We start from the raw sequence: 58,504 nt of genomic DNA on the forward strand, positions 1-58,504 counted from the left end.
GGATAAAAAGTAGAGAATTACTATAGATAAAGAGATTGTATCAATTGAAAAGAATGACGCATGAAAATTAATTTTTAGAAAAAGAAAAAAAAGCTAATAAATATCAAGTGAATCTACAACAAAAAAAAAGAATGTCAAAGAAAAAATGAAAAGGTACAAGGAAAGGTTAGTAGAAAAAAAGTTATAATCAAAAGCATGAGATTGATTATGATGAAATATTTGCTCCAATTGTTATATCAAAGACTATTAAATTAATTATTGTCACAGATAAAATATTTACTCCAATTATTAGATCAAAGACTATTAAATTAATCATTGTCACAGATAAAATATTTGCTCCAATTGTTAGATCAAAAACTATTAAATTAATCATTGTCACAACAACTCAACATAATTAGAAGATCTATCAAATGGATGTCAAGTCATTTTTTCTATTTGGTTTTTTTAAGGAGAAGGTCTATATAAAGCAACTTATGAGCTATAAAGTAAAGTGATATAAAGAAAATGTTTAAAATTTAAACAAAATCTTGTATAGATTAAAGCAAGTCTCAAGAGCTTGATATAATAGTCTTGATGATAATTTTTTGAAGAATAAATTTGTTAAATGCTTCTATAAATATGTTGTTTATACAATATGATGATCCACATACAAGAAATTAAATGAATTAGTTGACCAGTTCAAAAATAGTAACTAATTAAGCTAATGTAATACATTTACTATTTGGATTAAGATTTTCTTTGATTAGTTTAATTACTTATTTATCTAGGACTTGAGACCTATAAACAGACTTGTAATCAAAAGCATAATTTAGTGTTCTTCAAGAGGAATACACAAAAGAAAACATTTAATAATATTGTCTTTCTCTCAAATCTTCTTCTTATTCTTTAGTTTTACTCTTTTTTTTTGGTTATTCATAAACACCTACAACACCGAGTTTTCTCCCAACACCTTACATTTTTTAATTAAAAATATTTATCTCTCTTATATTTTATTTTTATGTTCTCAAATACAATATATATACATATTTATATATTATTTTAAACTAATTATCTATAATATTTTTTTAAGATATAAATTTCAAAGAAAGTTGAAATATAAAATGTGTACAACATGGTGTTATATTTAATTTTGAATAATCATTACATATCAGCTTCCAAATCAAAAAATTAGTAAATTAGTTTTTTTTTAGGTAAATATTTATATCTATAAATTACCAAACATACTAGAAAATTAGGTTGAATAATATATATCCACAAATTGATTTTCATTAAATTAAATTTATTTTTTAAATTAATTTCTCTTTAAACCTTTATAATCTCTTTTCACTTTAAATTAGAAGCGTTGTTGTAACAGAAGTGTATGTGTTATTTTGATGTATTTTTAAATAAAAAAATACTTTAAAAAGTAATTATTATCATAATTTTAAATATCTTATATATATATATATATAACTATGTTATTGTCAATCCAAAACATGCCATTTATGATGTCTTTAACTATCTTGTTCATGTGGCCTTATGTTATTTTATGATAAGACATCTATTAGTTTGATATATGTTAATTATCAATAGTTGATATTATAGGATAAATCAATAAACTTATTTAGGCAATTGGATTATAATTGATCATGCTTCATTAACTAATTATAATATCTTGTGAATATGAGACAGGGAATTATATCATAGATTTTAATGAATGGATAAATAATTGATTGTGTTCCATGATTTTATCATTAATTTTAAATTCAATAATATAGACCCAAATATAAATTAATAATAGTAATTTTTTTTACTTTTTGATAAAAAAAAAAAACAGTCTACATGTTCAAAAATCATTCATTAAATGGATAAATAATTGATTATATTCCATGATTTTATCATTAATTTTAAATTCAATAATATAGATCCAAATATAAATTAATAATAGTAAATTTTTTTACTTTTTGATAAAAATAAAAATAAACAGTCTACATGTTCAAAAATCATTCATTGTACATGAAATTAATTTAAGAAAATAAAGAATTGAAATGTTATTATAATGAAATTAAAAACCAATGTCAAGAATGGGATTCGAACCCATGCCCTTTCGGACCAGTACCTGAAACTGGCGCCTTAGACCAACTCGGCCATCTTGACATTCGTTGTTAGTTCGTGGCTCTTTTAGCTTATTAAATAATTATGTAAATGGGCTGCGCAGCCATTCCAACCTTCTTTGTGACTAGTGCTCGCAGCCCATATCTCAAAACCAACTTGGTTAAGCGTTTTTATTTACTTGATTTTCGGTAGGGGATATTGATCCATATTAACTCCAGCTTTTATTTGAAAATAAAATCTTAAAATAATATTATTTTTAATATATATATATATATATTCATTAACCCAGCACAAACCAAGCCTAATTATAACTCTTTAAAATTCCTGAATAGTCAAATCAAACAAAAAGTTTTTCTTCGTGCGATATTCATTTATGTTAAGGATTCTTAAATGTTTTTTATTTTAAATTGTATTAAAATAATATTTATTTTATTTTTAAAAATTATTTTTAATATTAATACATTTAAATAATTTAAAAATATTAATTTAAAAGAAAAAAATTAATTAAAAAAATTCAACATCACGCAATCAAAGGGAGGAAATATACGGCAGGTGGGGGTCCTTCTTTGGATTGTAGCTAACCTAACCAGGAGCTCGTATAACCCTTCTGCTAATGCCTTAAATGCTACAGAATTGACCGTGCACTATCAATACCATAAATTAGGTATAGTACATCATTCAAGAGTTTTTTCAAAAAAGTCTTTTTTTCCATTTATTTTTTTCAAAAAAGTCTTTTTTTCAAACGTAATAAATTCAATTTAATTAATGGGCTTTTTTATAAAAATTAATTAATTTTTGTCAGATTATTTTATTTTATTTTGATTTAATTTGGTTTTATCTAATTTTTTACTTTTACAAAATTAGAAATCAAAACCAAAACCTATCCGAACTTATTTTTAAAATATTTCAATTAAAATTATCTGAAATTTTCCAAAAACCATTTGATTTATTTTACTTTAAATTAATTTTTTGAATATTTGAATAATTCAGTCAATTTCATGATTTCTAGAGTGAGTGTATGTAACTTATTAGGGATGATAATAATTAATGGGAAATATGGCAGTAATAGGCCATATAGCTTAAATTGTTTTCAGTGAAAACAACATAAAAAAATTAAAAGATAGATATCTTGACAGTAATGGTTCACATTTATGTCTATGGCCCGCTCTATGCTTCACAAGAATTCTTATAATTTGCTTGTTTAACAGTGATGGTAACATTAATGGCGACATAGGAAAGGCTCCCCATGTAAAATTCATGTCTTAAAAAAATACGGCAATTCAATACTTTTCAGAGTTTAATCTATAAAGGGGTTACGATCACTAAATTATTGGATCAACCTAAGTGTTATTGGGTCAATCTAGGTATTTCATCTTGGATTTTATTTTTATTTTTAAATTTTGACCTCATCAGTTTTAAATCAGGTCAGTCAATGAATCAAATTGTTTAAATTAATATTAAAATTAATTTAAAATAAAAATTAATTTAAAATAAATTCTAGATTATTGATCTAATATATCAAGTTTAATAATTATAGAGTTTTCATATGACATGATTCAAATTGATAACTATCAATTTTGATTTTTTTTTCAATAGTTAGAGTATTCATGAATTAGTTTTTATACATTCTAAAGAAAAATCTTAATTTAATCCAAGCTAATTCTCTATTAAATAGGACAAAGGTATCCACAGAAGATTTATTTATAGTTTATTGCAAAGTACACTCAACTGCACACATTCTGTTTGGAAACCTAAAAATGGTTGCGGTTGTTCCATCAAGACATACGTGAGTTCATCTAGAAAGTGTTTGGTTTAAACACTAGCACACATGCTGTATGATCCATGTTTATGGTTCATCAATATGTTTTTTTGACAAAATATGCACGCAGATTAAGATCTTGTTAGGTCTTTTCTAGTTTCTTCTCGTCTTGTCAAATCACATTAGGGCTATGATGTGAATGCTATAAGATTGTCTCATTAGTGACAAAAAAATTATAATAGAGAGAGACGGTGTAGGGTTTTTAAATCTTGTTAGGTATTTAAATGTTTTTATCAAATTAAATGAAATTTTAGGTAGCGTAGGGTTATTTTTCGTGGGATCATAGAGAGAGACGGTGAGAATAAAATTACGTTTAGTTGAAAAAATAGAAATAAAATTATTTTCAAAATATTTTTGAAGGGAATTTTTATATTTTTAAAACATTAAGAATTAAAAAAAAACATGTTTTCATAGACAAATTATATCTATACTATCTTTGTAAAAAAAAAAACATGTTTTTATAGACAAATTATATCTATACTATCTTTGTATTTTTTTTTTCTAAAATAATAGTCAAACACGATCTTAAATAAAATACAAACAATCTTATCCTTATATGTTAGATTATTAATATAGATGATTTATTACATGATTTACCAATTAACTTAGTAGCAAGATTTTACTGATTTACAAGAAAATTTCTCATGTTATATTATAACAGGATCATAATTTTTTTATATATATAAAAAATTCAAATTCAAATTTAATGATTTCATTAAACTTAACTTGATAAGTTAAATTTAAATCTTCAAATCATATGTTTTATATAACATGAGTTTTAAATTAAATTATATTATAGCTCCTTTAATATGATACATTTAATTTAAAATGTTAAAAAAACTTAAATAATTAGTAAAAATATAGTTTGATTTTAATTTTTTTAACATAATATATTTTCTTAAAAAATACTGAGAAAATAATATATTAAATCAACTTGGATTGTGAACTTCACCAAGTTTAATATTTTTATTTTATTTAAATATTTTTATTTTATTACATGATAAAAATAAATATTTATAAAATCTAGCACTAGCTTAATATTGAGAAATTTTTTTAAGACCATGATAACCTTTTAAAAATTAAGTTGAAATAAATCATAAGATTTAATTCTTAATAATTATATCTTTTTATAAAAGCTTAAAAAACAAGCATCAATCCAAAATTGGTATATTTTTATAAAATTAAGATAATTTTATAAAAATTAAATTAATATAAATCATAAAGTCCAATTCATAATAATTATATTTATTTTCGGAACTAATTTTATTTAAAAATATGATAAATCATTTTTTATTTAATTGCATGATAGTTAAAAAATAGAAAATCGTAGAATGAGTATTAACTCAATATTGTTATGTTTTTCTAAAATTATGATAATTCCATATAAAAAACCTAAAATAAATAATAAAATCAAATTCCTAATAAACCTAACATAAAAATATAAAAATTCTTAAAAAAATATATTTATGTTTTAATTACATAAAATGCAAGTGAGGAGGGGAAGAGTGACTTCACCTCATCAATTCATTCTTATTAATTTCTTAAAAGATATTAGATATATTAAAAGTTGTATTTTATTATATTAATATATAAAATTTATTATAAAAAATTTGAGGATATTTAATTTTCAAATTCCTCAAAATTAAAAAAAAATCATATTTAATTAAAATCTAAAATAATTTTGGATAGTTTTATCATCTATACTCAAATCTATTAGATAAATACTTTATTTCTATAATCGAATGAACTTTTTTTTTCTTCACCATATAACTCTAATCAAAACGGAACTAGATTAAAAAAGTTATAAATTTTATATTTTTATTTATCTATTTTGAAAAATAATATTCAAAATCGAATAATAATATTCTTTTATGGTGAAAAAATGGGTATATTTATAGTATATTCAATGAAAAAAATTATATATTTTTAAAGAAACTTAACCACCGAAGTCAAAATTTATAATTCATGAATCAATGACACTAATCAAATAGATTGAATATTCTATGGTCAACATTTACACATTAAAATTAAATTTTTCTTTACAATCATGCTAAAAACAAACCATCCGATGTATATTTTTTTTTTTAAAAAAAATGTCTATTGACTCGACAAAAGCAAAAAAAAAAATGTCTATTGACTCGACAAAAGCCCAAAATAGAAATAGAAATAAAAATAAAACAACAAGAAAACGAACAATCTGTATTTATCACATTATTAATATAATTAGCTCATTAATTACATAGCCTAAACGGCTAAAACTAGACATAGAGAGACACTCTGAACAAAAAAGAAAGAAAATAAATAAAAAAAAGCTCCCCCCCTCTCTGCCTGTCCCCTGCCGCGACTCTCTGTCGTTTGCTTCTCTTTCTAAAATCGCTTGATTTTTCAAGAAAACAAACGCCATTGTTAAATAATTTATTTTTCTTAATATCCCACCAGATCCATTTCGCTATTCAATTTCGTGATTTGATCTTCGGAAGCCATAAGAAGGCACTTCTTTCTTATTCTCTTTGTTGGCTCTTTTTTGTTCAATGTTAATTTTTGCTGTGCTTCATTAATTAGTAGTTGCTTAAAGAATTTAGGATTCTTCATTTTTTGTTAAGCTTCCATCTGGGGTCTCAATAAAATTCGAAAACGTGGTGGAAAATCGCATTTTTGATGTTATTACATGATCTGTAATTTGTTGTAATGTTGTTTTTTGGGTTCAATTTGGTCTAATCCTTATTGGATTTTTGTTTAAATTTAAGGTGATCGTGTTTACAGCTTAGTTTTGCATGTTTTGTGTTGCTGTAATGACTGCTTTTGTTGACTATGAACATCACTGTGCATAAAAATGTTGACTTTATGTGCAGCTTGTAGTGCTTATTGTTTACAATTTGACAGGATTGGAAAAAATCACGGCGCTTGTCTGTGGAGTCTTTAACATTGAAATTACCTGTCTATGTAGTCTTTAAAGGTTGATTGAGTGGAATTTTTGTTTTGGATTTCTTACAATGTTTTGAGTTTTACAGTTGTTGGGTTGTGTGCTTCTTGTTTGATATGTAGTTATCGGCCTCTGTAGTCCAGAGGTTTTCTTTCTTCCTTGCTCTTCCTTATGGATCTTAGGCTTGTCTAGTGCATAATTGTATGGTTAATGAGATCATCAAGCTTTGATTGTATACAATGACAATTGGTTCATTTGTGCTAGCCATGTATTTATGGCTTCAGACGAATGGAAGCAGTAAGTTTTTGTAGAGCAATAATGTAAATAATTCTATGGCTATTTAGAAAACATAATGTAGAAGAGAAGTAGGTACCAGGAGACAGTAACCTTTGAGTGACGAGTAACAAGAGTATCCTTAGGTTTCTTCAGGGAAGAATTGCAACTTGTCCAAAAAGATGACATTAATTCTCTCTTTTGATTTGATTTTTATTTTTTTACCCGTTTTCTTCTGATTTCCATATGTCATATCTGTGGTTAAGATGGTGTTACGAGATCATAATGTGTTAACTCCATGAAAATTTTATTGGGTAGATTGCTGGAAGGATCTGGCCACAACTGTGTGGTCCTGTGGTGAGCTTAGAAGCACGAAACTGGAGGTGAGATGCGGTTGGATTAATATAGAGGGAGAAAGGCTGTTAATGGAGTCAAACAAGGGATAGAGGAGAAAGGAACCCCTTGTTATGAAAAAATTATGGCCAATGGAGTTAGCTTAATGCCGGAAGAGAAAGTGTTGCTTTAAATTCTCTAGCTTCTGGCTCCATTACACTTGATCTTCTTCTCTTTACTTTCTTTTTATAGGGGTACATTATCTTAAACTATGGTAAATTAGATGCTGATGCTTTCTTGATAATGCAGGGACTGTAATTCTGATTTTGAAGAGCAATACTGGATTCCACTAAGAAAAAGCACCTGGTAGAATTACACAAGTGGCAGGAAGCAGAGGATGGAGTAGATGTTACTACTTCCTACACTCTCATGAGGCCCGCCAACTTTAGCTTCAGAAGATAGATATTTCCTTGGGTGCCAACATGTTCTATTTAATTACTTAACTGTTGCCCTTGTCCTATTATATTCCTTCCCTGCCTTTCAAGTTTCCTTTGTATTCTGCCCTCATTTTTGGATATTCTAATTCCATTTCCTCGTCTTGTATAGGGGAGCTTTTGATCCTCCTTAGGTAAATATATAAGCTCCCCTGAAAAGATCTGCACTTCAGAAGGCTAGTCATTATTGATATGCTTCTGTAGATTGGCAATTCTGTAAAAGCTGAAAGATGGCCTTTTACTCTGAGGATGACAAAGCAGATGATTACCTTTTTAAGATTGTTTTAATTGGTGACTCGGCTGTTGGGAAATCAAATTTGCTTGCAAGATTTGCTAGAAATGAATTTTACCCTAGTTCAAAGTCAACAATAGGGGTAGAGTTCCAAACCCAAAAGATGGATATTAACGGAAAGGAAATTAAAGCACAGATCTGGGACACAGCAGGTCAGGAGAGATTTCGGGCTGTAACTTCTGCATACTACAGAGGTGCAGTTGGAGCTCTACTGGTTTATGACATCTGTAGGCGCCAGACATTTGACAGCATTGGCAAATGGCTTAACGAACTTCAAAGTAAGTTTCATAGCAACATTGGCTGGATATTTGGATCTTGTTATCTTTCCTGTACAGATTGATGTTTGGTTTGACCACTATTTGGTGATAGTACTCTTAAATTATGATTATGACGAGCTTTGCATAATGATTTGTTGTTTGAACCTCTATGACGACAACAGTTATTTTGGTACTTTTCCGTTCAAATGGAAGATTGATTTTTGATTGGTTTTCATATGCACAGCTCATTCTGACATGAATGTAGTAACAATTCTTGTCGGGAATAAATCTGATCTAAAGGATGCCAGAGAGGTATCGACAGCAGAAGGCAAGGCCTTGGCAGAGGCGCAGGGTTTGTTCTTCATGGAAACTTCAGCGCTCGATTCCTCCAATGTTGCTGCTGCCTTTCAGACAGTTGTTAAAGAGATCTTCAATATATTAAGCAGGAAAGTTATGATGTCGCAAGAACTCAATAAACCAGGTGCTCCCGAGCTGGGAAATGGGAAGACCGTGGTTCTAAAGGGAGATGGGGATCAAGAAGGTAATGCAGGGACTAAAAAAGGATGGTGTTGTTCATCTTAGCAATCAAACGATGCCCAATTACTTCTTTTTGCTTGTTTCTTTGACCATAGTCTGAATTTGCCACTCATGTTCCATCCCAACTTCTTCTCCATCTGTTCAGTTCCCTCATTTTGGTCTATCTAGCAGAATGCTTTTTACTTGCTTCTCTAAACTAATGATGGTTCAAGAAGTTAAATTGAAGTAGCGAATGTAAATTGCAAAAGAATTACTACATCATACATGACAGCTCCTGTCTTCAATTTTTTTTTCCCTGACCTCAACCTTGGTTTCATGACATGATTTAGCTCCTGTTGTCTTAGTGGATTTCGGTTCAATTTTTTTTTAAATAATATTTTTTATATATTTTCAAATCATTTTAATATTAAAAAATAAAAAACATTATCTTAATTTAATTCCATGACAACTCTTGTTCTGGGCTTGGTCCGTTTTCATGTGTGTTGGCTCGACCTCACATCAGGACAAGATGTTATAACTTGACATTTCAGTACCAGGTTTCATATCAATGAAATACCGGTCTCGTGCTTGGTTGCTTTATGACTTGCTTAGAAAAAGAAAAATATCGTTTTTTGAAAATAAAATCTATTAACTCAATGATTCGAGAAAAAATCTAACAAGCTCTAAAAACAAGGGCGGTGAGAGTTAGATTTAAAAAAAAAAAACAAAATAAAATTAAAATAAAAAAAATATCCAAGGACGGTTCCGTCTTCGTGGAACAACATCACTTGAAACAGCGATGGTTCAACTGCTCATGCTGCCACTCAACATGTCGGAGAAAGAATACACCACCCAGATTCCAGCCCTTAGGAAAAAGAAAAGAAAAGGAGCGCACGTGTTGAAACAGCGATGGTTCAACTGCTCACGCTGCCACTCAACATGTCGGAGAAAGAATATTCCAAACGACGGCGTATGTTAAGCAGATCAGAGCGCACTCATTAAACGACACGTCGTCAAGTCCCTTCCCTATTATATACAACACAACAGCAGTTATTTCTCTAGCCACGCCTGCCTGAATAATTCTTTCTTAAAAAAGATTAAAAAAATGGGGAGATTATACATAGAGACGGTGCAGAATAGCGGCGGAGAAGGAGGAGAAGGAAGAGTAAGGAAGATCTTCAAGTGCAAGTGGTGTAAAGTAGAATTCGCCTCTTATTACGATATCCTCTCCAAAGATTTTCAAGGCCGGTTTGGCCGTGCTTATCTCTTCAGAAACGTGTATATCTTCTCTTCTCCTCTCCATTATTTTTTTTTAATTATTTGGATGATTTTTAATTATTTATTTTAAAAAATTTGATAAATTGATGATATGGGGGATGCAGGGTGAATATTTCGCTCGGACCCAGCGAAGAGCGATTGCTAGTGAGTGGATGGCATACCGTTTGTGATATTTATTGTACTTCTTGCCAGCAAATTTTAGGTTGGAAATATGTGAGTATTTTTTAATTTATGTTCATTTTATTTTATTTATATTTCGCTAGGCTGTGATTAAGCTGTTGATCAGTATTAATTTATGGATTCTTAGTTGATTGATTTTAATGGAATCAAGAGAGATACTTGCCAGCAGCATTTGATCATGGGGAAGTTGATGCAGCAACAGTCTGTTAGTTGCTTCCAAAAGCTTAGACGGATGGTCTTGGGCAAATTTATTCTCATATCCCACTAGATCTTAGTTGGAAATTAAATGGGGGTTTTGTGTGGGTTATCTTATCGTGGATCCCTAGTGGCTTTGTGCGGGCTGCCTATCGTTTGTCCCAACACCTAGGATTTCCATACCAAGAGGAAGAGGATGCTCAGGCATAAGAAGTAATGGCCTAGGTTTGTTTTGATTTTCAAAATAAAACCTTCTTTAATAGCAATCCCCATCTCCTCCATGGATAGGTAGCAATGCATGATAAAATGTGGTTTGATAGAGAATGTTTGTATTTATATATCCTTGTATGACAATTTCTCATTTGGTTGATGATAATGCACCTCAGAATTCAGATTCCGCTAGTTCTGTTTCGGGAGCCCTGTTTTTCTTACATTGATCCTTGTTGATGGTAATGATTGTAGGAGAAAGCTTATGAAGAGAGCCAGAAGTACAAGGAAGGGATGTACATTTTGGAAAAGGAACGGATGTTGAAGGAGGGCTGGTGATGTTTTGAAAAGTAAGCATAGAGTTATTGGTAAGCATTAGTAAGAAATAGAATTTGTAAGAGGGGCATGTAACTGCTCTGCATCTTTGAGTAAGTTCTTGGATTTTTGAACAACTCGATACTAGAACATGTAATTTGAACTCCGAATTATCTATCAATGAACACTCTTATTGTGTTTGTATCACTTTCTTGTTTTTCTTTGCCTATAATATTCGTGTTTCAGGTTAAAGATGTAGAGCTCAATTCAGTGTAATTTGTGACATCTAAAGACAGGGAACATGGTTGTTAATCCCACCAAAATCCATCCAAGCAAGAGCAAGATACATGTAATGGAATGCAGGTTGGGCTTCTATCTTGAAAATTACCCTTCGAACTATTCCTGTCCTATAGTTTTTACTAGTCACGGTGACAGCAGTGGGCCGGATCAGAAGTCAATTTCAGCTATGGGTTTGAAAATGTGGCCTGTATGTTTAATAAAGTTATACTTAATAATTATATGTGATAATAAATGGTAAAAAAAGTCAGTGATGATAAACAAAGACTGGACCGGATGTTAAGCGATGGATACAGATAAAAAAACATATGATCTCAAGTTTTGTCGTGCTATTTAACATTATTTAATTATATCAATATTGTTTTTTTTAAATAAAATAAAAATTTGAATCAAAAGCCCTAGCCTCACATTCAACTATATTGGGGTTGGCTCGGCATGATATTCTCAACCCAATGGTTATAATTACTACATCTTGACTCATTTAACACTTGATACATCTAAAATAAAAAATAACAAAATTAAGTTGTGATTGTTTTAACCTTTATCTAACTTAATTGAAATGATGAATTGTCCAAGGTTAAAATTAAAAGAAAAAATTTTTGAGAATGAAATGAAAAGACAATAATATATTATATTGATAAAAGTTAATATATGAAATTTATGACCAAGTTATCAAATGTAATAACCTTAGAAAAAAATAAAAAAAATTTATAAATATAAACCTCCGGTTATAATTTTTCTATATTAGTAAAATATGAGAAATTAACTTGATAGTAAAGTGGGTAAATTAAATTAAGAAAAAAATTTAATTAATGAAATGAAAAGGGTGTATATGACTAAATTATTAGAAAGAAAAATTTTATGGAGGTAAAATGAATATGTAAGACTAAGAGGGGTTAATGTGCAAATAACAAAAGATTAGGGGTTAGTATACAAATGATTAAAAAAATAAGGGTCAAAATAAAATTAATAAGAGGATGGCTCTATAAATATCCTTGCATTCTTTCTCTTTTGTCATGGACTTGCAAGAATAAGAGAGGGGTTAGGGTTTTTTGATTTCTTATTCTCATTTATTAATGAAATCTTCACCAAAAAGTTAATTTAGAGTGATTAAAAGAGTCAATAAGTAATTAAAAAGAGATATTTGGGTGGTTTAGAGAGTTGAAAAGAAGCTCGTAAGAAAATATATTAATGACATAAAACTTAGACAGGTAAATCTTGTCTACCATTGGATTATGATGAGTTCTAGGTATATTGTTTGACTTAATGTCCTATACATTCTTATAGGGGGGCTTTCATTATTAGTCTCAATTAGAGAGATATCACTGAAAAAAATTTCTGAAAAAAACACTTATGAACAATTTTATTAGTCGACTGTTTTCTCTTCCTTTCACTGTTGGATTGGGCTGAAATATGAATATACTGTTTGTCCAGATGTGATCAAAATTCAAAACAGTGGAGATAAGAAAAAATCTATGAACAAAAAATCTTATTGAATTGTAGGTCTATAATTTTTAAATCAGTTAGGTTAAACCTTATTTTCTAGTAATGTAATTATTGGATGAAGATGATATTTGAATATGTTATACTTATTATGATAACATGTGATTTGATTGTTGGGAGTGTCTTGAATATTATTCTTATATTAGTTATGGTTGTTTTAAATGACAGGCAGAATTGGTTTTGTATGAACCTGAAATGAGCTAGCTGTTTTGAGAAATGGCTAGACTAATTCAAAAAATAATTAAATTGTTTTTCAACATGGTGAGATCGTTTTGGTTGCTGCTTAATTTTAACTTGATTATATGTTGTGGTCTTTTCTTAGGTTTCTTTGGTTCTTTTAGGGTGGTTACAAATAGAATTTAAAATGTTGTTCTTCATGAAAGTTGTAGGTATAGATGGTACCTTTCAAATAAAACTAACATTGCTTAATTTGGAGTTATATAGCTCCAAATATGATCTAGAATTTAAGTGAAGGTCTAAATCAATGAAAATCTAGATATGTTTCATATGCTATTATGATTGTTTAATTTGAACCTTAAAAATATTTAATTTAGAATTGATTTATCTATAAAGGTTGTAGGTATAAGAGTTATCTTTCAAATGAAATTAACCTTAATTTAATTAGAGCTACGCAACTCTAAATATGACTTGAAAACTGAAGGAATGTCAAAATTAATCTTTGTCGAACAAATTTCATTAAGTATGATAACAGGTAAATCTGAGTATGTTAAAGGTATAATTAAGTTTCTTGCCATCTAGTAAAGTTGTAGATTAATAATCTTATATTTAAAAAGTCAATCCAAGTTCAAAACTGAGGTCTATAACTCTATTTATAAATAAAATACAAAACAATGCTCTTGAGTAAAAAGATGGGGATAGAAAGTGTAATGAGAAAATTTGTTGAAGGTGAATGAATTCTTAGTAATGGACTTTTGTGAATGAAAATTTAATGATATAAGAATTTACATTATGGTAAAGTCATGAAAAGTCATGAAGTGATACTTATAGTACCTCTTAATCCAAAATAAAAAAGGTGTCTAAAACAGATTTGTCTATAGTTATGTCTAAAGCAGATTTGTCTATAGTTAGAGAAGGCTTGTTTAGATAGAGAAGCAAGTTAGTTCTCTACACTTTATTAATTATGTTATATTTAGAATTATTAAAACATCATTGTTAGATTTTTTTTATATTCAATTATATTATTATCTGATATAAGATTGTTTCCATGTTCTGGTTTAGATGACTAGTTCTTAGTTTAAAAATTAGTGCCATGTTTTAGGATGGATGACTAGTTCCTCGACTTAAGAACTAATACCTTATTCTCGACTATGAAAATAGATATCCTAAATATAATTAATGCCTTATTTCTAGGCAATAAAAAGCTTACCCTGAACGAGGGTCTCTTACCTGGGTCTGGGTTAAGGGATTGTTTTAATTTATATAAAGAAAGGATAAAGATGAATTAAGTTAATCATTAACTTAATTCTTAATGGATGTGTATACTTTAAGTTATTCCATAAGTTTATTATATTACATTGAAAAACATTTAAGGAATATTAATTAATGGTATACAAAAATAACTCTAAAAGTTGTAATATATATATAAGAAGTTGAGCAATGACTGCATGTATTTATAGAGGACATTATAACCATATTGATGATGACTAAGGTTTTGTGATGAAACTTAGTATCGTTATAATGATGACTAAGGGTATATGATGAAACTTAGCATCACGATGATGGTGATTAAGGTGGTATGTGAATTATACAAAATGATTGTAGTGTCAATAACTTAAGATGTATATAAATGATACTTAGTGATCTTAGTGTTGATAACTATGATGGTATGTAAATAATACTTGGCAATCAAGGTAATAATGGCTAAGGTGTTCCTATGACTCTAATACTTAATCACCAAGGGATGGTAACTAAGGATAGTGCATATTAGTATACTTAGTCCCTAGAGGCGTGTAAGTAAGGTCACGATTTAAATGATTATATAGTCATTGAAATGATTAAAGCAAACTTATGGTGTTAATACTTAGCTGTTATAGTATAGGTAATTAAGGATACAACATATTTGGACACTTAATCCTAGAGGAAGGTGACTAAGGTTACGGTGCAAATGAGTACGAGGTCACCATAAGGTTAATGAATATGGTGGAGACTATGATATTAATAATGTCAATATGTAATTGTCAAAATATTGATCATGAAAAAGATACATTTTTAGTTATTAAATCAACATTGATATTATGAATTGTTGAGGATACCAATGAATAAGAAAATCAATTATGGTTTATCAAGAATAATGATGATTACGGAAATAAATTATGAATTATCAAGAATAACAATGGTTAAAGATATATTTACGATAAGGGGATAATTTATGACCAAGAAGGAATGAATCTTTTATATGAAATCTACTTGATTTTCATTATAAAAGAATGATGAGTAGAGAACAATTATTAAGTGAGAATAATTGCATGTGAGATTAATATTGAAATGATTATAATACACTAACTTATTTAAAAGAATGAAAACTGTGATATTCTTATATTATCCCATCTTGTTTTAGAATTAAATGATATGATTAATGATGTTATCAAAGAACTTTCTTTATTTAATTATTAGTTATTAAAGGTTTTAGTCGCATCGTTAGCATGTTCTTAGATCATTTTATCTTTCTTGTATATTTCCCTATGTAGCATACGTGAATAATATTAGGTTTTTGTAATAGCTTTCTTTACATGTATGGACTTAGTTATGTATAAATTAAACAATTTATGTGCATGTACTGAAATAACATATCTTGAAAAGAATAGTATATTTGTTGTTCTTGAAGATAATTGATAAGTGTTAGTGGTGACTTATGAGATGGATGAACTAAACATATATGTTCTGATAATTATACAAAAAACAAGTTAAAACTCCGAGAATGGATGTAAAAAATTAGATTTGTTACAATGAAGTTTAATTTTTAATTAATTTAATATTAAAAGATAAAATTAAAAATAAAATATTTAATTAAAAAATAATAAGATAAAAATCCTGAGTCAACTTAAATTATTTATAAGATCATCAACTATTCGTGTATGTATGTGTGTAGAGGCTATTAGAATTACAAAATTAAAATAAAATTAGATTATCAAACCAACATTATACAGACATGATTATAAGTTTATAAAAAAGTATATAGTCTTTAATTATTAGTACCTACCAACATATATAATAATCTTTATTGAAAACTAAACGTCATAGAGCTTTTTGTCTTGGTTTAACAGTAAGAATACTTTTTTTGAGCTGTACACCTTTCATGGTTTAATGGAGTTTTAATCTCATGTTTATCCAAATGAATCCTAATTTCCACAGAGATAAATCTTTACCTGCGTATAATAATAATAATAATAATCTCACAGCCTTCTTGAAATACTAACGTGGAGAGCAAATCCACCTAGCAATGAAGCTAATCCTCCAATGATAGAAAGGTATATGTATATATATATATATAGTCGTTTACATCAATATTGCCAACGTAAAAATTGTGATGAATTCATCGGAGGATCTTTCTTTAAAAGATGATAATTATATCCTTTTCTTGATTTTTTTGTTTTTAATTAAAGTATTATAGCAAGCCGGGAATTCTCAATAGAAATTGTGATTTGACTAGAGATTTTGATCATAAATCAATTGTTTGCACGGTGGGTCATCACCTAAAAAATTTAAATGGCATAAAATACTTGGAATATATTGTCTTAAAAAGCATTAAAACACCAATGAAACTTTAATTATCAACTAAAATCCAATGTTTTAACTTTTTAATTAAAAAAATTATCCATATACTTTATAATAATTATAAAAAAAATAAAAATATTCTTTTTCTCTTCTATTCTTGCAAGAAAGATGTGGAATTGTTTTATATCAACTTGTTAAAAAAAATTCTAATTTTAAATATGCAGGTAAATAAATAGATGAAATTTTTTTAAAATTATTATTTTTTAGAGATCTAGTTGTAAATATATATATATATATATAGTTTTTATTTCAATGCAAGTATCTAAAATCTACTTATATATTTTAAAAATTAAACAGGCTGAAAATATCAAGTTTTATATAAAATTATCCATGGTATTTTTTTAAAATATTTTAATTTAATAAATACCAATAACATTTACTTAGAAATAATTTAAAACAACCTATTAGAAATAATAATAAAACTATTATAAAATAATAAAATAACACGCATGCAGAGCATATACCAAAAACTTAGTATTATAAAAATAAGTATAAAGAATGATGTGGAGTTTACATGATGGTATACTTTGCCCTAATTTAGGAAATAAGTTCAAAAAGACCTTGGTTTAGGAATTAACTAGCTAGTTGTACCGTGCTTTGTTGCAGGTGGGAGAAAAATAGTATGTAGGTATTGCTAAAGCATGCTAGATTATTAAAAAAAAAATGAGATTATGTAACAAAAAATAAGTGCATGTGTTTATTAAAGTAAACAGAAACATATGTATTAAAAAAATATTTTTTTTAAATGATGTTATTTATTTCATTTAAATTTAAGTGATCTAATTTAAGGTAATATTTTTTTTTTAATATTAAGATAGTAAATATAAAACTAATTTTGAACACCCTGGTTTAATTATAAAATCCGCAACCCAAGTATAAACACTATCATGCTAACTTGGCAGGCAAGTTATCTCTTTTTTTTTTCTTTTAATATCAAATCTTTATTAAACTCGAGTTGGATGATATTTGAGATTAAATTGAATAATTATTAGAAAAGTATGGACTAAATTGAAATAAGAAAGCTTAAGTTAATTAGGGAGTAAAGTGAACAAAGAAAAAAGAAAAAAAAAAGGCTAGTATATGCAAATCAAAAAATAAAAGATGGCATCACACTTTGGGTGGTATGGGAAACCTCATATAGCCTTCAAAGATGAGCTTATTTAATGTTGTTGGAATTTTTGTGTCGTAATTGTTCTTTCAAGAGAGACGTGTTTGAAATAGAGATTTATTGTGACTAGGACAATCATTTTTTCTTTTTCTTTTTCTTTTTTTTTCTTTTTTCTTTTCCTTGTTTCCCACACATGAAATTCTTTTCTGCTTGAACAAAAAGGGATTGTGTTTTTTTTTTTTATCAATTTTCAATCGTAATCTCTTTAGTTGTATTAGTTTGAAAACAAAAAATCAAAATAACTTTTCACAAAATTGAGTGTTAATTCAAAATTAGTTTTCTTTTTCAAGGTAAAAACCCCATATTAATTTAAGTGAATCAAACTATAAATTCATATCTTAAATCAACGAAATGTGGAATGATCTAATAAAAAAATCAACGAAAAAAAAGATGGAAAAAAAGAAGAAGCAAACAGTGAGTCTACAGGAAATAAAACAGTAGACCACCTGGTTAACTTAGTGTTTTGTAAGGATTAGGGTTTTATTGTATAAATTAATAGGAAAAGGAGAAAAAATTTCTAGGTCGGTTTCCTACCGCCCACAAGCTGCATGTATATACCTAGCTATTTCTCTATCCACAATTACTAAAGCGAAAACCGTGAGCATGGAGATCTTGAAGGATGGACAAAGAGACTGGACTCAGGTTCCTGCCGATATTCTGGAGTACATAACAAGCAAGGTAAGTGTGGCTGGCTATCATCGATTTTTGTTGGTTTGCACTGCATGGAGACGCACAACATCAATGAGACCTCCTTCTTCTCATCTTCCATGGTTAATGCTCTCCAATGATAGAAATAAGAGAACTCGTAGATTTTTTTGTCTTCATGATTCAAAATTCTACCAAATCCCATTACCAAGAGTGGTGCGTCGAAGTTGGTGTGCTGGATCATCTTATGGTTGGTTTATAATGGCTCATAAAACTCGAGGAGATTTCTTTTTTAATCCTTTTTCTGGTGTTAGGATTCCAATACCAACCCATTACCAGCCTTACTCTTTTGTACGACCTGCCTCTAATCCGTATTTTATAACTAAAGCTATCGTATCTTCAGAACCCACGCCAGAGAATATTGCTGCCGGTCATTGCTTGGTTGCTGCGCTTTTTGAGGTAGATAGTTTAGGTATTTGTCGACCAGGAGACCAAGCACGGACCTGCTTTACGATCAGGTATAGTTTAGGTATTTGCCGACCAGGAGACCAAGCATGGACCTGCTTTACGATTAGCTAGGTCCCTTAATGGCGATGGGGAGGGCCAGGAAGAGGAGGAGGAGGAGGAGGAGGGCGATGTGCATGTGGATATCCCATTAATAAAGGTGAATTTAATAAAAAAAGATGATGAAGATGATTCAGAACTGGAGGAGTATGAGTATGAAGATGTCCAAGAGATAGATGACGATGGGCAGGCTGAGGTGAGGATGACAATGAGTAGGAGATAGAGGAGGGCTTGGATGATGAAGAGGAAACGGTAACAATAATCACTGATATCACATTTTATAGAGGAAAATTATATGCCATATCATATTATAATGCAATTTATATATGTGACGAGGCAAGGTATGATAGTATTGCATGGAGGAGATTAGACACATCACCTTTGAACCTAAAGAAGAAAGAGAGAGGGCGTTGTGATTTCAGGTATTTAGTAGAATCTAATAATGGTGAGCTTTTAATGGTTGTAAGAGTAAGGGATCATGGATTTACCATACAGTTAATAGTTTTTAAGCTTGATGATGAAACAAGTGATCCTGCTAAAGGGGTTAGGCTGGAAAACATAGGCAATCAGATTATATTCCTGGGAAGAAATCACAACAAATGTGTTCCTAGCTGCCATTGACTTTCCAGGCTTCGAAGGAAACTGTGTCTGTTACTCATGTGACCTATGGAACCATTTTCGTGTGCTTCCTGTGGATCAACGTGACTATGCAGACATGGGAGTAATACGGTTTAGGAAGAAGAGTTAAAGAGGAGTTTTTCCCTGAAAATTATGGAGCCTTCATGCCGAATTCAGAGCATTCATTCAAGTATCCACCTATATGGATTACACCAAATCCATGGTAAGAAGAAAGTGGGCTGTTAAAGGAGGGCTGGAGATGTTTTGAAATTGGTTTTCGAAGAAGCAGATATTTAGGCCTTAGTGACGGTCCATCCTACATTGATAATGATTCTATGCTAATATATCTGCCATTGATAACAGAAGTTGAATGCTTGCTGAACTTTGCTAGCATAATGCAAGTTCTTTTCTTTATCTCAAAATATTTTACATTCTGGCCTCTGAGAAGTTGGATTGCCTCTGATGTACTAGGGGTTTAACTGAAATTTCCTCCTCGGATACGAAGGACAAGAACATCTCAACAATTTATTTGTTTTCCCCCCTTTTTACATGAACTTGTAAGTTCTATTTGTGTCATTGGTTGCTGCCAAATGGATTCAGCAACTCATGAGAAGCTCACCGAACCTGCAACGAAGAGATGATTCAGCTTTCGTCGTCACGCATATGTGTGATCAAGATGAACCTGCAGGTGGAAGGGAAATTGATTGAATGCTTCTCTTCGGCATATGATCGGCTTGCTCCTAGCACAATTTCCATGGTCATGTGATATAAATTTCGGCTTGTGTTATAAAAAAGAGATTCATAAGAGGTAAAAAAATGTTTAGCTGGAGAAGGAAATTTAAAAGTGCTTGGATGGAGGTAAAAAAACAAGAAATAATTTTTTTACCTACTCATCATATAATAATAATAATAATAATAATGTTATATCATTCTTACTAAAAAATACACACACACACACAATGATGTCCTAATTTAGTTTGCACATGATTTTCTTCAACTGTGGAATTACTTTAAGCGTGATATAATCACATAATCGAATAAGTTGTATATCCCAAGTCTTGGATAGGTAAAGCATATTTATAAAACCCAATCCAGAAATTAACTTATCCAAGGCTTGGATTGCATTAACCTTACTCAATTTAATTTTTCTTTAAAAAAAAAAACAAGGGTTTTTTCACTAACTCCTTCTAGGTCACCAAATTGACCCGTATTCTCCTGTTTCTTGGTTTTGGCTTCTAAAAAACTTCAAAGATCACTAGTACAAGTGACTTAAAATTAATTTTTCTAAAGGAATCTTTTGAAATAAGCCAGGGTATAAACAATTAATTTAAAATTACTCACAGCAATCACAAAATTATAAACAACTATCAAGCCAAGATTTTCCATACAAGTTATCTTACACAATCTGTGTGAAGTGAAAAAAACACAAAAAAAAAAGAAAAAGGAAAGAGTTGAACCCAAAAACAATACTACCAAGAAGAAGAAAACCCCAAAAATAATGCTAAAAAATTGTTTCCTTTTTTAATATAGCTGTCACCAAAGATGCATCATACAATCATGTTGAGTATACCCCACAATGTGATTTTACATCTTAATAAAATTCCAAGAAAGAAAACCTATATTAGAAAAATCTCAAAAGCTCAAACCATACACAGATTTCCTTGTGACTGCTCTATATGATGAGCAAAGTTGAAACATGATCATCTGGACAAGAAACATGTACGAAGTTCACTTCACCATCACCTATATCATAATCATCCTATGCAGCAATTCCTGAAACAGATGAAAATCAAGAAGACCATGTCAGTTCCATAGAGAATAGTGTTGCTAGTGTAAGGTTTTCCAAGAAAAGAATTTAATCAGCCTTGGTTACATGTACCAACCAAGTTGAAAGTAAGAACTAAGTGATAAAGAAGTACGGACTCAGACAATCTCCATCAGATAATTTGCACATGATAATCTGGATAAAGTGAATGTATCGAGTAACGTTCAGCAAAGCGCCAAGAAATTCGTCTCATGGGTTATTTTTATTCACACACTTTTCTGAAACAGGATGAAATGCAATTTTCAGGACTGCAGGTAAAGATCAAGTACATGTTCAAGTATTTAGGCAATTATTGAAACAATTAGTACATTTGAAATACATTTACTTCATGCATGGCAATTAAGGAATATGTAAGCCAACCAAAATGACCACATTCCTAATGATCGATATTCATATCAATGACAGTGAATAGATGTTGAATCAATTAATCAGTACAGTCAGTCATGATGCTGGAGAGTTGGAGTACTACTATACAGTTGCAATGGGGAAATCCACTGCAAGAGACTAATGCAATTATATTCTGCAATTTTGCCTAAGTTAATCATATTCTCCCGAGTTATGAAAGCTTGGTAATAATATAAAATGCAATGTTGGTGATCAGAGAAGAAATCAACAAAAAGAAGGGGAAAACACTTACCTCTATTTGATTGTCTATTAGCAACACTATAACCACCAACATAACCAGCAGAATTTTTAGTCATAACATCAGAAGTTGCATTTCCAAGCCCAAAACCAAATGAGCCAGACACATCCAGTTCCGAAGGTGAAGATTGCCAGGTATTATCCCCGTATAATGAGCCCTTCTCATAAAAGTCTGCATAAGCCCCATCATAACCACCATTAGATGCAGCATGAGATGATGCTGGTGCAACACCTGTCCTACTGTTCCTTCCATACCCCACTCCTCCTAGACCAATATCAAAATCTCCACCACCAAAGCTAAGATTACTGCTATTGACTGAGCGAAACCCTCCACCTTGTTCAGAATTAGCAGAGGAACCCCAAAGTGCTCCCACACTGCTAAAAGAACCCATTCCTGAGCTCCCCATTCCAAAGCTCATAAAAGAACTGGAGTTTGTGGTGTTAGAACCATGATTAATACTTCCATTTCCCCATAAAGAGTGGGCAATTGGATTTAAGGCAGAACTGCTTCCTCCATTGCCTCCACTAAATCCAATGGGGTTGCTGTACCTGCTTGCATTTCCACTATATGAAGGACTTACTCGTCCGTAGCCAGCATTAGAACTGGTGTTTGAATTTCCCCCATAAATTGGGTTCAACACCTGCTCAAAGTTCAATCCCATCCCATAACCACTACCAAATGGAGAAAAGTTACTCCGCCCAGCAGTAACAGGACTAAACCTGCCATCCATTCTAACACCATACCCTCCAACAAAACTTGGATTGTATCCCTGAGTGTAACCATTGAGGAAGCTACTGGCTCTACTAGGACTATAATTAAAACCCCCTAACTGGTTCCTAGTTGGCCCTGGAGATAACTCTTTAGGGACAGCCCGCTTGACCTCAACCATTTTACCATTGAGTTCATGAAAGGTTTTGTGCAATACTCTATCCACTGCTTCCTCTGAATCGTAGGTGATGAATCCAAAACCTCTTGGCCTTTGAGTGTTGTGATCATACATAACTACCACATCTGTAATCATCCCAAACTGATCAAAGTACTTCCTAAAGTCACTCTCTGTAACTGTAGATGCTAAACCTCCTACAAATATCTTCTTTGTTCGGGCTGGGCCAGGTGAACCATTAACACTGCTACTGTTTTTGTTCAGGGTGTTCTGATCCTCTCTAGGAACTGCCTTCTTTGCCTCAACCTGAACGGAAAGATTGATTAGGACTATGAAAGTTTGCATAAGAAACAGTCCAATGTTTCATAACTCCTTAAAAAAAATGATGAAGAAAAACATTTTCTGCTTGTCAAATGTAAGCAATGGGCACTTGGAATTGAGAAACTTGTTGAAATTTTTAACTCCACTCTTTTCCTAACAATGTTGCAATATTTTGCATTACTCAGAATAATCTGTTTGTATAGAAAGCAGGTGCTTGCATGAGAACTGGGACAGTATATCGACACATTTCATCTCTTTACTTTGTAAAATTTTTCATTCATATTGCATATTATTAACAGCAGTCATAACATCTCCGCAGCACAACAAATTATCAAAACAAGTGTCTAGCAGAGACTCGACTTTATTGTAGATAAGCTTCTCCTCCCTCATTTTTTTAATCAGCTTCAATTTTTGCACCAATGTTTTTTTCCCATTATCATCAGCGATTGATGAGGCATTAATTACAGTTTGTATTTTTTATATCCTCCAATCAACCTCACTCTCATGGAAGCCATTTCTCATATCCCTTAGCATGTGTACTTTTATTCTAAAACAAAATTTTCTGAACCATCTAGCAGTGCTAATAATGGAACATTTGTATCATGCTGTCAAATTCTAATCTCCGATTGCTGTTTAAGTTTGCCAAGAGAAAAAAAATGAACTATGACATCGACAATGCTCATGTTACATTCTATATCAAAGGGAGTAATGCCAGCTAGCTTTCTAAATATTTAAGCTCTGAGCCTTAACTGAAATGGTCAATATTGACACAGAACGAAAAAATTCCCCATCTACCTCCCAAGGAAAAGAAAATGTTTATTTGTTTAGACAATACATGGAACAATCAACAATCCATTGTTGTCATCTACTCTACACCATCATAGATTCACGAAGATGAAATTTATCTTTCTCATAGCATAGAAATTTATGATGATCAGATTAAACCAGCAGTAAATCAGTATCGGTCAAAATCCAAATTATTGAGAATTAAAACGTAACAACTTACATTTCTACCATCTATAAGGTGCTTTTCCATCACAACTCTCTCAGCAACAGCAGGGTCTGCGAAAACAACAAAACCAAATCCTCGAGCACGACCCGTGGCCCGATCCTTCATTATGACAGTTTCTAAAACTTCCCCAAAAGCCCGGAAATACTCCTTAAGACGGTCTTCGTTCGTGTCCCATGAAATCCCACCAATGAACAACTTTCCAAGCTCCATTTCCATTCTACACACAAATCCCAACAATAAAGTCACCAACAAACATTAAAACAAAATCAAAACATAAAACTAATAATCTCATCAAAATATAAATCATTTCCAATCCTATACCAATCAAACACCAGATCTTAATTCTAACACACAATTGGACACCACTGCAGCAAAATACAATCCAATACTCACTGCCACAAAACATCTAAGTCAGCACAGAAAACAATACTAAGTTAACAAAAACAATCAAACACATGATATCGTAATGCAGATTAAACAAAGAAAAACAATACCTTGTCAAAAATACAAAGCAAAGCTTGGATATTTACAACAAAAGGTCACTCTTGGATTAAATCCAAAAGTAGAAACAACCTTTGAGCAATCAAATATCAATCAAAAGCAATCCAGGAATCCTGACAAACAAGCAGAAACATACCAACTTCGATAAGAAAATGAGTACAAGATCCAAAACCCAGAATTCATTACAAAAAAGATTGCTTTTTTATTGGAAATTTACCAGGAAAAAAAAAGAAGAAGAACCCAGATAGGAAACTGGAAGAATCTAAGATCTGCGAGGAAAAATAACAATATGAGAGGGTGAGAGAGACCCTTTCTTTTTTGCTCTCTCTCCTCCCTCTTTCTCTCTTTGCAAGTTACTGTTGTCGTTGTTGTTGATGATTAAAATTTTATCAAAGAAAGACACAAAGACAGAGAGAGAAAATGGGTTTGTTTCCAACAACAAAAAAATGGGTACCCAAGTTTGTGTCTTTTGTGTGTGTGTGAGTGTGTGTATGTATATATAGATATAGCGAAAGATAGAGAGAGGTTTGGCTATCCTCTCGTGTAAGAAAGTTACAAAGGAGACGATGGGGAGGATGGTGACTTTCCAAATTATTTAAACAACTAAAAGAATTAAATTTTGCCACCTTAACCTTTTTCTTTAATTGTTATTATTATTAGTATGTTTTGACCATTGTACGTTCAAGCCCTTTTCAATTAGGACCCTGCTGTTTTGGGGTTAACTTATTTGATTTTGTAAATTTTTATTAAGTTTTTTTGGGTGCGTGAGTGAAAAAAATCTTAGGGTTGGAAAATTGCTTTAGCCTTGAGGTGAGGTGTTTCTTTAGGTTACATTTGGTATTTTAATGTTGCACTAAAAGTATGATTTTTATATTTCTCTAGTGAAATTGTTTATGATGCCTCACAATAATAAATGAACACACTTAAATCATTTATGGTTTGATTTTTATATTATTATATTAAGTTTAAATTCTTTTTTTATGAAGGGGTTTAAATTAAATTGGAGTTGACAAGGAAGAATTTTTTTGTAAATATAGTTATTTGAGTGGGGATGATTTGTTTAAAACTTGATTGAGAAGGTATTTGAATTTGAAATGTAAAAATGTTTTTGACATTCCTAATGTTGCTATAAAAAAAATACATCTAGCTATTAAAATGTAAGTGATGATTGTAATTGATGACCTTATTATTTTTGTTTAACCTTCTTAGTTGTTTTCTTTTAACTGAGTTGTATTGTAAGTTATCAAAAAGGTGAGAAATAGTTCAAAAATACCATTAATCATCCCATGTCTTAGACATCTAAGTTCTTTATAAAGATGACATTTTTGGCTCCCTCACTTTTGGAGAAAGAAATGGTACTTTGTTGTGTTTTTATATTGCCAAACATGTTTTCTATACAAATAATAATAATAATAATAATAATTAGATGAATATTTTGTAAAACTTAGAATTTAAAGGCTTCCAAAATTGAAAAAAAAGAGGAAAAAGGCTTGCAAACATTAATTAACTAATAAAAACTAATTAAGGAGTGGAACTTACTCATATAATTACTCTCCATCAAAGTAAAGTATTATACTTTTTTTTCATCTTTTTTTATTGAATTTTTTTCTTAGTTTTATTCTTCAATAATTGATTAATTTAAAATTAATTTTTATAATTTTATTTATTTATTCTTTGTGAAATTATCCATATCTCATAAAAAATAAACTAGATTGACTCAGATTATTTTTTTATTTTCAATTTTTTTCATTTAACATAGGGTTGATTAAAAAATAAACTTTATAATTTGTTTTAATTTTTTTCTATGAAATTATCTTAGTTACATGATCCAAGTTATAAATTTGACAAGTTAACCTAAATTCACTCAAGTTGTTTTTTTTATGAATTTTTTTAATTAATTCTTTTTTATTTTCAATCTTCAATATTAAGATGATTAGAAATTGAATTTTATAATTTTTTTAATTTATTTTTTTATAAGGTTATTATATTCTAGATTATAACTTAGATCGTGAATTTTGACGGGTTAATCTTGATCGATCATATATATTTCATCTCAATATTTTTAAAAAATTATTTTAAAATTTATTTTAGTAAAACTATGTTTTTAACAATTATTTAGATTTTTTAAAAAATTATAAAGTTGATAAAGTAATATAAAGTCAATCTTTATACTATTTAAATTTTTATATATTAAAAAATCTATTAACAAAAACTAAATTTTTTTTACATAAAATAATAATAATTTAATTTACAATGCAGCAGCACGAGCTAATAATGTAGCATATCCTTAAATAATCCTTTCAATTTATGATGCCAAAGAAACATCAAATATGGTTGTTTTCTTCCACGTAAAAGGATTGTTTGATGCAGAGGCAAGGGTTTGAACTATTCATCCTAACCCATTAATTACATGTTCTTGGAAGAAATTATATATATATATATATATAAGGTGACTTTGAATATGTCCATGAGTTGATGAGTGATGCTTAGAATGAATGAATGTTTCAATAGATAAGATGGCTATTTCTTTCTTATTTCATGAAAACAACTTTGGGCACAACTTTTAATTATAATATTCGATAAAGCTGGAGATGTGTGAAAGACAGAAGGGATCCCTTGTCTTCCCACTCATCCAAAGAACAGATAGATGCATCAACATTAATATTCATTTGCTGCCTCCATATACAGGACTGGTGCACATGCATGATGTCATTGCATTACAATTCCATTGCGTTACCCTCCACTTGCCCTTTTCCTTGATCAAGAATATCACAATAAAAAATAACCTCCCGAGCCTTTGATTATGCTTAGCATTTCCATATATATATATATTACATATTGCTATCTGCTATAGGTAGAAGATTGTGCTTCTATTGACCTAATCACTTGCATTTTCCAAGAACTTGGGTTTAATTCCTTACTGTTTTACCTAATATGGATAATAAAGGAACGCCGAGGTTGAAAATCTTAATCAACATTTATTTACTTTGGTGCTAAAGAGCCATCAGTTGAGACAATCTTGGGCAAATCTCAGATACATGAAATAATTTTATTTATTTTTTTGGATAAATACTTGAAACTCTAAGTTGTAGATGACAGAGAGATGACTAAGATGGGATAAGTTTTGAGGGCCGTTTATTTAGCTAAAACTCATTACATGGTCCCTCTACTTTTACAAGTTCGATCGAACCGTTATCTTTACTTTCAATTTGAGGTGATTTGAGGCCTTTTCTCCAGCTTCATTACTAGCTAAACAACAAATTTATGCCATTTACGCACGCCACCTATATAGTTCTTGTTGGATAATCTCAAATTGCCTTTTATGGGTAAATCAGGGATTAATTTGATCAAATTTAAAGTAGAGGGTTTGATTCAGCTAAATATACAAACTAAGAGAACCATGCAATGATTTACTCTATAATTTGTGCTTAGGGTTCGCAAAAGAGACCAAGCATAAATGGGAAAGGTTTGAGCTATATTCACAACGAAATTAATGGCTAAGAAGTACAAGTTTGCATTGTTAGCATCGAGCATCGATGTGAAACTACCACATCCCCATCTCTCATATTTGGTTTGTTGCCATCATGGTGGACCAGATGATATAATGAAAGAGCTCTGCTATCTCTTTGAAAGGTGTCCACAAAGGGAAAGGGAAAGGGAAAGTGAAACCAAAAGGTGATCTGATTTTAGGGGGGAAAGGGTAATTGATTAGGGTTTCGTTTAATGCACAACTAGGTGATTGCAATAAAAACAATGAAATATATTTAATGTGTGATGTGTTTTTTTATTCATTTTTAAAAATATTAAATTAATAAACAAATCTTGGTGATACAAACTACATCAAGTTTAAATATAACTTTAAAATATTTAATAACTAGTTTTACGATATTAAGTGTATTTCTCAAACTGTACATCAAAATGAACTAAAATTTTACGAGGACATATTAGATATATATAACTATATTTTAGTAAATTGTCAGGTCAAATAAAGTTCATGAACATATTATTTTAGATGTTAAAGTTGCTAGATATATCTTATTAAATCTGTTATACTAGATTTATTGTATAATGTTAGGGGCATATATGGAGCTACAGGTGAAATTTTGTTGTGATTTAGGTTGGTTTGAAAATTAGACATCTCATGTTTTTCAATCATACATGGTATGTTCAATAATTTTTCCAGACGAGATAAAACAACGTGTTTGAAGTCATGATTGAAAATCTACTAAAAATATACAAAAATTAAATATTTGAGCTACATGAAAGAATTTTGACACGAAGACTTTATTTTTGTTATCCCATTTTATTTATTCACTAAATATTAAATAATTATCTTTTTAATTTGGATTTGTTGTAGCCCATTAGACATTGTTTAGGGTTCATTTTATTATTAGACTAATGTTAATTAATTACTAGTTTATAACTATTAACTTGTAGCTAAAAAAAGATATATTAGGGTTAGTTAGATGAAACTATATTATGTTTTTTGGGTTGCAAGTTTCAGTATCAATTTAAAGAATAAATATGAGTTTTTTTCGGCAAAATAACCTTTCTTTACAGGGATATAGATTTTATAATAATTTATTAAAGTTTAATTGACTTCGTGGCATCATTCACATATTTTTTATTATTAGATATAAGGTTATCTCCATATCTAAATCTTTGTTCAATACATTTAGTTTTTAGATACAGAATTATTTTTGAATCAAGGCTCTATTGAACTTGATTTTTAATTTTTTAAGTTGTTATCTACTATGTTGGGAGTTGTTTAATTATGTGATTAAAAAGTTTGCATTACTTGTTTCTAAATTTAACAGTTTTTTAATTTATTAATTATATTGCTGAAGTTATAATTATAAAATTCAACCTATACTATAACTTGATTTAAGGTTTCAATCAGAAGTAGATAAGTTAATATTGCCCAATTTAAAATAAAATTGTGGTGCTCTTAGTAGAAAAGAAAAAAAAAACTTGGCTCATATCCCACCCTAAATAATACTTGGTTAATTAAAAATAAAATTAGCAATAAAAACATCAATATTTAATGTTGAAAATGCTAAATGTTGATGGATGGCCGAGATCATACCTTGCATGGATGCAAAGAAAACCCAACGAATTTCTAAACATTCAATTCTGACCAGCGAATTCAAGATAAAGAGATCGGTACGGTAGTTAAATGACGTGTTAATCTTGAAATTTCATGTTCATAAATGTTATTTTTTTAAAACATCAAATCAATATAAAAATAATATTTTAACATTATTCGGAAAAGTAACTTAGTGTTCATTTGATGCATCAACTCGTTGGAGCTGGTATCTTGGTTATTATAACAAAAGTTAAAATGTGTTAAAAAAATAATGGTAGATTAAAAGATATTTTATAATAGTAGTTTTATTTTTAAATTTTAAATTTTTTTGTGAGAGATTTTGTTGGTTTTTTTTTTATTTTCAATGAATGGGTAATATTTATTTAATTATTTAATTAAAAAAAACATATATAATGTTTTATTATGGTCAAATCTGATCATTCGTTGTATCACTGAATACACAAATGTGCTTGCTCCACATGGTATGACGGGTATAAACAAATAATTATTAGATTATTATCAATGATCAATTGTTTATATATTTTTTTTATTTACTTTCCCCTAATAACTAAAATGTATAATTGTCATTTTTATCCGTTGTTTGTTAAATTAAACACGTGTGTCATACCCAAGCACGTTGTATCTCACATGGCTACATAGTGTTTGACATAAATGTTAGACTTGAGCATCTCAGGTTAGGCATAGTTATCAAACTCAAGGCTAGACCAACACACCTTGAGTTTGACATGGTGTGCAAAACCCATCGTGCTTGGGTCCATGCCAGACTCGTGAGTTAGGGTATGTCAAATTGCACGCCTATGTCTAGTAGCTATGCTAGGCATAAGCGACGTTAATCTGAGTAGGTGATAATTAAAATGTTGAAACTTGTAATTTTTTTTTAAAAAAATATATTTAAACTAATTTTGAAGTATCCTAAATAGAAATTTAAGTTCAGAAATTATTTATAAACAACAAATCATAATAAAAATCTAATTTAACATTTTAAATTTAAAAATTCAAACTATATCTTCCTATTAAAATAATTTATTTTTTATGGTTATAAATTTATTATTCCTTCAATAGAAATTCTTTCTTTTCTTTTCTTTTTTCTCTTTTTTTCAAACAAAAAACTTAATGTTTGGGCCTAATATAACCCAAGCACCTAGGCCTAATAACTATGTCAGATTCAAGTGACTTAGGTCTGAACAGGTGATAATTAAAAATTTAAAACTTATAATTTTTTTATTGTTTATAAAAAAATATTTAAATTATCTTTGAAGTATCTTAAACAAAAATTTAAGTTCAGAAATTATTTATAAACAACAAATCATCACAAATATTTAATTTAATGTTTTAGGTCTAAAAAATTAAATTATATATTCCCATTAAAATAGTTTATTTTTTTATATGTTTAAAAATTTATTATTCCTTCAATAAAAATTACATCTTCTCTTTTTCTCTCTCTCTTTTTTAACTATATTTTTTAACTCTTTGCCTGAGTCTGGTATGACTCATGTGCCTGGACCATATCAAGGTAACTTAGGTTTGACAATAATACCTAGACTCATGGACTCGACATTGATATTATTATTTTTAAATTTAAAAAATTACATAGGATCCATATTTACTTAGAACTGGTAAACAAATAAGATTTAAATTATTTGAGTGTCAGACTTAAAACTCTTGAATTTAACATGACTATTAGATTTAAAGCACTCAAAACATTCTTTTATACTATTAATATTTTTTTTACATTGAAAAAATAAGAATATTGATCAAGATGAGTTGTATTTTAATTTGGTTAGAAAGTTTGAATTAATTAAACTTGATTAAGTTAATTTTAATATTCTTTAAAATTTTGATTTAAAATAATATTATTTTAATTAAAAAAAATTGATATTATTATAGAGTTAACTTTGATTAACTAAACAAAGCTTGTAATCTAAATTTTGACTAGGTTACTATTTCTATTTAAGGTTATGTTTGAGATTTTGATGCATGATATTTTTAAAAATATTTTTTACTTGAAAATATACTGAAATAATATTATTTTTATATTTTATATTTTTTATATTAACACATCAAAACAATAAAAAAATACTAAAAATATTAATTTGGAACTTTTTCAAAAATAAATTTCAAAAATTTTAAAATATTTTTTATTTTTTATATTAACATGTCAAAACAATAAAAAAATACTAAAAAAATATTAATTTGAAACTTTTTCAAAAATAAAATTTAAAATTTTTAAAAATATAATCCAATCATCCTTCAAAAGCATCCATGAATCTTGAGCCGGGTCAAACTCAAATCGGATCTGAAAACCATGGGTATGTTTACCATCCGATAAAAAAGGAAAAGCGAGAAAGAATTTGGTCCGAGACACTCGATGATCACTGGGTGAAAAAAAAACACACGACACCACACTACTCGAAACCTCGAACTCTACGAAAAGAAGCAAACCATAGTAACGAGTCTCTATCTCTCTCTGTGTCTCTGACAGCTTAAAACCTGTCTCTCTGAAACCCTTTAACCCTAAATTTAGCACAACCATGAAAATCACAAACCAATTGCTATTTCAAGAATGAAGTCACTAATCACCCCAACAGTCTTGTTCTCACCAATGTCAATAAAGGCCACACCTTTAGCTTCCAATCTCTTCTTTTTAGCTTCAAAATCCAATCTTTTCTCGAAAACTCAAAACCCCATTTCTTCTTTGCCTCTAAAACGCATTATGATTTCACTTAAGCCTTCAAATCTTCTAATTCAGACTCGGTGTGTCCATTCAAAATCCGCTCTTTCTACTTCTTCTGGTGAAATTCATGTGATTGTTGGCCCTATGTTTGCTGGCAAAACTACCACTCTTCTTCACCGTGTTCAAGCTGAAATCAATGATGGCAGGTTTGATTTTCTGTTGCTTGGCTTATTTTGTGTTTTATGATCTGGGTTTTTGTTAGAATTTGATTTTGTTGTTTGTGTGATGTTGGATTTTTGGGTTTCTTTTATTTTTTGTTCGGTTTGGCTTCATATTTTAGTTTTATTGTTGATATAGTAGCTGTCTTGAGACACATATTAGATTACAGATGGATTGATGGTGTAGTTTGAACTTTAAAAGGTGGGAGTTTGACAATTTTTTTTGGATTGAAGGAATGTGATTATCATGGGTTGACATTGCCAGCTTTCAGGCTAGGAATTTGCGTGAATTGGAGAAAACATTAAAGTTTTTTTGTATAACAGGGAGAATGAATGAAACCATGTGGCTATTATGGCAATTGGGGTTGGAACTGGACCGTGGGAGCTGTGCTCTCCTGTTTCAAGAATGCATTTTCAGGAAAATGTACTAGGGGAGAAGAATCCATGCACAAATGGCTGTTGTTGGGTTTGTTCCAAACAACTATCTGAAGACTAAATTGACAATATTGGATGCCAAATCTGGGGATTTGAAGATCATGCATGTGTTGTTCGATACATTGATGGATAAAAGCTTGATTTCTTGGAATACACAGGTTTCTTGATATGTGCAAAATGGACTTGAAGAATTCAGAATTGGTTTTCATTACAAATTAAGATTCTGTCCTGATGCTTGTCAATAAATAAATGGATAGATAAATAAAAGATTCTGTTGGGATACTTAAAATTGAAATTTTAGCAAGTAGATTACGCATATATCCAACAGTGTTTGGAATTTAGGACTTGCCAATTAACAACTTTTGGTGAGATGGTTTAAAGTAGAGTCCCATGGCCATGGGGAATTAAACAATGTCATATTATCAACAGAATTGTTGTTTTGTTATTCATTCTCCTTTTCTACCTGTCATGCAGAAACGTAGCAATTATAAAATCAAACAAGGATAATAGATATGGATTGGATTCAGTAGTGACACATGATGGGGTCAAATTGCCATGTTGTGCGCTGCCCAATTTGTCATCATTCAGACAGAAATTCGGTCAGGATGCTTATGACCAGGTATCTCAATGTCAAAATCTGGTGATTTGTCTTGTATAGAATGTTGCCATAGCGTTTATTAAGTAACTTGTCTGCACTCTAATGTATGAATGCTAAACATTCAGTTTCCTCTACATCCTTTTCAAATTTTAGTTCTTGTCCTTAAAATGAAAGGTGAATTGCTTTTGGAAGATGTACACTGGAAAATACTTGAACTCTGGATGATTGAGCATATACATTTTGCAAGCTTTTTGCAAGTATACTTGGTAATAAAGACTCACAACAACTACTTGATGACAGCTAGATGTGATCGGTATTGATGAAGCACAGTTCTTTGAGGACTTGTATGATTTCTGCCATGAAGTTGCTGATCATGATGGCAAAACTGTAATAGTTGCTGGCCTGGATGGTGACTATCTGAGGTATATTTCAAGCCTACCACGTTGTTTCAATGATTTTGTGGTTTTCTCCAGAATTCTTGCCCATTACTTTATTAATCATGTGTTTCACAACTTCATATACTATAACCTTCTTCTCAAATTCAATGAAGTCCCTTTTGACCTTGGAATAAAATATTCACAGGAGGTGTTTTGGTTCTGTACTTGATATAATTCCTCTTGCTGATTCCGTCACTAAGTTAAGCGCTCGGTGTGAGATTTGTGGAAATCGTGCTTTCTTCACCTTAAGAAAGACACAGGAGACACAGACAGAACTGATTGGCGGGGCTGATGTTTATATGCCTGTATGTCGCCAGCACTATGTCAGCGGACAAGTTGCAGTTGAAGCTGCAAGAATGGTCCTGGGATCGCAGAAGGTTCAGTGTAGCTCTTGTGTGTAGCTCATCTATTCTTAACATCACCATGCTCTGATTCTGCTATTGTGCTGCTGGTCGCTGCAAATATGTTCAAAACTGAATTGTTAATCTATCCTTTCCCCCCTGCAGGATTGTACATATAGCTTAGATCTTTTGGGAGGGGAAAATTTGTACTGTGATGAATGTAGGATCTTGAACATTTGCAATCAGGAAAAAAAAAAAAAAGCGCTTCAAGCCACGAATTTTTTGTTACTACTTTATGTGGATGATGAAAACGTATGGAATGACCAAGTGCAGTATTTCGGATGGCAAGCTGCCTTTTGAAGCATGGACGAGGACCAAACTAAGGTGTCCATCACTGTCACTGATATCTTTAACAGAAGTCTGCTCATTTCTTACTCGAATCTGCCATGCAACTCATTGTAACCAATGCCCCTTACCTCGATTAGAAATCAAGTAAATTGTTCTGCCTATGCTAAATATTAAAAAAAATTATTAACAAGAAAAAACTTTAAAAATATGTTGGTGTTGAGCTATGTGCGAGCAGACCCAGTTAACTAGATAAGTTTATCCATGATACTATCAATCTAATTTGATTTTAATAAAAATTTAAAATAATATTATTCTAAGTTATTTAAAAAAAAATATTAAAATAAAATCATTTGAATTAACTCAGTTAATTTAAATTAATCTTTCTAACCCATGAACTAAACATAAATCAGGTAATGTACAGGTTTAGATTTTATATCTATGGTTATCGATGAAATACCTAATAATTTTTCAGAATTCCAAATTTGAAGATTTTCAAGGAAGACCTAAAATGGTGTGAAGCTCAGGCCCAGAAGAACATATAGGCCAGGGTTGAAAACCCATCCACCTCCTCTGTCACTTAAAGACCGATAGCTCGGGTGAAATTTGGCTCCATGTTTCCTAGTTCTCCTTCAGCTTCTGTCTCAGAAACAGCATCAATTTTCTCTCTTCTTGTCTTTCTATCAAGGTACGTGATGCTCAGTTACTATTCTCAAAGGGCTATCTTTATTAGTTGTAAAAGCCTATGCTAGTTTTTCTTGTTCACTAATGTTGAAGGGACCAAAGCTCGCACCTGTGAGCAAAACCCTTCAAATTTTTATCAAAACCCAGTCTTTATCACCTTTTCCATCTGGATTTGTTAGAAAATTCAGTGGTTTTAACTCAAAAGATAATGAGTCGGCACATGAGACTGAATGGGAAAGATTACTCAAGCCATTTGACCTTAAAGAACTTAGAAGATCTTTCAATAAGATTACGCCGTTTCAGCTTTGTAAACTTCTTGAATTGCCACTCGATGTGGAAACTTCAATGGAGATATTCAAGTGGGCTGGTACCCAAAAGGGCTATTGTCACTCATTTAGTGTGTACTATTTGTTGATCGATAAGCTTGGGGCGGCTGCGGGTTTTAAGGTTATAGATAGGTTGTTATTGCAAATGAAAGAGGAGGGGATTGTTTTTAGAGAGTCCCTTTTTATTTTGATTATGAAATATTATGGAAGAGCTGGTTTGCCTGGACAAGCTACTAGGTTGCTATTGGATATGAAGGGTGTTTATTCTTGTGAACCAAGTTTTAGGTCGTATAATGTTGTGTTGGATGTATTAGTAGTTGGCAATTGTCCTAGTGTTGCATCCAATGTTTTCTATGACATGTTGAGTAAGGGTGTTTCGCCAAATGATTATACATTTGGGCTGGTGATGAAATCACTTTGTATGGTTAATGAGGTGGATAATGCCTGCTTGCTGCTTAGGGACATGACTAAACATGGTTGTGTGCCAAATTCAATGATTTACCAGACTTTGATAGACGCACTTTCCAAGAGAGAGAGAGTCGATGAGGCCTTGAAACTTTTGGAGGAAATGTTCTTGATGGGTTGCCCGCCTGATGTCAATACCTTCAATACTGTTATTTATGGTTTCTGTAGGCTCAATCGAGTTCTTGAGGGAGCAAAATTGGTTGACCGGATGATTCTCAAGGGATTTACCCCTAATGACATGACTTATGGATACCTAATGCATGGATTGTGTAAAACAGGTCGAATCGATGAAGCTCAGGCATTGTTGAGCAAAGTCCCTGGTCCAAATGTTGTGCATTTCAATACACTGGTTAATGGATTTGTGAGGAATGGAAGATTGAATGAAGCCACAGCTTTTGTGTATGACAAGATGATAAACAATGGCTATGTTCCTGATGTTTTCACATTTAGCACACTTGTTAATGGCCTTTGCAAGAAGGGGCTTTTTGGTTCTGCTCTTGAATTGGTTAATGACATGGATGCTAAGGGGTGCAAGCCTAACTTAAATACATATACAATTTTGATTGATGGGTTCTGCAAGAAAGGCCAACTAGAGGAAGCTGGTCTTATTTTACGTGAGATGTTAACTAAGGGACTTAGTCTGAATACAGTGGGATACAATGCCGTAATATCAGCCTTGTGCAAGCATGGAAAGGTTCATGAAGCCCTGGACATGTTTGGTGAAATGTCAAGTAAAGGATGCAAGCCTGACATATTTACTTTTAATTCCTTAATTTTTGGTCTGTGCAGGGTTGATGAGATGGAGGATGCTTTGGCTCTTTACTGCGATATGGTTTTAGAGGGTGTTATTGCTAACAGTGTAACTTTCAACACATTGATTCATGCTTTTTTGAGGAGAGGTGAAATCCAAGAAGCCCTTAAGCTTGTAAATGATATGTTATTTAGAGGATGCCCTCTTGATGAAATCACTTACAATGGTCTAATAAAGGCACTTTGCAAAACTGGGGCTGTTGAGAAGGGATTGGGTTTGTTTGAGGAAATGATCAGGAAGGGGCTAACCCCCAGCATTATCACTTGTAATATTCTGATTAATGGCTTCTGTACAGCTGGCAAAGTACATAATGCACTAGAGTTTATGAGAGACATGATTCATCGAGGTTTCTCGCCAGACATAGTCACTTACAATAGCCTAATTAATGGTTTATGCAAGAGAGGACGCATTCAAGAGGCTTTGAATCTCTTTGAGAAATTGCAGGCTGAAGGAATACAACCTGATTCTATTACATATAACACTCTGATTTGCTGGCTCTGCAGAGAGGGAGCATTTGATGATGCATGTTTTCTTCTCTATAGAGGTGTTGAGAATGGCTTTGTACCTAATGATGTGACATGGAATATCTTGGTTTACAATTTTGGTAAACAAAGTAACTCAGAGTGTCATACCATCACATATGCTCAGTTTTCGTGACAGAAAGGTAGCTTCTGCTCTTGAAAGATGGAGTCTCGTTTTGCCTCCTTTATATTCTAAAGGAAACTTGTCCTAGTTGGGACATCAGAATTTCTGCTTGGATAGGCCATTGGCTAATATCGCTGGGATTATAATTTATGGGATCTGGAAATAATCTTTGGTGAAAGAAATGTGCGTTCGTTTTGTAGTGATCATATAGTGTTTTGTTCACTTTTGGATTTTTTGAACGTCAAAGGGTTCATGCTTTGCCTGCTGGTGGGATTTTTGGCTGGATACAAGTAAAGGAGATAGGTACAAGTTCGAGCCAGTAATTATTGAGGTGCAAGGCTTCACCTTAATAATGTCTGCCAACAGAAATCTTTAATAGTCCAAACTCAAGGTGAAGATGCCATATTCATCTCTTAGTTTTTGATTTACTGCTGGTAGTCCCTCATTCATAATCCTTTAAAGCTGTGTTTTAAGTCTTAGTTGCGCATTCCGTACAAAAAAGGAGATAATTAAATTTTTAAATATCAGAATAACTTGGATGGATATATTTCTATAGTCAAGCTGTTCTTACAACTAATAAATTTCTTTTATACTAGATAATTGTTTTATGAGCACTGCGTGTATGCAATGGTACTGAAAGAATTTATATGCTTTGAACGTAATTTTTCTTTATTTCCTTGGTTATTGGACATCGGTTGGATAACAACCTCAACTTGCTGCTTTCTGAAGAAACTTGAAGTTATACTCCTTTCTTTTTGGTTCATTCCTGTTATAGAATTCTTTTCTTTTCTTTTTCTATTTTAATTATTTGTTCATTTTTTGCAGAATTTATATGGACTACTGTCTAGGCTGTTTCAGCGGGATCTCTCCTTTCTCTGTGTTTTAGTTAGTAAGTGACTGTCTTTCTTGAATGCTCTATTCGCCTTTGAAAGGCTAGGCAGAAGGCAATTCCTCAATTGCCTTTCCTGTCTTGCTCTACCTAAATACCTTGGAGAAGAACAAAAAAGGCGCCAAATATTGTAGGAGGAAAGTCCCCTTTCCTAGGGCTCGTTAACCACTTACAACTAAACCTTTTGATTTGGCTAATGTTCATAATCTCTATTTTTGTTTTGTTCTGTTTTTCCACTTTTTGTATGTTACTAAGTTTTCCTGTCTTCTCTTGTCTTGTAACAGGACACCAGATGAAATTTCTAGGCACCAAAGGTACCAGACCAACCATTATCTCCAAATGTGAACACTGTTGCAGTGTTTTGATGCTTGGAGACTGCGTATTCATAATTTCTTCAAAGGTTCCATATCCTTGACTTTTGCCCCTGATGCAACACTTCCTAACAAAACTTGCTGGCTGCTTAAGCTTGAGTGCATACCAGCTATGAAATGCCAGGACATCGTGATTCATTAGTTGGCAACTTGACAGAGCTGAAACGTTCGAGCACAACCATAGCAAGCTGGTCAGTCATTATTCTCTTGAGTAGGCAAGCTACAGCGATGCACATGAGCCTTTTTTAGCAGGCAGCACTTGCTCTGAGGTCAGCTGAACTATTAAGACTAGATTTTTCGCGGGTGGCCAAGGAACAATAAAAATCAAGACTAGGTTCTCGTTAAAAGGGGCTGGGCCTCCTCCTATCTTGGAGCGCATCATAGAGATCATTTCACGCCCCTCATTCCCCCAAGTTTACTGCCAGATTTTGTTCTTTTTCATTCAAGTTTTAGATTCATCTCAATTTGTGAGTTGTGATTCATCTCCCTCGTTCTTATCCACTCTACACCACAATTTACTGAAAGATAAAACAAATGAATGACCTCATTGAGGAACATTTTTGGTTTACAGAAGTTCTATAGTTGTATGACTTGGAGAGGAATTGATCTTTATATCTTAGCTGGTTGTTGAAAACATTCCAGATTTTGTTTTAAACTTTTAATCAAATAAAGGATGCTCGAGAAGCTCAGATGCCGATGGTCTCTCGCATTGCTGGACAAGGCACTTCAGCCACAGGCCTCACACACACAATTCTCTTTGAGGATACTGCCCATCCAAACTCTCTAGTGTTGAACTCTCCCCAACTCTATTGATAAAGGATACTGCCCATCCAAACTCTCGTGTTGAACTCTCCCCAACTCTATTGATAAAGCACATTAATATAATTGAATTAAATATTTGTTTAACCTTCTTCCATAAATAAAATTCACAATTCAATGTCCAGTTTCAAAATCATTGAATATGCATTAAAATTCTTAATTTTTTAGGTTCAATAGGCAGAACCACGTAATAAGTAGGCACTTAAGCCATAGGCCTCACATGCACAATTCTTACTTTTTTTTTTTTTTTCTTTAGATTACCATGATATCCAGGCCAGCTTGCGGGCGACTAATCCCACGAATCCTGAAATTAACTATTTATATAAGCAACCAAAAACTCAAACCTAAAATCACAAAGAAAACAACTTTAGATTATCATAATGTCCAAGCCAGCTTGCCCAAAAAATCCTGAAATTAACGATTATATAAACAACCAAAAACTCAAAACTAAAATCACAAAGAAAACAAACCCAACCCATCTCTTCTCAGATTACAAAACCGAACGTAACACATCTCTTCTCAGATTACAAAACCGAACGTGTCCTTTTAAAATCTAGCCTCGCGAGCCCGTATCTCAAAATGATCCAAAGCAGTCTTGCAATGTAAAATCTAAGATAACTAGATTTAAAATAGGGTAAAACAAGAGAAAAAATAAGAACAAAAACTGTTTATATGTAAAAATAATAATGCCTCAGAATTGCAGAATGACAGCAAGGCTTTAAAAGCCATTCAGTCCCGAAAGATGGTAATATGGTATTAAATCTCATCATTGGCAACGCACTAATTAACATTAAGTAAAAAAAAACAATTATAAATATAAATGTTTGTCTCATGGCCAGTCCCAAATTGTAATGGCAGCGACGCCGCTACACAAGGCAATGGAATATGAGACCACCCATTACACGGAGGAGCTCACGGTGGAGGACCTCAACATGCCCAGGATTTTCTTTGTGACGTTTTACTTTGGAATATACAAACATTGATTTAAATCGTTTGCTCCAATTATATAGTAAGGATTTGAAGTAAAAATCCCCGTCACATTTAACAAACAATAACAATCTTAACATGATAGTTAAACAAGAATAATAAAGAATAGGATAAGAACCCAACTTTTACTTACAAAATCAAATTTCAGAAAACTGATCAAGATCAAATCTTTGAGGTTTTTAAGTGCTGATCAACAAAAAACACGAACTGGCATTTACCAATCAGTAAAAAGTCGAAGACTTTTAAGACTATCAAGCATAAAAATCAGATCTTTGAAATCTTAACGTGCAAAATAATGAACAAAAAGAACTGCGTTTTGGAAATCAAGGAAGAAGATCAAAACTTGTAAGTGTATTAAGCTACAAAGAGTTGAAAGCTGGTGGGAGGGAGACTATTTTGTTTGAGAAGGCAACAGCTGCAAGGAAGGCAGGCGGAGAAGGCAATCAAAAGATGACTAAAACCCTAGTGGCTGGGACAAATTATAGAGGTTTGTGGACTAATCTGGAATGTTGGATGGATATCGTGCGGCTGACGGTGATGTGAGGATTAGAAGATAGCCGACAAAGCGTCGTGAGGGTCTTCTAGCTTACATTAGCCAACGACGGGCCTGGTTAATACTAGCTGGTAGCCCCTTTTTCCAGGGCCCAACTCGTTTTTCATAAACAAGCACATGAACTAGAAAATACAGTTTTATTCTCTCTAATGATCTTAACTCGTAAGGGGTGAACAAATGCTTGATTGCGTTTAGGAGTGTCATTTTTATGTTCTTTTTTCAATGAAATTAGATGTTCTACTTTCAATTTATGATAGCATATTAGTCTCATTTGCGTTTAATTAGTATCTCGTAGTAAAAAAACAAAAAATAAAAACAAAAGAGACATGTATTCTTTTACTATCTCAAAAATATATTTATTTTGTTTTTTGTTTTCCTTTATCTATCTTTTCTATCCTAAAACATTAATCAAACTCAACCGCCATGGAAGGTTCCCTGTGTTATGATTCCAATAGATGTGTTGAGTGCTGGTGGATGACATGACCTGTTTATACCGTCAATTGGAATTGTAAAACAAAATCAGAGGATAATTGGATAGTGCATGTGTTATCCTTTCATACAACTGTGCCATACTTTGTAGGACATAAATTATTCTTACCTTAGAGGGTCATGTGAGAGGTATACTCCATGGCTGCAGATGAGTTCTAGAAGTGCGTTCTCGTAGTAACCTTTGCTGTGGAGGATGAAAGGTTTCAACGAGACACATCCTCGTTGATCCATTGCCAATTTCGGACAATACTCCATGGCTTGTCTAAATAGCAACCGTAATCATATTATGTAAATTGTGTTTTTGCAAAACAACAGTCAGACTTTAAGACAACAAATGACAGATCAAGGTGTTTTCAGATCAAAAGGTTGATGTGAACTGTTTAACATCAAATACACATAATTTTGTGCTAAATTCAGTATGTTGTCTGACAACGCGTAAGGGTTGTATTATGTTTAACATGAAAGTACATTTGATTAACTGGCAAATACTTGAACCAAGAGGAAAAATTAGCTGCTAGTGTCCGAATGCAATCACACCATCACTGGCTCTTATCATTGTAATTGTGGATTGAATCAGCTAAGAAGACTAAGATACAAGATATTGCAGGATCACATCTATTAAGTTTCAGCTTATATGTTCTATGTCATAAGAAGACGACCTCAAAAGAAGAGCATCGATTTACCTCATTTTGCTCTAGTTGAAGGACATCTAGGCACTGTAATATATCTCCAAACTGCCTCTGACCTATCCAGATTGCCAAGCAATGAGTTTATAATAAAGATAAACATGAAAGACATAGAAGATTGTTTGTTAAAATGTTATGGGAATATAGGATTTACCCGACTCTACATATTGCTATGTGGAGAAACAAGTTGGAGTTTAAGCTGATCTTTCTTCAATAAGTTCAAGCTGATGATTATTCCAAGCTTTAATCAATGTATAAAGGTGTGTCATCCATATCGGTCTTTCATTAGGGAAAATATGAGACCTTTACAAATACATCTCTTATAATCCTAGGATGCTTTAGCTGCAGCAGGTCTGCAAGTTCTTCACTCATAACCTCTGTAAGAAAACCATAGCTTGGCAAGAAATCAATATGAGACCAAACATTAGAAGGCCCTGGTTGATTCGAAGGACCAAAGAAAGGATTTTGATTACTTACTTCAAAGAAGAAGCCTCTCTCTCGTTGTAGTGCAAAGTTAGCCTTCATTGACCAATAAAGAGTTTCCTTGATTTGCCAAACTGTTCTAGGTGTAGTATTCGAACCACTCCAAGGAATTGTGATTCGAAGAGGAACCATCATCATGAATGCTAAGAACCTTGAAAGATTTGGAAAGATTGTCAAAACCACTTGTTTTAGGAGTTTCACTCAAAAAAAGAAGAAAGAAACAGTTGCGTTCTCCATGATGCCTTCCATAACAAGCAAAAAGAAAAGAAAGGACAAGTAGCTAGCAAGCTATGAAATACAGTCCCTCGACTTAATGTTGATAGAAGTTATGCTTGTATAATAGACATTGAATTGAAGCTAGCTCTCTTCGAAAATTTGAGGTAAATTTTGTCTAATAAACAGACAAACTACTTAAATGCTAGAGTTAACTGTGCTTGGTAATAATGATATTATTAATTGAAATTGGGATAACAACTTTCCTTTGGATGAATAATTACTAGTTCTGAGGGATCGTTTTTGTGCATGGAACAAAATTGTGTTCGTAGTTCTATTTTGCGTCAACAAGGAGATTTGGCTAGGTGGGGTGGGGAGCAACAATCCATGTCTACTAAAAGAAATTGTTTCCTGACAATTTAACTCTTAAGAATTATTATTTTTTTAATTTTTATCCAAATCAATATCATTTTATTAAAGACATAAACTAGAACGGCATCGATTTGAAAGAGGTTCGGGTTGACTTGTCAATATGAAAATGGACCTAGCCAACCCATGACCTGGGGTTTAGGATGCATTTGATGACTATGGGTGGAGCTTGGGCAACCATGTTCGCAAAGAATTTCAAATATGTTGAGGCACTCATGGTTGCTTGAAATGGAACCGCAAGTTCCTTGCCTCGGTATCCTTAATTTATTGCAAAGCCGCCCGAGGAGAGTTGGGGTGTGCTAGTTAGCATAACCCACAATAGTTAGCACAAGTTGTTCAAGTTTAGGATACGCGAAGGACATGGATTCAAGTCCTATCCTCGTGAGCCTCTGACTCTTTAGAATCACCAACTCTACCTGAGAAAAAGGGAAAGTCATGAAGAACTAGCTGTGGTGGCTGAAAAGGACTCTCCTATGCTAATTGTAAATATCAAAATAAAAATAAATAAATCAAAAATAAAAATTTTCATGGCCAGGGAAGTGCACTGGAACATGTTGATGACAATCCTAACAGGCAACTATCATTTGTAAGAAGACCACCTATACACAAGGGAAAATGAAGATATAAGTGCTATTTGTAACCCAATGTACAAGGAGAGCAAACAAAGACATGCATCGCCTAGAAACAAGACATGAGCAAAGGCAAAACTACATGACACCAATATTTTCTTTAAAAAATCAATGCACCCCGAATTCGAGGTATACAAAGCAAATCCTAGTACAGTAAACATACATCAAGATGGTGTTTATGGCTTCTAAAACATTTTTCTTTCTAAATATCCTCAACCAAAAAAAAAAATATACAGAAGAAATGCACCCCAGCTGCTAGGGACAAAATCCAGCTCCAGTTTTAAGCCTTTCATACTATCCTGTAATCTAAAATCCACCAACTCCAATCTAATTAGTTATCTACAATGCTCTTTTGCAGCGTCCTTTGCTTCCTTTGCCCTCCATCTACAGGATAACAAGAAAAACAGTAGTATGGTGAGTCGAGAAGGAGAAGAATTGATGAACTTACTATACTCAGAATGGCACAAGTCTCAAACAAGAGCTGCCCAAACCACTACGGATTTAAAGAGATGTTGAAAATTAAACATGTAGGCATCAATAATCAAGTTCATGGAACCACTAAAGAATTTTATAACAGATAACTTGCTTTTATATGATGGTTCCCACTCTCTTTTGTTATTTCTTTCACTAACCCTCAATTGAATTTGTAGTATAATTTATCTGTATATTAATTAATCCATTTTGCAATTTGAAAACTCAAAAACTACCAATCCTACTCAACACAGCAAGAGCCGTGTATCCATAACTATATATGTATGTGTTAATCATTAGGCCATATGATCAATCACATGCAGAGAATGGAAAAGGGAGAAATCACAACCCATCCCTTCACCCTTTAATATTTCAGCTGGCTAATTAATCCATCTCATCCTCACATAAGCTCAACCCTTAGTCTTCGTTCCGGCACATTCATTTGATGGTTTTTGCGCTCGTAACAGACATGAACCATTTCAATGAAGGGCAGTCGACTTGACTAGTGTCTGTGCGCGGGCATGCATGTGCATGCACGCGCGACAAAATTCAAGATCTTGTTCGCTGCATGGGAAGTACTACAGAGGCTTCACCATCCTGTTTATTTGGTATTCTCCGGATCTTGTAAAGTGTATAAGATAAATTAAAAAACCATTTTAAAATTAGGAAACACACTGCAAGTAAACTTTCCAGTAAGAATCGCAGCAATCATCCATGGAAAATTTTTCTGAGGTCCAAATGATCATAGATAAAAGAAAGCAGATATTGATAGTAAAAGGATTGCATTATAAAGTATTGAATCACCTAAATATGCACAACAAAAGCAAAGCTAGTCATTGTTCATTTAGTTACAGCAAGAGAACATCGAGTAGATACAAGCCTAAGAAAGATTAGTAACATATTCTAACTCACATTATATTCGATTTGAGAAACTTTAAGGTGGAGCTTGGAAAATTCCATCCCTTGTGTGTGTGGCTGAGAAAAGGCTTCCTTTCTTCAATTACACAGGGAGAAACTATAGTGAAATAAATAGGTAAAAACTCATTAAATCTCCAGTCATAGTTCTCTTGTATATGAAAAGTGTGCCATAAGCTGCAAGCACTATGTTAAAACAAATCAAATATTCATGATTATTACCACTGGGGCAGAGTCATTCATCTCCACCATTGACATTGTTAGTCTTAACAACTTTTGGCAGATTGCTATTCATCAGATGTTCTCCCCTTGGCAGATTATGTTCTCCTGGAATAAAGAATTCCTTGATTCAGACTCAGAAAAAGATAGCTAACTTAAACATGTATTTCTTACCATCTGTTTCATGATTGTGATTTTGAGCTGTTGTCCTTGTTATATCAGAGCTTAACACACGTGCAAGATGCTTAACACGATTCAATCGTAATGCTTTTGGAGGTGTGCCTGAACCAAGGTTTCAATACGAAGGTGGAACATACATAAATGTCTCTATTATAACCAACATTAGACACTCAATTGACAAACAATTTGATTCACATGAGACAATCAATTAGCAAGCAATTTTGAACAAATATTTATGATACAGGATCAAATGAAAATAACAATATTTAAGCTTACAATTGGAAGATGTGTCTCCCTTCATCGTCAAATCTGCTGGAATTTTGTGACCATCACCAATATCCAGGGTATCAACCAGTGACCGAGCAAGGTGTTTTATATGGTTTAGACGTGACCTTATAGGTAATTTAGCTAATTTATGCGCTGGAACTTCTAAACCTGTTAAAAAAAATCTATTAGTAAGTACCAAGCTGCCTTCATATCAAATGCATTACAAAAATGACAAGCCTCACCCACGGAATTTGCATTGCCGGCATTAAAACTTCCTTGTCTTTTTTCCAAATCAGCATGACAAACACCATTAGATTGGACAGGAACCGAGATAGCTGTTTGATGATTTTCATCACTCAGGACCATAGGCGATTCATCACTATCCACAAGACCGGATTGATTGATCTGAGGTTCTCTCACATTTTGTGCTCTTTGTCTCCTCAACTGATAGTTTCTACGTCGTCTTGCAAGATGTTTTTCTCTCTCTTCAACACTCATTGCTTGCCTTCTTTGTCTGTCTCGTAATCGCCGCCTTTCTCTTTCTTGCTCCTTTTGCAAATTCCTCAACACTGCTCTTTCCGTTAACTCCTTCATATTCTTCAATTATTTCATAAAAAAACTCAATGAACCCACAATCTGAACCAATAATTCAGCACTTAAAACACAAAATAAACCAAAAAAGATAATTTCTTTACCAACCCAGATACATAAAGCAACGAGCTTTATAAACCCATAATCAAAACCACCACCAACCCATTAATCAAAATCTCCTCGGCATCAGAATTCAAGCATTAAAAATCCAAAAACAACCTCAATATGCAACAAAAAATAACTTGTTAAAGACCGTAACTTTCACATTTTCTTGCTCCAGATGAAAAACTGGAACAACACTATCATCTATAATTCATGAAAAACAGAAGCCATGGCTCATTTCATCCAATTAAGAAACCAAAAGATCATAGTAATCTCATGATTAGCGCTGTAAGGACAAGATAAACATTACAAGAAAACAAAAAACAATGCAAAAAAATTGTCAAACTAACCTTAAGAATGTGATCTTTATAATGTCGGAGCCAAGATTTACTTGTCTTCTTGATTTGTAAGAGAGAGAGGAAAAGAGAGAGAGACGGAGAGAGTGACAAATAAGGTTTGAGGCTGCGCTTGTTTTGTTTCGACCGAGTAGCGTGCTGAATTGTTAATACCAAATTTTGCCAAATCAGGGGGTGATTTGATGCATAATTTAGGCCTAATCAATCGATTCCTTTTGCAGCTAATTAGGACGGGGTAATATGGGCCATTGCCATGTGAAACCATTGTTTTAAAATTCATACAGGCCAGGCTCAGCAGAAACTTGAATTGATTTGGGTTAAAAAAAAAAAAACTTGATTAATCTTGTGATCTAATTAACTTAGACATGACATAAATAAAACTTGGACATTAATTCATTGATTTTTTAAAAAGAAATTGTCAAAATAATATTATTTTAATTTTTTTAAGTAGAGTTTTCTAATTCCTTATTCAGTTTTTGTCTTGATTCAATTCTAAATTAAATCTTAAACTAATTTATAAAACCCAAAACAATTTAAGAAAAGATAAAGTCTTATTCCAGTGTTCTCTTTGGATTTGGAATAGATGTAAATTCACGTGTAATTCATATAAATTTTTTAAAAAAAACATTGTTTTAATCATTTTTTTGAGTAGCATGTAGTAACCACAATTATTTTTTAGAAGAGTTGTAGTATAAGGGAATTGATTGGAGTGGCAAGTTGCGGGTTAGGATCCCAATCCGATTAAAAAAAAAACTTCTAATCCAATTCGAAAAAAACGCGGTCCGAGCTACACTCGCGACACCGAGTCTAATAACTATGAATTCAAGAATGGTCCATTCTCCATACCTGGACACTGAGAACAAAATGCATCTCAAAATGGAAAGTTGGCAAATTCATCATTTCTGTTCTTAACAATCTTCAAAAAATGCATACTTTGAACTCCGAGACTGCAAATAACACAGACCTACTCTTGTTTCATTCCATGGTGGACATGTGCAATGATTTGAGGTTGTCTCAACACTAGCTGTATTCTCCCAAAAAAAGCTAATCCCATTTCTATGAGAATGATAACATCACTACTGATTGTTCTCTAAATGAGAAAAAAAAAGGGGTAAGACTACATTTACAGATTACATTTGAGCTAAAGCTATTCGGTTTTCACCGCCAGGCAGAAGAAGTTGCCATGTCTCTATCTCGCCAGCGAAGGTAAAGAGCCCAGTCTCTCTCCTGGACACTATAGTCCCTGTGGTATTCCTTCAACAAATCTTTAACGGCAGTAGTCACTGAAGAACCCAGTGGGTACTGATTAAATCCTGCCATGGTAAATCGAGACCTCCACTTCGCAAGAAGTTCATGCCGTTCAACCCTCTCAGCTTCCTCACAAGCGATCATATTGACAATGTCTCGAGCCACACACTGCTGCTCTGCATTAATCCTCTGCCTGACATCCATAGAGCCACCAGCGGCAATAGATTCAAACATAGCTGCATAATAATCTAGTGTCTCGATGAATCTTGGAAAGAATGGTTTGGTGTTAGTGTTGGATTCCTGCTCGACAAGGGTCACGATCCTTGGTGACAAACTCTTCACCATCCTTATCAATCTATCTCTGTGATTCCATGTGTTCACACTCTCATCAGGCATGTGGTGCAACACGTACGGAAAATTCACAACCACAGCTTCTCCAGGTTGGACCCTAAGATGTTCCAGTTGAACCTCACAACCATCCATGGCAACATCATGGAACTCAAATGGCACATTGCAGGACTCAGCAACTTTAGATAGCCTTTGTCCCACAATATCAAGTCCTCCACCACGAGCATGAGCTGATTGAGAATCATCAACACCAGTTATATGAATTGCTGGGGGTCCACCTGGCCGGCAAGCAAGCATCTGCATTAGAAGAATCCACTGGCTTCCCTGTGCAATTTGGAAGTCAATGATATGAATTCTGGGTTCGTATTCTACAGCTTCTCGAATGACAACATTAGCTGATGCGTATGCAAACTTCCAATAAGGGCATATCTGATAGAGAATACCCATGTAAGTCATCAAATCGGAGCTGATTGGTGCTTCACACTTCAAGGCTCTGTAGATTTTACTTCCTGAGAGTTCTAACCTTGCCCTAAGCCCTTCCAACATATAAGCACCCAACCGCTGAAGTGGCTCTCCAGAGACTGACACCATTTGGTCCAAAACATGCATTAGTCCTGCTGCTCTTTGTATATCAGCATTTGATACTGCATCAGCGCAGGCAAGGAGCACATGCTTAAGATCCAACCTCGGGATCATTTCCATCATTTGGTTCCAGTCCCAACTTGAATATGGTTCCGCTTGGTATCCTCCACTCACAAAGCAAAAACTGCCGCTGTCAGTAATATCAGATTCAGGCCCAAGCAATGAAATTTCCAACTCCCTCAATTTCTGCCTCAGTATATTGCTGTCATCAGCAGAGGAAGATCCACTCAAAGGAGATCCATATAAATTTTCAGGGGAATGACGAGGATCAGAAATGCATGAAAGTGAACCCTGGGATGAAAAGGGGCTTCTGTTGGATGAGATGCTGGCAGCAGGAGAATCATAGACAACGAAACCAGCAGTCGCTGAGGATGATTCCAGGGTAAAGAATTGTCCTAGACATGTCTCAAAGGAAACACTGGTTCCTTGGCTTCCAGCATCTGAATACATATTCTTGTCTAAAATTTGGATATGAGACAAACCATATGTATCAATCTCTAGCACTGGCTGGTGGTAAAACCCATGGATGCCAGCTGATCGGTGTTTCTGAGAGGTTTGCATCTAGAACTAGCTCACTGATGGGCTTAGCTCAGACAAGAGATCGTGGAATTGATGACTAGCCTTTTCTATCAGAATTGTCACCTTCACTTGGCAAAGCAATGACTTTTAGAATGCCACATTCTATAATCACTGAACACTTATAAACAGCGAGGCAGCTGCCAAGTCTGAATTCACTCGTCACCACAAAACTTTTTGCTGTCCAAAATGCATCCTTATCCTCGGCAATGCATTAAAAGACCACCACAATCTGTTACAAGGACACAGCACATGATCAGTGCGTATTGACAACAGAAAAGTTAATGAAAAAAGAAACAGACAAGTAAGAGCAGGTGATAATCACTATACGTAGAAAGACCATCCAAGAAAATAACGAAGGGGCCAAAGTAACCTGGTATATAGTACAAATAAGTGACCAAATTCAACAGAAAATGAAACCCTAGCACAATCATGGACTTGGCAACAAGGCAACCTGTACAAGCAGGTACGTGAAAGAAGTGAAGAAGTCCTAACTTGGATTTGGGCTGATAGTACTAAGGAACAAAGTCGCTTTGTGGATCATTGCTTCTCCGGGATGACTTGATCCGTCAACTTTTAATAAAAATAATCGAATTTGATCATCAATTACAACCAGAAAAGAGCAAAATCAATGTTCTGGACCATTTTTTTCCCTTCTTTTTGACTTCTCAAGTTGCTGGCCATAGTCACTTAAAAAAGTTCTAAAAAGTTAAAAAACAATTGACCATAAAGTCAATCCGCGGGGAGTATGAACGAGCAAGAAACAGACTTGCGAAAAAACAGATCACTGACAGTTTCGTTGATGGAAACAGCAAAGAAAAAAGATTTCAAGAAGCAAGAAAATTACATCTTTGTTTCGAAATAAATTCTAGCCTTTGGTATATCATGTCCAAGAAATACGAATGCAAAAATTTCTGGAGAGAATTAAGTAATAGCTATTCTATCAGTACAAAATAGGATAATTGAGCAATCAATTTTTTTAAAAAAAGCTTTTCGATCAAACTCCGTAGAAAACAAAGTGGAACAGCCGAAAAAATCTGAGAACAAATACAAGATCTACCATTTAGAAGTAGGGCCTATGAATCCCTTCTCCCTAATCCGGTTTCTGCTATCAATCAACCTATGCAGTTCAACCCACTATTGCAGAATAATTTAAAAGCAGCAACGAAGAAATACGCAAGTCTTGTAAGAACAGACATCGAGTTTGGCAGAAGCATGATCAACTACATGTAGATCCAAATGAAAATGAAAACTGATTCATAAACACATGATTCTCCGTATCGAAAAATATAAAATAAATGGGAAAAAATATATTCCATAATGATAATTGATCATCAACAACCGCTAAAAGTGACCATCCTTGGAATCAGAAGCTATATCATCAACTGAAAGAATAGATTCCATTGTGTTACCTAGAATTTAAACCATTACTTTTAGAACAAATTCAACTCACTCAATGAAAACACCGAAAGCAACCGAGTATAAGAAGAAGAAGAAGAAGACGAAGCAGAAGCAGAAAAGGCACTTTAAAAGCCAAAAAGTGCTTGTAGTGGACAAACCGACACACAAACCAGAAGAAAAAAAAAGGGGAATAAAACAATTCATTCCCAGATGACAAAGCATAAAATCACAAACCAACAAAAAAGGTCACAAAATTAATAGGCTATGAAATTTCCTGTGATAACAAACAGACTGAATGCATCCTGTGACAAATCTAATCGATCTTTCAACAATTTAAAGCACTGATTTCCAAGCACAAACAAGCAACCTAAACATGCCTTTTCCACTCCTTAAATAGCTAAAATCCATGGCAGTTAATACATATCTACAAGTAGTAAAACTTTTCAAAGGATGTGTACAGCTATACCACAAGAACTAAATTTTATATCTCTCCCCTTAAAAGATGCTAACTTTCAATTCAAACAAGAAAAGAAAAGCCATTTCCATGAATTCTAACACCAAACCACATCCTTAAACTCATAAATTCTTAAAAATAAATGAACTTGGACCTCAAATTCAGTCCAAAACATTAGTTAACAAACAGGAACCTCAAAAAGAACCATAACAAGCTCAATTTAGACAGGACCCATCAAGAAAATCATACTTAATCATCACATTTAATGAAATGACGAGTATGTATGTATATATATATATATATATATATATATATATATATATTTGGTGTGAATGAAATGATGAATTCACTTTGCACACCTTTAACTCTCCAAAGCTTTCTCAGGTTTTCAGTTTGTGTTTGATTCTTTCTTGTGCAGCGAGCAAAAGAGAAGCAACCATAGTTCAAGGAAGAGGAAATCTGTTGGCATTTTATGGTCTAACGTGAATGACAAATGCCCCTCGAATTTTATTTATTTACATTAGTACCAACCAAACGTGTACAGAGTGATGATTGGGACGACGATAATTCCTAGAAGTAACGAGCTTAAATGAAACACATGAGAAAAAAAATAGCAAGTTATTACGGTACCAAAAATATATAGAAAAATATCACAATTTAATCTTATAACATAGCATTATTAGAAACAGCGTAATTCCTTATAAATTTTATTATTTTTAACAGCAAAATCTAATTTTTAAAATAAAAATATAACACAACAAGAGGTTTTTATAATGTTCCAAATAACACTACTTTTATATTAAAAAAGATTAAGTGATGTTGTTAGGAGCAAGAAAGTCTAATGGGTTGGGTTCTTTCGAACAAGATAATTTAAGAATTTTATTATTTTGTTAAATATTTCTTTATTTGTGCTAATTTATCAAATATTTTTTTCACAATTGTTAGTTTTAAAAAAAATCACAATAATCACAGCTCTCAAGTTGAATCATTATACCGTATTATATTATATTTGTGGCTTGTAACAACCCAAAATTATTTTGTATTCAAATACAATAAGTAGATCTCAAAGAAGAAAATACAAACTCAAATATGATCAAGTTGCTAAAACTCGAGAAAAAACAATTTAATTTTAATACGGGAAAACAAATTCTAAAACACCATAAATTATATTTGTAACGTGAAGGATTCAAGTGGCTGTCGTACTTTAGAGAATGAATGAATCCTTACGTATTCATACAACTTGGTCAAGAATGATGGTATACATGTACAGCATGGTTATAAAATACGTAATGAAATGGGAATATTCTTGGTATTTGTTGCCTCCATTGGGCATATGGAAGTAGATATCTGAAACTTCTTCTCTGCGTGTGGGTTAGGGGAGCTTATGGGATTTTGTTAGCTTCGTTTTGTTGGGCGTATGGACTGAACCATCCTGCCACAAATGTTGGCTTGCTGTGCTTAAGGTTTGCACTGCATGCCCACTTCGATAAGCACACATACTATGATACTCTTGTCTTCTCTTGGATCTCCTGGGAGTGGTTGTCTTCCTGTCGGGTTTCAGAGGAGTAGAGTTCTTGAAATGGAAAATTAGGTCGTTTTTGTCCATATTAATATGTAGCGCTGCGTATCCTGCTGTTTTTAAAAGATGTGGTATGATAGTAAAAGATTTAAGATTTGTATAATAGGTTTTAAATTTGAGTTAGAGCATACAATTATTGAAAGAGTCTGAAAGTTAAGATTTTAATTATTCATACATTTGGATCCATATAACGCACTTTATAAGGGGTGGAGTTTTTTCTAATCTAAAAAAAAAAGGTATTCTACCATCTAATTCATCAATTTTGAAGCTCATTTTATATATTTTTAGTTTTTTTATGTTTGTTTCCATAAAATATTTTCTTAACTTCAGGAAAAAAAATTCTAGATTTAGTTATATGTTCAGCTAGCTATATAAAAAATTATTTTTAATATGCAAAAACTAAGTATGAAAAGTAGCTTCACCATTGAAAGAAAATTATGTTTATTTACATATATATAAACCCAATTAAAATCTAATAAATGATCATGTGTTATTGAGTGTTGACAAGTCTCACCAACTCGAGATAAACCAGTCAAGAAAATCGTTTGAATTTACTAAAATTATATCTTAAATCTTCAAGAGCAAGGAGGGGAACCTTCAATGCTAACTTGCAAGGTGACATCTGAATTGATAGGAGGAAAAACCCTAGAATTAAGTGCAATCAATCATGGGTTTTAGACTAAATTATTTATTTTCAACATAATGATAACGTGGTCTGATAAATATATAAAAAATTATGAGCGAAGGTGTTGAATTCTTCTACGGGGCAATGAGTAGTTGTTGACCTTACAATAATTAATTCACGGGTATATAACTAAGGCTTAGAACTTGTAAGGTATTTAAGTAAATTAATTATGTTTTCCACAAAAAAAATAACATTATTAATTGACTGAAGTAATGATTTAACGAAGAGATCATTCTGGGATGGATTAGGATTTGATTGATTGAATATTAATTGTAGATAGCATGGAATCAAAAGACCATAATAACATTATTAATATTAACGCTCTTTCTTCTTTAAAAAAAATTCCTGTTAAGACTTTCCATTTATAATAATAATAATAATAATCATGAGTTAAAGATTAAAAAAAATGATCTTCCCCCTATTTTTTTATACTAATTAACTTTCTTTTTATAATACTTCTATGAGTATTGTTTTTAATTTAAGTATATCAATTAAAATTTAAAATTATATATTTTTTTAAGCTTCTAGAGTTTACATCTTAAATAAAAATAAAATAAATTTATCAATTAATATATATATATATATATATTTATAAATTTAATATTTAACCGGTAACACTATCAATCTAATTGATAAAATTACTAAATAATAATTAATTTTATATAACTTTATGAATGATACAACCTAACATTCAAAATTTCTCAAATTATGTAAGATTTCACGGTAATTATTTTCTTTAAAGAGTTGAATGCTAAACTTTTCAAAGCTCAAGAAAATAAAACTTGTATTCAATAAATTATTTTATAAAATAAAGTTTTTTTTTTTTGGCTTTTTTCTCTTTTTGAAGTAGTTGACATTCAAATAAATGCAGAGGGAGCAGCTGCCGTTATGCGTACCCATCAGCAAGACCAGGAGCGCGTCACGAGACGCGGCTTCATGGCATCTTTAGTAATTTAACAGGTTTCCAAGGGCAGTCGTTTAAAGGGTGCATCTACCTGGAAGGCCAACAATGCTTCACATTCTTCGAAGCAACAGCTACTTACTTTTATAATTAATTTTTGGTGAACCTACTTTTCTTTATTTATATTTGAGCCTACATTTTGCCTTCTTTTATTTATTTATTTCCCTAACCCCTTTGTTCTTCGCCCTTTTTACAGATCATAGAAAGCTAAAAAGTATGGAATTATGTAGTAGAGATATACTAATAAAAAAATATTTAATTTTTTAAAAAATAGACGGTAAATAACAACATACTTATATTTACATTAATTTTAGAGAGATTTTTTTTATTTTTTTCAAGACATGAGATATAAATAAATATATCTCATCTGTGTTAATTATTCTTCTTTTATTTAAAAATAGTAATGTAACACTATTTAAGATATTGAAGTTACTCACCCTTGAATTTATTTTATTAAAAATAAATAGAATACTATTTGTTTTCCATAATTATTAATTTCTAATTTAAAAATATGTTGAGTTTTTTTTTCATGGTTCTTAATCCCTAATTTAGAAATTAGTGATACTAATAATTTATGTCTAAGAGGTGTTTTGAAAAGATAGGATAGATTATGATGATGATATGACAATTAGCATCTCCTCCTACTCCACTCCACTAAAAAAAAAAAGTAACGTGCGCGCTACGACCACGACGTTACTGTAGATCCTCGTCAATCATTTTCATCAGGCATCACATCACATCACATCATAACTATTACACAAAACGAGTAAATTGATTCTAGCCTTTGATCAGTAAACGAGTAGATAACCATCCAGTTACATGACGGCATTTTTGTAGCATGTGTTTAATGTTACCTCGTTCTTGGGTTGGCGCCAGCGGTCTTAAAACCCCATCCAGGTAAGGCTAGTATTCCCATTGAGAGTGTTGAATCTCGATTTTTTTTTTTGGAAAAATAAAGTAAATTGATATTGTTTCAATTAAAAATATAAACAATTTGATAGCTGGATTTTATTTCTAACAATCAAGTTTTTTATTTTTTTTATTTTCTTAACTTAAATGAGCTCATATCCTATCCCATATTAATGGGGTCTTAAAATAATTCAATGAATTATTGTATATTTTAAAGTTATGTTTAATATCTTAATTTTTAGACTAATTTTATCCGACTTAAATTTTAAGCTCGAACCTCATTAAAGAAATAACTTGATTAAATTATATATTAAAAAATAAGATGAAAAATTTAATTTTACAACAAATGTATTAGTGCAGTATATTTTATTGTTATATAAAAAATTTCAAGTAAATTATGAAAGCTCAAGAGATTCATTTAGCATTTATAGCTATAATTATTTTTTTTATTTATAGTTAAAATATTTTTTTCATCCTATAAAAAAATTTAATTTTAAAAGATACTCTTCCTTGTTTTTTTTTCTCCTTGTTATTTTTTGTTTTTCAAGGATAATAATTATCTTCAAATCAACTAACAAGTCAATTAAAATTAATTTTTTTTCTAAGCAATTTAAAAAACACATTAACGAATGATAATTATAGTGTTTTCAAAAGTTTATTTATTTGTTTTAAAAATTTTTTAATAAATAAATATTTTTAGTTTTTTATTTATTTTAAATTAATAAATATTAAATTTAATAAATAAATATTTTTATTTTTTTATTTATTTTAAATTAATAAATATTTAGTATTTTCAAATCATTTTGATATGCTGATATCAAAAATAATTTTTTTAAAATAAAAATAATTTATTAACATATATTTTGACATAAAAAGTTATTTGAAAAGTAAATATATCCACACTAAATTCAATCAATTTTCTAGATTGAAATCTTTTTAAAAATATTGATATGAATTTTAATTTTTTAAAAATAATAAAAAAATAAATCAGAGTGAAGACAGTAATTCCCTTAAAATTAATATTAAAAATAATATTTTCCTCTTAGCAGCACAAATGTTTTTATTCTTTATTTTTTCAAAAGACTCAAGAGTCTCTTTTTCGAACCCCCACTCTTAACAGCTTCCTGCAGACAAGGACACTGGAACGATGATCCTGTTGTCCCGTGTTTGGAATATTCCTGCTGTAGTGGATTTTAATCCTTTTGTTTTTATTACTAATATTTCTCTTCGGGTATTTCTTTCTCACTGGGTGAAGCTTGCTTGTTCTCATCCTCTGTGTTTTAATATATTTTTTTTAAATATAAAGATTTTATCAAGATATTAATGGAATTCAAGTGAAATATAAAATTAAATTAAATTTATTAAAAGACTGTTTGGAGCCATGTTTGGCGTTAAGAATTATTTCTTTTTAAACAGTATTAATGAAGATCATCTTCTTATCCTCAATCTCCCGTTTAATTTAATGAATTATTTTTATAAAAACATAATGATTTTAAACTTCTTATTATGTTGATGATCAAAGCATCGTCACCTCATCAACAAAACAAGAGGGTGAAGAACAGCTGAAAACAACGGGCGAGGAGGAGACAGTACAAGAGATTTTGGAAGGACAAATATAGTTCCCAAGGACGATTTTTATTCGTGTGAAAAGCTCGAGTCTTTAGGATTTTGAGCATGGAGAAACCAGACCTTTCTTTGGTCCCTCTCTGTGGGTAACTTCGATACAGAAATCAAGCTGATAAAAAAACAGAAAATATTAAAAAAAGAAAGAAAAGGAGAACCTTTGGTGATAAAAAGAAAAATTATTGGCCCACTTTCTTATCCTGAGTTACATCTTGATGGGATTAAATTTGTCAATTTATAAGCAGAGTAATTGCCGATGTTATCCTTGAAAATATGTAGTATGATGATAAAAAGTTTGGGATTTGAATAATAAATTTTGAATTTAAATTAGAGTGTATATTTTTTTATAAAAATGTGGGAAATTAGAGTTTTATTTAATTATCTAAATTTAT

General features: G+C 31.8%; 8 protein-coding genes and 1 non-coding gene across 20 annotated transcripts; 5 read left to right on the forward strand and 4 right to left on the reverse strand.

Annotated features, from left to right (window-relative positions):
* Positions 1-2,055: 2,055 nt before the first annotated feature.
* Positions 2,056-2,136, reverse strand: TRNAL-CAG (transfer RNA leucine (anticodon CAG)). The gene has a single exon. It is a non-coding gene; the product is annotated as a tRNA-Leu (tRNA).
* A 4,030-nt stretch (positions 2,137-6,166) lies between these two features.
* On the forward strand, positions 6,167-9,324 carry LOC105110974 (ras-related protein RABA5a-like). Its single transcript, XM_011006192.1, has 3 exons — positions 6,167-6,403; positions 7,752-8,506; positions 8,730-9,324. The coding sequence occupies exons 2-3, from the start codon at positions 8,167-8,169 to the stop codon at positions 9,065-9,067; spliced, it is 678 nt and encodes a 225-aa protein (XP_011004494.1). The 5' UTR covers positions 6,167-6,403; positions 7,752-8,166; the 3' UTR covers positions 9,068-9,324.
* A 643-nt stretch (positions 9,325-9,967) lies between these two features.
* Positions 9,968-11,383, forward strand: LOC105110976 (putative yippee-like protein Os10g0369500). Its single transcript, XM_011006193.1, has 3 exons — positions 9,968-10,279; positions 10,384-10,492; positions 11,117-11,383. Exons 1-3 carry the CDS (start codon positions 10,107-10,109, stop codon positions 11,198-11,200), a joined length of 366 nt encoding a protein of 121 aa, XP_011004495.1. The 5' UTR covers positions 9,968-10,106; the 3' UTR covers positions 11,201-11,383.
* Positions 11,384-18,488: 7,105 nt separating this feature from the next.
* Positions 18,489-29,007, forward strand: LOC105111006 (uncharacterized). Its single transcript, XM_011006232.1, has 3 exons — positions 18,489-19,102; positions 19,164-19,301; positions 28,932-29,007. The coding sequence occupies exons 1-3, from the start codon at positions 18,543-18,545 to the stop codon at positions 29,005-29,007; spliced, it is 774 nt and encodes a 257-aa protein (XP_011004534.1). The 5' UTR covers positions 18,489-18,542.
* On the reverse strand, positions 21,263-25,359 carry LOC105110977 (heterogeneous nuclear ribonucleoprotein 1-like). Of its 5 annotated transcripts, XR_839555.1 has the most exons (7): positions 25,169-25,359; positions 24,945-25,064; positions 24,772-24,842; positions 24,445-24,667; positions 22,229-23,423; positions 21,650-21,809; positions 21,263-21,539 (listed from the first exon to the last, which is right to left on the reverse strand). XR_839555.1 is itself a non-coding variant. In XM_011006194.1 (5 exons), exons 3-5 carry the CDS (start codon positions 24,664-24,666, stop codon positions 21,526-21,528), a joined length of 1,431 nt encoding a protein of 476 aa, XP_011004496.1. In that variant the 5' UTR covers position 24,667; positions 24,945-25,064; positions 25,169-25,359; the 3' UTR covers positions 21,263-21,525. The 5 variants fall into 5 exon arrangements, 1 of the variants encoding a protein (XP_011004496.1); XR_839554.1 differs by lacking the exon at positions 24,772-24,842 and having other exon boundaries at positions 21,690-21,809; XR_839553.1 differs by lacking the exon at positions 24,772-24,842.
* A 3,396-nt stretch (positions 29,008-32,403) lies between the features above and the next one.
* On the forward strand, positions 32,404-35,091 carry LOC105110978 (thymidine kinase-like). Its single transcript, XM_011006195.1, has 4 exons — positions 32,404-32,938; positions 33,860-34,004; positions 34,284-34,405; positions 34,566-35,091. The coding sequence occupies exons 1-4, from the start codon at positions 32,622-32,624 to the stop codon at positions 34,819-34,821; spliced, it is 840 nt and encodes a 279-aa protein (XP_011004497.1). The 5' UTR covers positions 32,404-32,621; the 3' UTR covers positions 34,822-35,091.
* Positions 35,092-35,572: 481 nt separating this feature from the next.
* Positions 35,573-40,113, forward strand: LOC105110979 (Pentatricopeptide repeat (PPR) superfamily protein). 5 transcript variants are annotated; one of them, XM_011006197.1, is made up of 4 exons: positions 35,573-38,428; positions 38,863-38,926; positions 39,211-39,764; positions 39,940-40,113. In XM_011006197.1, exon 1 carries the CDS (start codon positions 35,875-35,877, stop codon positions 38,047-38,049), a length of 2,175 nt encoding a protein of 724 aa, XP_011004499.1. In that variant the 5' UTR covers positions 35,573-35,874; the 3' UTR covers positions 38,050-38,428; positions 38,863-38,926; positions 39,211-39,764; positions 39,940-40,113. The 5 variants fall into 5 exon arrangements, with proteins under 5 accessions (XP_011004499.1, XP_011004500.1, XP_011004502.1 ...); XM_011006198.1 differs by having other exon boundaries at positions 39,211-39,256; positions 39,885-40,014; XM_011006200.1 differs by lacking the exon at positions 38,863-38,926 and having other exon boundaries at positions 39,211-39,256; positions 39,885-40,014.
* A 4,551-nt stretch (positions 40,114-44,664) lies between these two features.
* Positions 44,665-47,882, reverse strand: LOC105110981 (uncharacterized). 3 transcript variants are annotated; one of them, XM_011006203.1, is made up of 7 exons: positions 47,681-47,882; positions 46,880-47,273; positions 46,647-46,805; positions 46,365-46,472; positions 46,194-46,298; positions 45,969-46,071; positions 44,665-44,969 (listed from the first exon to the last, which is right to left on the reverse strand). In XM_011006203.1, the coding sequence occupies exons 2-5, from the start codon at positions 47,229-47,231 to the stop codon at positions 46,207-46,209; spliced, it is 711 nt and encodes a 236-aa protein (XP_011004505.1). In that variant the 5' UTR covers positions 47,232-47,273; positions 47,681-47,882; the 3' UTR covers positions 44,665-44,969; positions 45,969-46,071; positions 46,194-46,206. The 3 variants fall into 3 exon arrangements, with proteins under 3 accessions (XP_011004505.1, XP_011004503.1, XP_011004504.1); XM_011006201.1 differs by having other exon boundaries at positions 46,880-47,234; positions 47,681-47,871; XM_011006202.1 differs by lacking the exon at positions 44,665-44,969 and adding an exon at positions 45,359-45,677 and having other exon boundaries at positions 46,880-47,234; positions 47,681-47,871.
* A 684-nt stretch (positions 47,883-48,566) lies between these two features.
* Positions 48,567-52,811, reverse strand: LOC105110983 (scarecrow-like protein 13). Of its 2 annotated transcripts, none has more exons than XM_011006204.1 (2): positions 52,715-52,811; positions 48,567-50,732 (listed from the first exon to the last, which is right to left on the reverse strand). In XM_011006204.1, the coding sequence occupies exon 2, from the start codon at positions 50,483-50,485 to the stop codon at positions 48,845-48,847; it is 1,641 nt and encodes a 546-aa protein (XP_011004506.1). In that variant the 5' UTR covers positions 50,486-50,732; positions 52,715-52,811; the 3' UTR covers positions 48,567-48,844. The 2 variants fall into 2 exon arrangements, with proteins under 2 accessions (XP_011004506.1, XP_011004507.1); XM_011006205.1 differs by having other exon boundaries at positions 52,706-52,781.
* Positions 52,812-58,504: the final 5,693 nt, after the last annotated feature.

The sequence above is a fragment of the Populus euphratica genome, unplaced genomic scaffold (assembly GCF_000495115.2).
Source record: "Populus euphratica unplaced genomic scaffold, PopEup_1.0 scaffold389.1, whole genome shotgun sequence".
Taxonomy (NCBI): domain Eukaryota; kingdom Viridiplantae; phylum Streptophyta; class Magnoliopsida; order Malpighiales; family Salicaceae; genus Populus; species Populus euphratica.

What these genes read in the sequence shown, in the direction of transcription:
- LOC105110974 (XM_011006192.1), top strand. Translation starts at nt 8,167, where the DNA reads ATGGCCTTTTACTCTGAGGATGACAAAGCAGATGATTACCTTTTTAAG. An exon ending in ATGGCTTAACGAACTTCAAA is followed by an intron (nt 8,507 to 8,729) that starts GTAAGTTTCATA and finishes TCATATGCACAG; the next exon opens with CTCATTCTGACATGAATGTA.
- LOC105110976 (XM_011006193.1), top strand. Translation starts at nt 10,107, where the DNA reads ATGGGGAGATTATACATAGAGACGGTGCAGAATAGCGGCGGAGAAGGA. An exon ending in GCTTATCTCTTCAGAAACGT is followed by an intron (nt 10,280 to 10,383) that starts GTATATCTTCTC and finishes TGGGGGATGCAG; the next exon opens with GGTGAATATTTCGCTCGGAC. An exon ending in AAATTTTAGGTTGGAAATAT is followed by an intron (nt 10,493 to 11,116) that starts GTGAGTATTTTT and finishes TAATGATTGTAG; the next exon opens with GAGAAAGCTTATGAAGAGAG.
- LOC105111006 (XM_011006232.1), top strand. Translation starts at nt 18,543, where the DNA reads ATGGAGATCTTGAAGGATGGACAAAGAGACTGGACTCAGGTTCCTGCC. An exon ending in CGGACCTGCTTTACGATCAG is followed by an intron (nt 19,103 to 19,163) that starts GTATAGTTTAGG and finishes ACGATTAGCTAG; the next exon opens with GTCCCTTAATGGCGATGGGG. An exon ending in TCAGAACTGGAGGAGTATGA is followed by an intron (nt 19,302 to 28,931) that starts GTATGAAGATGT and finishes GTAAATTGTCAG; the next exon opens with GTCAAATAAAGTTCATGAAC.
- LOC105110977 (XM_011006194.1), bottom strand. Translation starts at nt 24,666, where the DNA reads ATGGAAATGGAGCTTGGAAAGTTGTTCATTGGTGGGATTTCATGGGAC. An exon ending in ACCTTATAGATGGTAGAAAT is followed by an intron (nt 23,424 to 24,444) that starts GTAAGTTGTTAC and finishes CTTTCCGTTCAG; the next exon opens with GTTGAGGCAAAGAAGGCAGT.
- LOC105110978 (XM_011006195.1), top strand. Translation starts at nt 32,622, where the DNA reads ATGAAGTCACTAATCACCCCAACAGTCTTGTTCTCACCAATGTCAATA. An exon ending in GTCAGGATGCTTATGACCAG is followed by an intron (nt 34,005 to 34,283) that starts GTATCTCAATGT and finishes ACTTGATGACAG; the next exon opens with CTAGATGTGATCGGTATTGA. An exon ending in CTGGATGGTGACTATCTGAG is followed by an intron (nt 34,406 to 34,565) that starts GTATATTTCAAG and finishes AAATATTCACAG; the next exon opens with GAGGTGTTTTGGTTCTGTAC.
- LOC105110979 (XM_011006197.1), top strand. Translation starts at nt 35,875, where the DNA reads ATGTTGAAGGGACCAAAGCTCGCACCTGTGAGCAAAACCCTTCAAATT.
- LOC105110981 (XM_011006203.1), bottom strand. Translation starts at nt 47,231, where the DNA reads ATGAAGGAGTTAACGGAAAGAGCAGTGTTGAGGAATTTGCAAAAGGAG. An exon ending in CGGCAATGCAAATTCCGTGG is followed by an intron (nt 46,806 to 46,879) that starts GTGAGGCTTGTC and finishes TTTTTTTAACAG; the next exon opens with GTTTAGAAGTTCCAGCGCAT. An exon ending in TCACAATCATGAAACAGATG is followed by an intron (nt 46,299 to 46,364) that starts GTAAGAAATACA and finishes TCTTTATTCCAG; the next exon opens with GAGAACATAATCTGCCAAGG.
- LOC105110983 (XM_011006204.1), bottom strand. Translation starts at nt 50,485, where the DNA reads ATGCAAACCTCTCAGAAACACCGATCAGCTGGCATCCATGGGTTTTAC.